The sequence below is a fragment of the Salvelinus namaycush genome, unplaced genomic scaffold (assembly GCF_016432855.1).
Source record: "Salvelinus namaycush isolate Seneca unplaced genomic scaffold, SaNama_1.0 Scaffold335, whole genome shotgun sequence".
NCBI classification, from domain to species: Eukaryota; Metazoa; Chordata; class Actinopteri; order Salmoniformes; family Salmonidae; genus Salvelinus; species Salvelinus namaycush.
This window is the reverse complement of record NW_024060286.1, coordinates 125,382-197,470: the sequence shown is the minus strand read 5'-3', so window position 1 is coordinate 197,470 and position 72,089 is coordinate 125,382. Positions and strand designations below refer to the sequence as shown.

Sequence of the window (72,089 nt, the reverse complement as noted above, 5' to 3'; positions counted from 1 at the left end):
AATGTGATACACATGGCTACACTAGAGGGGATTATTCAGTGGGCTAGAATACAACTACTGATTACTGATAATGCAGCAACTGATAACTGATATAATACAATAACTGATTACTGATATAATACAACAACTGATTACTGATATAATACAACAACTGATTACTGATATAATACAACAACTGATTACTGATTTAATACAACAACTGATTACTGATATAATACAACAACTGATTACTGATATAATACAACAACTGATTACTGATATAATACAACAACTGATTACTGATTTAATACAACAACTGATTACTGATATAATACAACAACTGATTACTGATATAATACAACAACTGATTACTGATTTAATACAACAACTGATTACTGATATAATACAACAACTGATTACTGATATAATACAACAACTGATTACTGATTTAATACAATAATTGATATATTACAACAACTGATAACTGATCAAGACAAAGGAGTTGATTGTGGACTACAGGAAAAGGAGGACCGAGCACGCCCCCATTCTCATCAACGGGGCTGTAATGGAGCAGGTTGAGAGCTTCAAGTTCCACATCACCAACAAACTAATGTGGTCCAAGCACACCAAGACAGTTGTGAAGAGGGCACGACAAAACCTATTCCCCCTTAGGAGACTGAAAAGATTTGGCATGGGTCCTCCGATCCTCAAAAAGGTTCTACAGCTGCACAATCGGGAGCATCCTGACTGGTTGCATCACTGCCTGGTATGGCAACTTTTCAGCGTCTGACCGCAAGGAATTACAGGGGGTAGTGCGTACGGCCCAGTACATCACTGGGGCAAAGCTTCCTGTCATCTAAGACCTCTATATCAGGCGGTGTCAAAGGAAGGCCCTAAAAATGGTCAAAGACTCCAGCCACCCTAGTCATAGACTGTTCTCTCTGCTACCTCACGGCAAGCGTACCGGATCGCCAAGTCTAGGTCCAAGAGGCTTCTAAACAGCTTCTACCCCCAAGCCACAAGACTCCTGAACAGCTAATCAAATGGCTACCCAGACTATTTGCATTGCCCCCCCCCCCCCTTCTATGCTGCTGCTACTCTCTGTTATTTTCTATGCGTAGTCACTTTACTAACTCTACCTACATGTACATATTACCTCGACACCTGTGACCCCGCACATTGACTCTGTACCGGTACCCCCCTATTGTTATTTACTGCTGCTCTTTCATTATTTGATATTCTTATCATCTTAGGTATTTTCTTAACTGCATTGTTGGTTAAGGGCTTGTAAGTAAGCATTTCACTGTAAGGTCTACTACACCTGTTGTATTCGGCGCATGTGACAAATACATTTTGATTTGAACACTGGGTGAGGTTGTGGATGCTATAATACTTGCCACTGGGGGTCAGTATATCCCCATTAGGTCACAAATAAACAGCTCAAGGGTGGTCTACTGTGATTTTAGGTTGGTTTTAATGAAACATGGTTGATGGGTCTTCTATCTTTAGCTGAGGCTAAACCCATAAGTATATAATGAACATTTTATTTATAATGAAAATTAATAAACCACACAAAAGGCAGGCCAGGCCACCACTCAACTTGCTTGTAACTTGTATACAGGTAGACCAGAGAAGCCACATCCTTTTTGATTGGCAGATGAGTGGCAACCCTGACTAGAAGCACCTGCCGCTCATCAGTTGCTCACCTGTGTTCCCTATAAATGCTGTTTTGAATGAAAAAGATTTGTACCTACACACTGAAGAAGGCTGCAAAGCAGAAACGTCTGTGTATGTGAACACTGATGCAGTGAAAATAATAATAACAATAATAAAAATGTTAAAAATTAAGCTTTAACCGACATATTTTTGAATGAGGACCCATTGCCCATTTTTGCTTAAATTAATTTACGGGTTTTCACGCACAAACCAAACTTCTGGGAGAGCCTGAAGGTCCCCTTTTGATAGGCCACGACACCACACAATTTTCAGCTTGATTCGATCCAAGTTTTCAATAGATATTTCTTTATCCAAATTCTCCTTCAGCTTGGATAGACTGAAACGCCTAAAGTAATTAAAAAACAGTGTAATAACCAGTATATCGATAAGCATATCCTCATCTATATCAGTTGAACATGCTTCAAATAATAAAGTATAATGATCTGAAACCTATTAGCTGTTTATCTGTTCCACTGAGGATAAGGCACATTTTCGAAGCAAAGTTGTCTTTTGTTAAAAGGTAAAGGCCAACACGGTTTAAAACCATTTAAAACAGCCGCATTTATTAAAGGTTGGAATCAATCCGTATCGCGGAAATATCACAGAAGATCTGCGTTGAAATGGAAAGGCAATTTCCGATTGAGCCGACATAGACAGGGTTAACAGTTAATGCCGTCTCCGCTCATTCCTTTCACATTTCAATCCAGCTCTAACGCGGATCTTCCGCGATTTCGACGATACAGATTGAATCCAGTCCTAAACAGCAGAAATACCTAGGCTACAATCACTCCTGCAGTGCAGAAAGGCTACGTCATTAAACTTCCTGCAAGGATGCAAAAGTGAACCTCATTTGGTGCCATTCCAAATGGCCACCCAATTAGACTACTTTTTTAAATATATTTTTTATTTATTTATTGAAACAATAATAACAATATTACACATCAATACTGGGACATTCCTGTGAATACAATGAAACAATAAAAAAATAGAACACCATGACATCATTTATATGCGACAAGGCAATGAGACATTAACAGACATTCAGAGACATGACTTCTAATAATTGTTCCTACTTTTTAAGTTTCACAAGTCGGAGGGATTTATAAAATTGTAACAGTTCAATGAAAATAAATACAAAATAAGGAATTTTTCCACCCCATTTACATTTGTGAATATAATATTAGGCCAAGAGAAAAATTATGTTAATAAAATAGTTATGATCGGAATTACAACGATAGGCATAATGCCATTTAACATCATCAAAGGCAAACATCGGTAATTCTGGAGATTTTATACACGACCATTCATGAATTTCAATCCATAGTTCACTAGAATGGCGGCATAAATAAATGCTCTATAGATTCTGAATCAGAGGAACATAAAACACAAAGCATTTTGTCAAAATGGAATCTTTTGTGAAAGAAATCAATAACGGGATAAATGGAAGAACATATTTTAAAATTAGTTTCTTTAACTTTTGGGATAACCGGACAATTAGGGTAAAAGATAGTAGCTTTTGACCATAGCATGGGGGTTGGTCACTTCCATAGCAATATATTGAATTATAATCACCAAAAATTACTTCATTAACTGCCAATCGTATCCACTTATTGTTGAATTTTTTATCGAAAAGATTCCAGTCTTATTTGTAAACTTGGAAAACAGAGAACAACCTCATATAACAAAGTGTTCTTAATAGGTCCAAGTAAAGGAAGTGGAATTGCTTTGCAAACCTTCATATATTCTCTCTGAGTAATATTAACCTGAAATTGACCAATGAACTGATCAAACGGCAAAAACTCCCAATTAGACTACAATCACGCATTTAAAAGGTGAAGGGGGACGTGAAAGGGGCGTGTTTTCACGCCAATGGACAACCAATAATCAAGACCGAGCAATATTTAGTCGGCGTCCTCTGGCCTTTAAATAGCCTACCTCCGCTCACAAAATGTCAGTGATCGCGTCGGAAGTTAGAGGTAACATCCATTTTCTTCAAGACTGGACATATTGCTGGACGTCATGACAAACGTTCCGACGCCAACTGGTTTGGCGAGCCCGGTGGCAGAGAGAGCAACTCTCCCCAATCGCCATACAAGCGTTTGTCGAAACTTATTTGGACCCGTCGACCATGACGCGCTGAACCGCGAGTTGAAGGCGAAGCTGAGGGAAATCTCTGAGCAAGACCGGCGTCGATGGAATTTCCGCTTCGGGACAGACACACCAAGTCCCGGGATTTATGAATGGGAAGGGATGTCAGCGGAGTCGATGCCTGCCTTCTACCAGGAGTCGAAAGTGTGACCAAGCAGGTAAGCCACGCCCTAACTCTACTCTTACCAATCAGTCTTCACTGAACTCAGTATCTTCTCTTAACTTACGATAAACCCACGTTTTAAAGAAATATTTATAGTAAAATGAATAAGCCACGAGGCCACCACAACCTGCTTGTCTACAGGTAGACCAGAAGCCACATCCTTTTTAATTGGCAGATGAGGGGCAACCCTGATTAGAAGCACCTGCTGCTCACCTGTGTTCCCTATAAATGCTGGTTTGAATGAAAAATGTGTACCTACACTGAAGGCTGTAAAGCAGAAACGTCTGTGTACGCAGCACTGATGCAGCGACAATACGAAATTAAGTTAACGTTAAGCAACTACTTTTTGAATGGTCCATTACATTTTTGCTTTTCTAAAATGACGGGTTTTACGCACCAACCTAACTTCTAGGAGAGCCCGATGTTCATCTTTTGACAGGCAACGACACCCTCCCTGCTTGAATACGTTTTTAATAGATTCCCAATTGTTCTACAGTTTGGATAGGCAGAAACGCCTAAAGTAATTAATAACCAGTATATCATTGGAACAGGCTTCAAATAACGGCATATGTTCTGTTCCACTGCGGATAATGCACATTTTCGAAGCAGTTTTGTTTAGAAAGGTGTAGGTCTACACGTTATAAAGCCTTTTAAAATATCCACCTGTTTAAGGCTGGATTCAATTTGTTTCGCGAAAATATTGCGGAAGATCGGCCTTCAAATGTAAAGGTAATTTCCGATTGAGCGGACATATGTAGGGTTTACCGTGAACGCACTCTCCTCATTGCCTTTTCAATTTAAATCCATTAAAGCTCGAACTCATCGCAACTCTGTGAAGATGCCTAGAAACATTTGATTTGGATGTGTGGTATGAAAAATGTTGTGATATATTCTGAAATGGGGGGTGAAATTATCAAGCCGAACAAGCCTCATTGGAATGAGTTAATGGATCTATTGTTAGTTTAAAAATAGGTATACAAGAGAACAGTGTAGGAAGGAATTTAAGAAAAAAACAGCATGTGTTAAGACTGCCTATGTTTAACGGAGATATCAGAGAGTGTAGTTATTACACCTTGAGCTACAGACAAGAAATCGTCACCAGTTTGAGCCAAATAAACAAGTTAGTACAAGCGACAAGAATTACAATGGAGGGGGGGCTGAACTCTGATTTTTACACAGGTACTAAAGAAGGGGTTTGTTCTAAAGTAACGAAAATGTGGCATTTTGGGCAATAATTTTATGAGGACATATGTTCCCTGAGAGCTAAACTGGAAAATACAACGTTAGAACCCTCTTCTACATTTAACCCGTACTGTGGCAGACGTTAAGGTGATTGACGCTGCAAAAAATGGGGAGCGCGTTTGGCATTGAACTGCCTAATGAGGTTTTAATTTAAGGGACTTTAATTGCAAATCCTATATGATTTGCTCCAAGTTGTTTTGAGTGAAGTATACTGCCATCCACTTGGTATAAGTCTATATAGTGAATCACCTTCCCTAATCTTCAAAAAGACGAGTGTGCTACTGAGGCGCAGTTGTATTGTACGGGTTATAAATTATATTCATCCATCCACAAGAGGCTAATTACTTTATTTTTTTGAAGGATAGAAAGATTCTGGTGGAAGAACAAAGGCTCTGGATTTACGAGTCAATCTTCTCGGTCTGAACAATCAGAAACCTATTTCTGCATGTTTCGTTTTATCCAGAAAACTTTAGATTCTGTAAATGGGGATCTTTTAGCCTGTATTTTGAAGACTGGGTTGATGGGACATTTTATCAAGCAATCCAGTCTCTCTACAAAGTACCAGTTGCTTGTGTTCGTGTTAATGAATATGTACAGATTGGTTTCCACACCCTCGGTGTAAAACAAGGAGACGCCTTATCACTGACTCTTTTCTGTTTTATAAATAATTTGGCAAAATAAATTAAACAGTTAAATATTTGAGTAAGATATGATGAAATGCTAAGTGTCTTTTTATTTGCTGGTGTTATTTTGATGGCAAACTGAACAAGAACTGCAGAACATGTTATGTGCAGTCAATTGGTGTATAAAATGGCGACTAATGGATTTTAGAACACCAAAACACTTTAGTAGCTGGTTAAGACATTCTTGAGTTTACTAACATTTATAAATATTGGTATTTTTATTGATAAACATGACCTTTCTATACGCAACATCTGCCCTGGCCGACTCAGCAAATAGAGCTCTTGGGAGTTAAAGTAAACACTCAAAGATATTGGTTATGCTTCGTATTCCAAACTGTATCACATGCGTGTCCTGTTCTGAACTATTCAGCAGGAGTGTGGGGTGCGAAGAGGTATCTTAAAAACGAACATGTTCTTAACCGAACAGTATGTTACTTTTTAGGTCCAAGTTTGCACCTATACTTGGAATAACTGGGGACATGGGCTGGGAACCAGGTGAGATGGAAGGCGTCTATGGTGAGACTTTTGAATAGACTGTTTGGATATGCCAACTGCCAGAATGGCTAGCAGTTTCAGTGGGATCTATCCATAGAGGGCGCCTGGGCAACAAATGTCTGACTGAACATCTGCTCGAATCTAATTTAAGGGAGACATATATTATTAAACAACTGATGCAATGGGTGGAGGAGATTAATCATGAACCTGTTTGATTTAAGGGTGAATTCGTGTAAGATATTATGTCTGACCTTTCTAGCAGCAAGATCGCTATGTGCACTGATCAGGGATATTGCCTCTGCGTACTGAAACACTTCGGGGTTGTGGTGAAGAGGGAAGACGATGTAACTATTGTGGCCTTGAAGAAATAGAGGATAAAATTAGTTTAATTCTCCATTGCCCTTTTTTACCACGATATACGCTTGCTTATTCCAGAAACCACACCAGATATGCACTGTGGCTGAGTGATGAGGAATGTAACGTTTTTTTTGTCCCTTGTGCATTTCCGTTTGCGGAATATTTAGATAAAGCCTGGAATAAAAGAAAGGGGTACCTAATTAAATTGTAAAAATATGTAGCTTCTGTGTTGTGCCAGACTGGATCTTAGTGACTTTTATATTTCTTCTGTATGTGTTTTACTGCTCCAGGGTTGTAATTATTGTTTGGATAACCTTATTTACTATGTGACGCGCAATGCAGAGAACGCCTGACGAATTAATTTAATTACCATAGTGAATTGTAATGTTTGTCAATTAATCCCATAAGTGATGGGTTGGCGACTGACACACAATTTAATTCCAGTTAACGCCGATATTCCGCTATTTCGACGATACAGATTGAATCTAGCCCTAAACAGCAGAAATACGTAGGCTACAATCCATCCTGCAGTGCAGAAAGGTTAAATAATTAAACTCACTGCAAGGATGCAAAAGTTAACCTCGTTTGGCGCAGTAGGCTAGTGGTTAGAGCGTTGGACTAGTAACCGAAAGGTTGCAAGATTGAATCCCGAGCTGACAAGGTAAACCTGTCGTTCTGCCCCTGAACAAGGCAGTTTACCCACTATTCCTACATGTACAAACTATGGCAAGGCAACGATGCGCGGTTAAGAGGCAATCTAATTTTGATTAAGGCAATGAGCACTGACTTTGTTCAGCACTTTTGAAATGTACAGTGACATTCAGAACGTGGGCCTTTTTTTTTTTTTTTCCTGTACACCAAGTCGGAACCATAGGATAAAGGGGGCATTTAAATAGACAATGAAAGCTCTTAAAATATTTGACAGTTATCTAAAATAGGCTAATATGGGAGGGGAGGGACCAAATTGTTAGGGTGAGTCATTGTTAGGGTGAGTCACACGGGCTACTAACGGCTTACTACACAACATACTTTCTTAGCTACAGTATACATACCTCCCTGGCATATTACATAATTTATGCAGCATACAATACATTTTTGGACTTTGTGGGCAAATTGTCAAGTGACTTTGTCAGTCTGGCATTCTCCGGATTTATGGCGCTTTCTAGATAACTGAACTTGGGGGTTTGAAACCAGGTTGAATCGTCAGCGCTCTAGACTTGGAACTCAGTTACATTTTGAACGCTCATCCATTTTCCCAGTCTGCACTTTTTTCCCCCCTCAGTTCCCAATTGTCTTGAACGTGGCAGAATATATTGAACTTTTTCTGGCCCATGGTGTTGCTGTGAATGTTTATCCTTTTTAAGCTTGGAAAAGAGCCTTAACCTGAGTGGCACTGGCGTTCCGCTAGCGGAACTCCTCCCACATTCCACTGAAAAGGCAGAGGCGAAATTCAAAAGATATTTTTTAGAAATATTTAACTTTCACACATTAACAAGTCCAATACAGCAAATGAAAGATACACATCTTGTGAATCCAGTCAACATGTCCGATTTTTAAAATGTTTTACAGCGAAAACACCACATATTTGTTAGCTCACCACCAAATACAAAAAAGGACAGACCTTTTTCACAGCACAGGTAGCATGCACAAAGCCAACCTAACTAACCAAGAACCAACTTCATCAGATGACAGTCTTATAACATGTTATACAATAAATCTATGTTTTGTTCGAAAAATGTGCATATTTGAGGTATAAATCAGTTTTACATTGCAGCTACCATCACAGCTACCGTCAAAAATAGAACCGAAGCAGCCAGAGTAATTACAGACACCAACGTCAAATACCTAAATACTCATCATAAAACATTTCTGAAAAATCGATGGTGTACAGCAAATTAAAGACAAACATCTTGTGAATCCAGCCAATATTTCCGATTTTTTTAAAAAGTGTTTTACAGCGGAAACACAATATAGCATTATATTAGCTTACTACAATAGCCTACCACACTACCGCATTCATTCATCAAGGCACGTTAGCGATAGCAATAGGCACGTTAGCGATAGGGAATAAACCAGCAAAAGATATTAATTTTCACTAACCTTCATAAACCTTCATCAGATGACAGTCCTATAACATCAGGTTATACATACACTTATGTTTTGTTCGAAAATTTGCATATTTAGAGCTGAAATCAGTGGTTATACATTGTGCTAACGTAGCATCTTTTTTCCCAGAATGTGCTGATATTTTTATGACAACTATTCTGACCAAATAACTATTCATAAACATTACTAGAAAATACATGTTGTATAGGAAATGATAGATACACTAGTTAATGCAATCGCCGTGTTAGAATTCTAAAAATAACTTCATTACGACATCCAGCTTAGTTATAGCGAGAGTACCCAAAATCTGGGCGCAAACGACTATTTCACATGTTCGACAGATATATGAAATAGCATCATAAAATGGGTCCTACTTTTGATCTTTCATCAGAATGTTGTACAAGGGGTCCTTTGTCCAGAACAATCGTTGTTTGGTTTTAGAATGTCCTCTTCTCCAGTCAATTAGCACGGAAAGCTAGCAAAGTAGCGCGAAGCTCTCCTTCCTGAACAAAGGCACACAACGCAACACGCCTAACGTCCCGAATAAATTTCAATAATCTAATAACTATATTGAAAACATGATATTTACGATGATATTGTCACATGTATCAAATAAAATCAAAGCCGGAGATATTAGTCGTCTATAACGGCAGCTTTTCAGAAGGCAAAACCAGGTCCCTTCACGCGCTCTCCAGAAAACAGGAAACTGGTGACACGTCATGCCGAGAGCTATTATTCGATCCCAGATCAAGTTATACACTTCATTTCTTCTCTCACTGCCTGTTGACATCTAGTGGAAGACGTATGAAGTGAATGTATACTAATAAATATCAAGGACATTTATAGGCAGGGCCTAGAACAGAGCATCGATTTCAGATTTTCCACTTCCTGTCAGGACGTTTGCTGCAAAATGAGTTCTGTTTTACTCACAGATATAATTCAAACGGTTTTAGAAACTAGAGTTTTCTAGCCAATAGTAATAATAATATGCATATTGTACAAGCAAGAATTGAGTACGAGGCCGTTTAAATCGGGCACAATTTTCCCCCAAAGTGAAAACAGCGCCCTCTGTCCTCATTAAACTTGGACCCCACACCCTCCACCAACTAGATGGCAAGGGAAGTAAACATCTTTAGGGATTGCTTTGCAACTCTGACTCCTTCCAAACCACTCATTGTTGAAATTGCAATTTCCAACTTGTGTAATGTTTATGGCCGATGACCTTGAGGCTTATTGGATTGGAATTTCTAATGTAACTATGGCAACACCCGAGGGGGCATGAACCCTCTAGCTCTCCCTGTAGTTTCTTTTTTTTTTTTTAAACAAAACAGGTGAGGCTCCGCTGCCCCACCTGCCCTGAATGAGTTGTAGCCACTAACACAAACTCCTTAATGAGCGACTTGTTTTAATGACTTGCCGACTACATAACGTTGATCTTGTATTATTGACTAATATGAATTGACGGCTAACCGTTCTGCACTTCTTCTCTGCAGATTTGTTCCCGAGGAGAAGATCAACGTCTGAGATGACTTGCCCCCAGCACAGTTCTCAATTCCCCTTGAACGCCACGCAAAGGGGGAACCGTTCGCTTAACCACGCCGACAAATGCTACCATCTGCGGCTTTTGCAGTTAATATTTTCCATCTCGGACAGAAAAAAGATGGAGTAAGCCAACCTATGTTTTTGCCAAAGTAACAATGTATTTAAAGAATAATTCAACTTGTGTTAATTTATTACGTGTCTGAGATTGTTTTAAATGGTATCTGTGAAAGACAAACAATTTAGTGTCCATTTTGTTTACTTTCTGCTCACTTTATTGCATTAGTGAGCCCTCAAATGATACTTTAGCCTAATTTGCTACATAGGTCATCTGCCTTTTTTTCAAATATTTTCCATTGGCCAAAAGATTTAACCCACATGTTGGCCTAGGTTTTTTGCCAAACTAACAATGTCTTACTGTATTTAAATTATTTTATTTCAAATAACTTATGTTTTAATTCAATTAAGTTCTGCGATTGTTTAAATGGTATCTGGGGAAACTATTAAAACAATGTAGTTTACATTTTGACTTTCTGCTTATTTTATTGAATTAGTGAGCCCTCAAATGGCTAACGAGGTGAACGGGGACACCACCTGCCACGCACACCCCTCACACACTACAGAAACAATAAGAGCAACACTCGTTCCATTTGACAGCACATCAAATTGGAGTGCCTAGGCAAACTGTAGCAGCAGTAGACCTCTAGACTAGCCCTACTATGAATGACTTATGAGATCTGTCTCGTTGGTAGATATACTAACCCCATAAGCTCTAATTTACTGCTCATAGTTCCACACAGATGCAGATGCTATTACCGTCACTGTCGATATGCAAATCAACTAATCCATTCTATAGCATGGACGCATATTTCCGATATGAGACCGATGACTGCCCACTGACTGCCTTAACAGCGTATTGAGGAAGTTTTGACTTGTGCTTAACACCTAAGACAGCTGTTTAGTAATAAACCAAACAATGTAACACGCAATCAAGACTTAAACAAATGATTGTCATTCATTATCAAATTCTACATTGACTCCAAGTGCTTTCGCTTTTCAATAATATCAGGCTATGAAGATGGCCAACCGTTAATGGCAGGTGCACACTATTTGACTTACACCTGACGTATTTGCTTTATAAAGGTATTAAAAATAAATACGTTTAGAAGTGCAACACATTGTATCTAACCTATGTCTGCCGGTATAGATTAACAGGGCAATTTAAAAGTTGACATATCAAATAGACTAATGAATACACAAACCGCAATGAAATGTATCAGATTTGGTCTGGTTTAGTAGAAGTATAACCTAATTGTTTTGAGAGTAACGACTAAGCGTGACTATGGAAATGCATTTACTTAAGAGAATAGTGAATGCGATGCGCATATAAATTACGCAGTGGGAGGATGGGAGATTTGCAAGATCATTAAAGGTTCGCAAGCCTCAAGGATTGGCCATACAGCACCGATAGGCTACCTTGACATACTATTAGTCAAAATGGTGGCACTCCTTATAAATATAGATATGAAGTAAAGAAATCTCTTTATACACTAAGTCTAGATGTTTAATGAAGAAACGAATAAACTAGTCTAGTACACAGTGGTATATTATATGGTTGTCTATAGTCACTTTTTCACAGCAGTTCATTTTGGTTGTCAATATTATAGTCTGTACCTGCAGTAGTGTTGAATGAATTCTGCCCCGAGTAGTGCACTTTCCTCCAGAAAACGATGGTCTATATTGTCACCCCAAGGCATACAATTTTACCATCAAAATGATTCATTAAATCTGTCCCAAGGGCGTGTCATTGCCCACCCACTGATCGAATTCCCTTCATGATTTCACCTTTTCCCCCCTCCTGTGTCCAGTGCATGATAGTGACAGTTGGTCTGCCTGTAGGGGAGACTAAGTATATAACACATGTGGACCAGCAGGCTTTTATTGGCAATAGTTTGGTCTGCACTGTAACGGTTGTCATTATAATGGAACGAAAAGGATGAAAGACCATCTATGTATTAATACCGTATATACCCATCAGTTTGATCACTGAACTGTCTCTTAGGACCAATATGGGTGGAGGTACAGAACAATTTCCAATTGGGTGTAACAGTGTTACCTTTCCCCTTGTCCTACTGGTGTCAGTGAAGTCCATGTTCCCCACTCGTCCTGTTGCCCAGTGACCCCTCCTTGTCCCCTCGTCCAGCTGAGAGTAGCAAAGGCAGGCCAACGGAGCACTGCCACAGCACATAGACACATTATACATTCTAAGTCACATACAGTATTTACAGTCCAGTCATTCACAATCCACCATGACCAGCACAAACCACTCCTACCTTTGCTCCCGTGACCACTCCAGTACATCCCCCGCATCGTGGGCATCGTCTCTGCAGCGGCAGCGCCCCCTATAGACACAGCACCCATAGTGCACAACATGACCTTTACCCCACAGCCAGGTAAATCTAACCCAGAATCATTCACCAGTCACTCTGCTGCTGATGACAGGTGTGAGGCATCTCCAAGAGCTTAGACCTATATGTAAAGCATATATAGTTAGCCTTTTCATTTTTTCTTTGCATGCAAAAAGCTTCCTGGGTTCTGTCGTCATAGTGAACCACAATCTCTCTGTAGAATGAAAGCTAGACACAGGTGTAGGACGCCCCATGAGAGGCGCGGGGGGGGGGGGCTCTGAGCTCAAGTTGCCTCACCCTATATTTGTTTAACAATTAAATAAATATGCAAACAAGTGACCAATCACAACAAATGAACAAAGAGCAGTCGGATCACATACTAGCTAGCATGTACATGTGTTTAAAAAAACAAATTAGTGAGTGCTAGCTAGAAAGCTAAGCATGAATGTTTAACAACTCATATAAAAACATGCATAAGTTCCCCAAGAAGTAATGTCAAACATGTTTCCTTGGAGATATTTTCATATGATCTTCCCTGCTTATGTATTCAAGAGACCTGAATAAACCCACTGTCATCACCCCTTTATCAATACACATTACTACCAACTATATCACACTGTCATCACCCCTTTATCAATACACATTACTACCAACTATATCACACTGTCATCACCCCTTTATCAATACACATTACTACCAACTATATCACACTGTCATCACCCCTTTATCAATACACATTACTACCAACTACATCACACTGTCATCACCCCTTTATCAATACACATTACTACCAACTATATCACACTGTCATCACCCCTTTATCAATACACATTACTACCAACTATATCACACTGTCATCACCCCTTTATCAATACACATTACTACCAACTATATCACACTGTCATCACCCCTTTATCAATACACATTACTACCAACTATATCACACTGTCATCACCCCTTTATCAATACACATTACTACCAACTATATCACACTGTCATCACCCCTTTATCAATACACATTACTACCAACTACATCACACTGTCATCACCCCTTTATCAATACACATTACTACCAACTATATCACACTGTCATCACCCCTTTATCAATACACATTACTACCAACTATATCACACTGTCATCACCCCTTTATCAATACACATTACAACCAACTATAATCAAAGGCAAATGTATCTGCTGCACTATGTACCTTAATAGTACAGCTCTTATAAGGATGTGAATGAAATGAGACGGGATGTTATCAGAGGGAGTTAGATGGACAGGGAGAGGAGGAGAGGTTAACCTCTGGCTGCATAGTTAAATACCAGGAAAGTTGCTCCATGTAACTGAAAGGAGACGTTGGCTTTTATTTTTCTTCTCAATCGATGGATGCCACTCACCTCAGGGCTGAGGGTTGGCTGTAAAATGAGATTAGACTGCTGCATTTAACCTATATTCTTCCCTAGACTGAGCTGAGGGTTGGCTGTCAGATGAGATTAGACTGCTGGAAAAGAAGAACCATAAAAGATTTGTCTCCTAGTGGCAGCGATTAAGAATTTGCATTTGAGTCAACATTGCTTGACAATGCTCATTTGCCTGGGATGCCTGATAAAAGATGATCATCAGAAATGGGAAGAGATTCGAGGCCCATGCCTGCACAGCAAAAACAACAAGCTTCAGCTTATTACCGTATTTGGCCTCACTGGCCACTCAGTAAAATATATTGGATCATGGCCAGTCGTTTAGGCAGGTTATGGGAAAAGATCCAACCCCCCCAACTAATTTAATCCTCTACTGCACACATTTAGGTTTTTCACCCCCCAAAAAATATTTCATCCTTTTTTTTTGGTTGAAGATTTTAGGCCCCCAGAATGTTTTTTGTTGCCTCAGGGCAACGCCATAAGGGGGAATTTATAATATAATATAATTCATTAATAATTCATATATATTTACATTTATTGAGGGGGATAGTAGAACAAATGTGCTCTTTTCATAAAATAAAAGTTAGTCATAAACTACTATTTCACTGCTTCTCAAACCTGATTCTGGGGTCCAGTCTTCCTCTGTCACTGTCCTTCAGCGTCACTGTCCTTCAGCGTCGCTGTCTTTCAGCGTCGCTGTCCTCAGAGGGTATGTATGATCCTAACTGCTCTATGAAGCTCCGCCCAGTGGATATGTTGGCAAAAATATTGACCAATGCTATCATTTGGAGGGGAGAATGGAGAGGGAATACGTGGGTGCCTGTTTGTATACGTGTACGGTATGCTCCTCAGTATAGGGGCATGCAGGCTTGAGTCAGTGTGCCTGCTTCCTGTATTGTGATTTCTGCTCCACTAGATTAGTGGGCCGTTATCACTCAAATAATGAGGTCACGGGCCAATAGTTTGACGAGGTAACTTCAACCAACTCTACAGTCTCAGGAAGTATGATGCACACTACGTCATAACTTGTTTACAAATTAATGTTGATTTTCTATGAGCTCACTAGTGTTCTACCACTTTTATAGTGAAACCTATTTGGAATGTAAGGTAGAGTATTGACTTTTCTTTTGTTAAAACTAGTCATTTATGTTATTAAGGCCCACAGGAAATGTTGAATTAAACCTGAATTTGTCCAACAGCTATTTGAGTATCACTGTATTTAAACCCCCCAACAGGAATGAAAGCCACACACTGTAAGATGTGTTTACCATCAGAGTGGGTCCACTGACCTGAACACAGGAACAATATTACAAGTGGCATTTCAAGACCTTTTCACAAGTAAATATAGCACTTGATTATATTCTATGATTATAAACTACAGATAATATCCGTAGTGACATTCCACTAGACTAGAGCCACATTACACCATGAATCATATGATTACAACATGTCTACAAATCACAAAGAAGAATGCTGTAATGCATCCAAACTAAAAATATACAGTCGTGGCCAAAAGTTGAGAATGACACAAATATTAATTTTCAAAGTCTGCTGCCTCAGTTTGTATATTGGTAATTTGCATATACTCCAGAATGTTATGAAGAGTGATCAGATGAATTGCAATTAATTGCAAAGTCCCTCTTTGCAATGCAAATGAACTGAGTCCCAAAAAAACCATTTCCACTGCATTTCAGCCCTGCCACAAAAGAACCAGCTGGCATAATGTCAGACGAGGACAAGGCTAGAGATCACTCTGTCATGCTGATTGAGTTCGAATAACAGACTGGAAGCTTCAAAAGGAGGGTGGTGCTTGGAATCATTGTTCTTCCTCTGTCAATCATGGTTACCTGCAAGGAAACATGTGCCATCATCATTGCTTTGCACAATAAGGGCTTCACAGGCAAGGGTATTGCTGCCAGTAAGATTGCACCTAAATCAACCATTTATTGGATCATCAAGAACTTCAAGGAGAGCGGTTCAATTGTTGTGAAGAAGGCTTCAAGGTGCCCAAGAAAGTCCAGCAAGCGCCAGGACCGCTTCCTAAAGTTGATTCAGCTGCGGGATCAGGGCACCACCAGTACAGAGCTTGCTCAGGTATGGCAGCAGGCAGGTGTGAGTGCATCTGCACGCACAGTGAGGCGAAGACTTTTGGAGGATGACCTGGTGTCAAGAAGGGCAGCAAAGAAGCCACTTCTCTCCAGGAAAAACATCAGGGACAGACTGATATTCTGCAAAGGGTACAGGGATTGGACTGGGGTAAAGTCATTTTCTCTGATGAATCCCCTTTCCGATTATTTGGGGCATCTGGAAAAAAGCTTGTCCGGAGAAGACAAGGTGAGCGCTACCATCAGTCCTGTGTCATGCCAACAGTAAAGCATCCTGAGACCATTCATGTGTGTGGTTGCTTCTCAGCCAAGGGAGTGGGGTCACTCACAATTTTGACTAAGAACACAGCCATGAATAAAGAATGGTACCAACTTCTCCCAACCATCCAGGAACAGTGTGGTGATGAAGAATGCATTTTCCAGCATGATGGAGCACCTTGCCATAAGGCAAAAGTGATACCTAAGTGGCTCGGGGAACAAAACATCAATATTTTGGGTCCATGGCCAGGAAACTCCCCAGACCTTAATCCCATTGAGAATTTGTGGTCAATCCTCGAGGTGGGTGGACAAGTAAAACCACACAAATTCTGACAAACTCCAAGCATTGATTATGCAAGAATGGGGTGCCATCAGTCAGGATGTGGCCCAGAAGTTAATAGACAGCATGCCAGGGCGGATTGCAGAGGTCTCGAAAAAGAAGGGTCAACACTGCAAATATTGACTCTGCATCAACTTCATGTAATTGTCAATAAAAGCCTTTGACACTTATGAAATTTTTGTAATTATACTTCAGTATTCCATAGTAACATCTGACAAAAATATCTAAAGACACTGAAGCAGCAAACTTTGTGGAATTAATATTTGTGTCATTCTTAAAACTTATGGCCCCGACTGTACAATTTGTCATCTCTGTAACAGGTTGTGAAATAATATTTCCAAGAACCAAATAAATGTCAGGAAGTGATTCTTAAAAGCTGAACACTTTATCACAGACATACATATAGAATAGTGCCTGCACACTCAAATGAAAAATAAATAAATAAATGACCACAAATCAACAGACATGTTGGAGAGTTTGGTCAACCTGTTCAACAGTGCCTCATAAGATGTGATCCACTTACAGTCGCTAACATAGTTACTTACCAGAGGCGTGTCTTGTCGCTCTGGCATGGCTGTGGTCTAATGTGCAGTCAGCTTCACTCCAGTCACCGATCTCTGCCCTGGGGCAAGTGACACCAGGTGAGCCCTTGGAGACTCCAGGAAGCAGCATGTAGGTAAGCCACGCCCTGGCCTTCCTCTGACCAATCACAGTCTCCAATGAGCTCCATTATCTTTGCATCATTATCTGCACCACCAGTGCACCTGTACAGGAGTCGCATCAGAACAATGTGATACACATGGCTACACTAGAGGGGATTATTCAGTGGGCTAGAATACAACTACTGATTACTGATATTGCAGCAACTGATAACTGATATAATACAGCAACTGATATGGCCCAGATCCCCATCATTTGCTTGAAGAGAAGGCGGAGAAGGGGACAGAGGGCAGGCTACCTTCTGAGAATTTGTAGGCGATCGAATAAACCCCCACTGCCTTCTGTTCTGCTAGCAAACGTGCAATCTTTGAAAAATAAAATCGATGACCTATGAGGAAGATTAATCTACCAACGGGACATTCAAAACTTTAATATCTTATGCTTTATGGAGTCGTGGCTGAACGAAGACATTATCAACATACAGCGTATAACCAGCCAGCTGTATCAGCAGGATAGAACAGCGGCATCTGGTAAGACAAGGGGTGGCGGACTATGTATTTTTGTAAATAACAGCTGGTGCACGATATCTAAGGAAGTCTCGAGGTTATGCTTGCCTGAGGTAGTGTGGTCTACACCTTATGAGGTACTCTATCTACCTAGAGTTTTCATCTATATTTGTCGTAGCTGTCTACATACCACAACAGACCGAGACTGGCACTAAGACCGCACTCAATGAGCTGTATTCCACCATAAGCAAACCGGACACTGCTCACCCGGAGGCGGCGCTCCTAGTGGCCGGGGACTTTAATGCAAGGAAACTTAAATCTGTCTTATCAAATTTCTGTCAGCATGTTAAATGTGCAACCAGAGGGTAAAAAACTCTGGACCACTTTTAGTCCACACATAGAGACGCATACAAAGCTCTCCCTCCATTTGGCAAATCTGACCATAATTATATCCTTCTGATTCCTGCTTACAAGCAAAAATTAAAGCAGGAAGCACCAGTGACTTGATAAATAACATAAAAAAGTGGTCAGACGATGCAGATGCTAAGCTACGGGAGTGTTTTGCTAGAGCAGAATCAGCCATTGGCTTCATCAATAAGTGCATCAATGACGTCGTTCCCACAGTGACTGTACATACATACCCCAACCAGAAGCCATGGATTACAGGCAACATTCGCACTGAGCTAAAGTCTAGAGCTGCCACTTCCAAGGAGCGGGAGTCTAAGAAATCACGCTATGCCCTCCTAACCATCAAACAGTCAAAGCATCAATATAGGAACTAAGATCGTATCATACTACACCGGCTCTGACGCTTGTCGGATGTGGCAGGGCTTACAGACCATTACAGACTACAAAGAAAGCACATCCGAGAGCTGCCCAGTGACATGAGTCTACCAGACGAGCTAAACTACTTCTATGCTCGCTTCTAGGCAAATAACACTGAAACATGCATGAGAGCACAAGCTGTTCCGGAAGACTGTGATCACGCTCTCCGCAGCCGATGTAAGTAAGAACTTTAAACAGGGCAACATTCACAAGGCTGCAGGGCCAGACGGATTACCAGGACATGTACTGCGAGCATGCGCTGACCAACTGGCAAGTGTCTTCACTGACATTTTCAACGTCTCCTTGTCCGAGTCTGTAATACCAACATGTTTTAATCACACCACCATAGTCCCTGTGCCCAAGAACACTAAGGCAACATGCCTAAATGACTACCGACCCTTAGAACTCACGTCTGTTTGAGAGCTTCTAGTTCTTTGGTGTCCACATCAAAAACAATCTAACATGGTCCAAGCACACCAAGACAGTCGTGAAGAGGGCACAAAAAAACCTATTCCCCCTCAGGAAACTGAAAAGATTTGGCATGGGTCCTCAGATCCTCAAAAGGTTCTACAGCTGCACCATTGAGAGCATCCTGACTGGTTGCATCACTGCCTGGTATGGCAACTACTCGGGCTCCGACCGCAAGGAACTACAGAGGGTAGTGCGTGCGGCCGAGTACATCACTGGGGCAAAGCTTCCTGCCGTCCAGGACCTATATCAGGCGGTGTCAGAGGAAGGCCCTAAAAATGGTCAAAGACTCCAGCCACCCTAGTCATAGACTGTTCTCTCTGCCACTGCACGGCAAGCGGTACCGGAGAGCCAAGTCTAGGTCCAAGAGGCTTCTAAATAGCTTCTATCCCCAAGCCATAAGACTCCTGAACGTCTAATCAAATGGCTACCTACACTATCTGCATTGCCCCCCCTTCCCCTCTTTCACACTGCTGCTCCACTCTGTTATTATCTATGCATAGTCACTTTAATAACTCTACCTACATGTACATATTACATCAATTACCTCGACTAAACGGTGCCCCCGCACATTGACTCTGTACACCCTGTATATAGTCTCCACACTGACTCTGTACCGGTACCCCCCTGTAAATAGTCTCCACATTGACTATGTACCGGTACCCCCCTGTATATAGTCTCCACATCAAATCAAATTGTATTTGTCACATACACATGGTTAGCAGATGTTAATACAAGTGTAGCGAAATGCTTGTGCTTCTAGTTCCGACAATGTAGTAATAACCAACGAGTAATCTAACCTAACAATGACTCTAACCTAACAAAGACTATATACAGGGGGGTACAGTACAGAGTCAATGTGGAGACTATATACAGGAGGGTACCGGTCTAGCTATTGTTATTTTACTGCTGCTTTTTTACTTTAATTTCTTATTAATTTTTTTCGTAAATAAGCATTTCACTAAGGTCTACTACACCTGTTGTATTCAGTGCATGTGACTAATACAAATTTAAAAAATATAATACAACTGAACTGATATGATACAATAACTGATAATATGACAACTGATATGATACAATAACTGATAATATGACAACTGATATGATACAATAACTGACAACTGAGAGAATGCGACAACTGAACTGATCTGATACAATTGATATGATACAACAACTGAACTGATATGATACAACAACTGAACTGATATGATACAACAACTGATATGATACAACTGATATGATACAACAACTGATATAATATGATACAACAACTGAATTGATATGATACAACTGAATTGATATGATACAACTGAATTGATATGATACAACGGCTGAACTGATATGATACAACTGATATGATATGATACAACTGATATGATACAAATGAATTGATATGATACAACAACTGAACTGATATGATACAACTGATATGATACAACAGAACTGATATGATACAACAACTGAACTGATATGATACAGCAACTGATATGATACAACAACTGAACTGATATGATTCAACTGAACTGAACTGATATGATACAACTGATATGATACAACTGAACTGATATGATACAACAACTGAACTGATATGATACAACAACTGAATTGATATGATACAACAACTGAATTGATATGATACAACAACTGAATTGATATGATACAACAACTGAACTAATATGATACAACTGATATGATACAACAACTGAACTGATATGATACAACAACTGAACTGATATGATACAGCAACTGAACTGATATGATACAGCAACTGAACTGATATGATACAATAACTGAACTGATATGATACAACTGAACTGATATGATACAACAACTGAACTGATATGATACAGCAACTGAACTGATATGATACAGCAACTGAACTGATATGATACAACAACTGAACTGATATGATACAACAACTGATATGATACAACAACTGAACTGATATGATACAACTGAACTGATATGATACAACAACTGAACTGATATGATACAACAACTGAACTGATATGATACAGCAACTGAACTGATATGATACAACCAATGGATAATGGATAATACAACCAACGGATAACTGATAAAATACAATAACGGATAACGGATATGATACAACAGATATAATACAATAACATAACTGATTATTTTATTTTAACTAATTATTTTATTTAACTAGGCAAGTCAGTTAAGAACAAATTCTTAATTACAATGACGGCCTACCAAAAGGCAAAAGACCTCCTGCGGGGACGGAAGAAGACCTAAGACAACAACACAGCATGGTAGCAACAACACATGATACAAACATTATTGGGCACAGACAACAGCACAAAGGGCAAGAAGGTAGAGACAACAATACAACAACATAATACAATAATACGATACAATACAATAACTGATATGATACATCAACTGATAACTGATATGATACAACAACTGATATGATACAACAACTGATAACTGATATGATACAACTGATAACTGATATGATACAACTGATATGATACAACAACTGATATGATACAACAACTGATATAATACAACAACTGATATGATACAATGATACAATTGTGGTCCCGTGTGGCTCAGTTGGTAGAGCATGGCGCTTGCAACGCCAGGGTTGTGGGTTCAATTCCCACGGGGGGACCAGGGTTCAATTCCCACGGGGGGACCAGGATGAATATGTATGAACTTTCCAATTTGTAAGTCGCTCTGGATAAGAGCGTCTGCTAAATGACTTAAATGTAAATGTAAATACAACAACTGATAACTGATATGATACAACAACTGATATGATACAACAACTGATATGATACAACAACTGATATGATACAACTGATATAATACAACAACTGATATGATACAACAACTGATATGATACAACAACTGATAACTGATATGATACAACAACTGATATGATACAACAACTGATAACTGATATGATACAACAACTGATATGATACAACTGATATGATACAACAACTGATATAATACAACAACTGATAACTGATATGATCTGATAACTGATATACAACAACTGATATGATACAACTGATAACTGATATAATACAACAACTGATATAATACAACAACTGATAACTGATATGATACAACTGATAACTGATATGATACAACTGATATGATACAACAACTGATAACTGATATGATACAACTGATAACTGATATGATACAACTGATATGATACAATAACTGATATGATACAACTGATAACTGATATGATACAACAACTGATATGATACAACAACTGATATAATACAACAACTGATATAATACAACAACTGATATGATACAATGATACAATTGTGGTCCCGTGTGGCTCAGTTGGTAGAGCATGGCGCTTGCAACGCCAGGGTTGTGGGTTCAATTCCCACGGGGGGACCAGGGTTCAATTCCCACGGGGGGACCAGGATGAATATGTATGAACTTTCCAATTTGTAAGTCGCTCTGGATAAGAGCGTCTGCTAAATGACTTAAATGTAAATGTAAATACAACAACTGATAACTGATATGATACAACAACTGATATGATACAACAACTGATATGATACAACAATTGATATGATACAACAACTGATATGATACAACAACTGATAACTGATATGATACAACAACTGATATGATACAACAACTGATAACTGATATGATACAACAACTGATATGATACAACTGATAACTGATATAATACAACAACTGATATAATACAACAACTGATAACTGATATGATACAACTGATAACTGATATGATACAACTGATATGATACAACAACTGATAACTGATATGATACAACTGATAACTGATATGATACAACTGATATGATACAACAACTGATAACTGATATGATACAACAACTGATATGATACAACAACTGATATGATACAACAACTGATATAATACAACAACTGATATAATACAACAACTGATATGATACAATGATACAATTGTGGTCCCGTGTGGCTCAGTTGGTAGAGCATGGCGCTTGCAACGCCAGGGTTGTGGGTTCAATTCCCACGGGGGGACCAGGGTTCAATTCCCACGGGGGGACCAGGATGAATATGTATGAACTTTCCAATTTGTAAGTCGCTCTGGATAAGAGCGTCTGCTAAATGACTTAAATGTAAATGTAAATACAACAACTGATAACTGATATGATACAACAACTGATATGATACTACAACTGATATAATACAACAACTGATATGATACAACAACTGATATGATACAACAACTGATAACTGATATGATACAACAACTGATATGATACAACTGATAACTTATATAATACAACAACTGATATAATACAACTGATATAATACAACAACTGATATAATACAACTGATATAATACAACAACTGATATAATACAACAACTGATAACTGATATGATACAACAACTGATATAATACAACTGATAACTGATATGATACAACAACTGATATGATACAACAACTGATATGATACAACAACTGATATGATACAACAACTGATATAATACAACAACTGATATGATACAACAACTGATATAATACAACAACTGATATAATACAACAACTGATATGACACAACAACTGATAACTGATATGATACAACAACTGATATGATACAACAACTGATAACTGATATGATACAACTGATAACTGATATAATACAACTGATATAATACAACTGATATGATACAACAACTGATAACTGATATGATACAACAACTGATATAATACAACAACTGATATGATACAACAACTGATAACTGATATGATACAACTGATAACGGATATGATACAACTGACAACTGATATGATACAACAACTGATATGATACAACAACCGATAACTGATATGATACAACAACTGATATGATATAACTGATAACTGATATGATACAACAACTGATGTCACTTAAAGCTGAGGAGATTCCCTGGTCCACATGGGAATCCTATCTGTTCTTCACAATGTATTTCTATGTTATTGTAAAATTGCCTGCACCTGAATAAGCCCCTTTGCCTCCCAAATAGGACCGACATTAGGTTAGGTTGTGGATGCTATAATACTTGCCACTGGGGGTCAGTATATAACCATAAAGTTACAAATAAACAGCTCAAGGGTGGTCTAATGTGATCTTAGGTTGGTTTTAATGAAACATGGTCGATGGGTCTTCTATCTTTAGCTGAGGCTAAACCCATAAGTATATGATGAACATTTTATTTATAATGAAAATTAATAAACCACACAAAAGGCAGGCCAGGCCACCACTCAACTTGCTTGTAACTTGTATACAGATAGACCAGAGAAGCCACATACCTTTTTGATTGGCAGATGAGTGGCAACCCTGACTAGAAGCACCTGCCGCTCATCAGTTGCTCATCTGTGTTCCCTATAAATGCTGTTTTGAATGAAAAAGATTTGTACCTACACACTGAAGAAGGCTGCAAAGCAGAAACGTCTGTGTATGTGAACACTGATGCAGTGAAAATAATAATGACAATAATAATAATAAAAATGTTAAAAATGAAGTAAGCTTTAACCGACATATTTTTGAATGAGGACCCATTACCCATTTTTGCTTATTTGAATTTACGGGTTTTCACGCACAAACCAAACTTCTGGGAGAGACTGAAGGTCCCCTTTTGATAGGCCACGACACCACACAATTTTCAGCTTGAACCCATCCAAGTTTTCAATTCATATTACTTTCTCCAAATTGTCCTTCAGCTTGGATAGGCTGAAACGCTTAAAGTAATTAATAAACAGAGTGTAATAAATACTGGTAATAACCAGTATATTGATAAGCATATCCTCGTCTATATCATTTGAACATGATTCAAACAACCTCCTGTAATGTTCTGAAACCCATTGGTTGTCTACCTGTTCCACTGAGGATATGACACATTTTCGAAGCAAAGTTGTCTTTTGTTTAAAGGTAAAGGCCAACACGGGTTAAAACATTTTAAAATAGCCGCATTTATTAAAGGCTGGAATCAATCCGTATCGCGGAAATATCGCATGAGATCTGCATTGAAATGTAAAGGCAATTTCCGATTGAGCCGATATAGACAGCGTTTACAGTTAATGCCGTCTCCGCTCATTCCTTTTACATTTCAATCCAGCTATGAGACTACTCAGACAAAGCAGGCCAGCACCCATAAGGGGTTCCCGAGTGGCGCAGCGGTCTAAGGCACTGCATCTCAGTCCCTGGTTCGAATCCAGGCTGCATCACATCCGGCCGGCCCATAGGGCTGCGCACAATTGGCCCAGCGTCGTATGGGTTTGGTCGGGGTAGGCCTTCATTGTAAATAAGAATTTATTCTTAACTGACTTGCCTGGTTAAATCAAAATAACTCAAATAAAAAAATGCAGGGTTTATCGTGACATAAGTCTCTGCTGATTGGCTTTAAATTAAAATCCAGCTATTACGCGGAACTTCCACGATTTCGGCGTGGAGGCTACAATCCCTCCTGCAGTGCAGAAAGGTTAAATCATCAAACCCCTCGCAAGGGGGCAAAAAGTCAACCTCAATTGGCGCCATTCCAAATACCCCCCAGCAAGCAGAGTAGGAAGAAAAGGGCGTGAATAAACCAAGGGGCAACCAATAAGCAAGACCGGCCATTATATAGGCGGCATCCTCGGGTCTTTAAATAGCCTACCTAAATCCACATAATATCAGTAGTCGCAGTTACATTGTAGTTAGGTGAAACAGCCCAGTGTGAATCCATTTTGTATTTCTTCAAGACTGGACATATTGCTGGACGTCATGACAAACTTTCAGACACCAACTGGTTTGGAGAGCGCGGTGGCAGAGAGAGCGACTCTTCCCCATCGCCATACAAGCGTTTGTCGGAACTTATTTGGACCCATCGACCATGACGAGCTGAGCCGCGAGTTGAAGGCGAAGCTGAAGGAAATATCTGAACGAGACCAGCGTCGATGGAATTTCCACTTCGAGACAGACACACCAATTCCCGGGAGTTACGAATGGGAAGAGATGTCAGCGGACTCAACACCTGCCTTCTACCAGGAGTCGACGAAAGTTGGAGGCATGAGGGTTCAGGTTGTGACATCAAACACAGACTATACCGCAGACGTTGTCACTGATAATGTGCGTGGTTGTTGCCTCAACCAAACCCCTCTATCAGACTGTGAACAGACTGCACTTTGTTCCAACGAAGTTAACCAAGAGAATTGGTCCAATTCCCCCAATACGAGGAAATTTAACTCAACACGATGTATTCGGCGTAAGAGGTCGAGGACAACATCTTATGAACGTGCAGTCAACGTTACTCAAATTACAGGTAGGTCTACTTTTTCTTGGTAACGCTATATAACTCCTTAATAAGCAACTCGTTTTAATGGCTTGCCGACGACATAACGTTGATGTTCTCGTATGATTGACTCTAATATGAATTAAAGACTAACCGTTCTACATTTCTTCCCCGCAGATTTTTTCCCAAAGAGGAGGAGAAGATCAACGTCAGAGATGAAGAGCACCCAGCCCAGTTCTTCCCTCTCAATTCCCCTTGAACTAACGCCACGCAAAACTCAAATAATTCGATAAACAACGTGGACAAATCATACCATTGCCTATGTGGAAAATTAGACTATCTGCCTTTTTTTGTTATTATTATTGTCTGTCTTGGACAAAAAAAAGATGGAGTAACCATCCAAAATATGTTGGCCTATGTTTATGCCAAAGTAACAATGTCTTGTTTTGTCTATATTTAAAATATTGTTTAATTTATTTAATTTAAGTTTCAACTGTATTTAATGTGTTTAATTCAACCAAGGTTTCTGAGATATTGTTTGTCTGTTGAATTGTATCCGTGAAAAATACTATTAAAACGATTTAGTTTACATTTTGCTGACGTTCTGCTCATTTTAATATTGAATTAGTGAGACCTCAAAACGACTATCAGTGTGCTAACGAGATGAACAGGGACACCACCTGCCCACGCACACCCCTCACACACTACAGAAACAATAAGAGCAACACTCGTTCCATCTGACAGCACTTGAAGAGTGCCTCAACAAATTGTAGCAGCAGTAGGCCTATAGACTAGCCCTACACTGAATGAATATGTTATGTCCATGGGCATTGTTCAAGAAGAAAAAAATCACTCTGCATTGTGCCTTTTGGGTAGATATACCAATCACGAACATTCACTTGCTGTGCGTAATGCCGCATGGACGCATGACGTGCGCACATAGAACACGCTGACACACTATAGCCTAATTACCATCGCAGATGCTATTACCCTCACTGTCGATATGCAAATCAACTCATCCATTCTACAGCATGGACGCATATTTCCGAAATGAGACCAATGTGGGGGTTTTCCGACTGACTGCCTTAACAGGGTATTGGGGAAGATCTATCTGATTTGTGCCTTAACACCTAAGACATCTGTTTAGTAATAAACCAAACAATGTAACACGTAATCAAGACTTACACAAATGATTGTCGTTTCTTTTCAAATTCTGTATTAACTCCAAGTGCTTTCGCTTTTCAATAATATCAGGCTATGAAGATGGCCAACCGTTAATGGCAGGTGCACACTATTTGACTTATCTTTTATAAAGCTAATACGTCTGGTGTACATAAAAAATAAGAAAAACATATTTTAAAAAGTTTAGTGGTGCAATACGCTTTAAAAAAAAATCTTAACCTACGTCTGACGATAGAGATGATTTAATGTGTCAACTTTGACATTGTTGACCTAACGGTCCCTATAAAATAGACATGAATACATAAACCACAATGAAATGTATCAGATTTGGTCTGGTTCTAGCGGGAGAATAAAGTATAAACGAATAGTTGTTTTATAGTGAGAATAAGGAGTAAGCGTGACTATATGGTAATGTGACGGCGATAGCAATCGTGCAACAACAGGGTGTAATAGATCCATGAGCGATGCGCGCATATAAATTACGCAGTGGGAGGATGGGAGATTTGCAGTACAATTTAAGGTTCGCACGTCTCAAGGATGGACCATACAGCAGGAAAAGAACAATACCCTAAAGAATTGAAGTGGCCATCTGGCATCGGGGCTTGCGACATGGAAGAAGGGACATGTGGAGAAAGAGCGTGCCATTTCTTTCACCTGCAAATGCGGATCGGTGGCAAAATGAACGCTCCCAGACCCCCCACGTTCTTACTGACAAAGTTGCATTCTTCTTTTCCAGTTAAATGCGTTGTATTATCCTTACTTCTCGTGCCGAAACCCATTCGAATGGTTATTTTTAGTTCCAAACTCTATTAGCCCTTCGTTCTATCTGTAGGCCGAACCAATTAAGACCTATAGGCTACACAGAAAAAACACTCATTAGTCAAACATGGCACTATCTTTATAAATTATAGATATATTTATCTTTATACAATATTTATCTTTATACACTATCTTTACTTCAGATAAGTCTTTAGACATTAATAAAAAAACAAATAAACTAGTCTAGTACACTGTAGTGGTATATTATATGGTTGTTGACTATAATCACTTTTTCACAGCATTTTCATAGTTCATTTTGGTTCCATATGTCATGGAGTTGTCAATATTATAGTCTGTACCTGCAGTAGTGTTGAATGAATTCTGCCCGAGTAGTGCACTTTCCTCCAGAAAACGATGGTCTATATTGTCGCCCCAAGGCATCCAATTTTACCATCAAAATGATTCATTAAATCTGTCCCAAGGGCGTGTCATTGCCCACCCACTGATAGAATTCCCTTCATGATTTAACTTTTTTTCCTCTCCTTTGTCCAGTGCATGATAGTGACAGTTGGTCTGCCTGTAGGGGAGACTAAGTATATAACACACTACATGTGGACCAGCAGGCTTTTATTGGCAATAGTTTGGTCTGCACTGTAACGGTTGTCATTATAATGGAATCAAAAGGATGAAAGACCATCTATGTATTAATACTGCCTCGGCCCATTTTATTAAGCTAGGATGGAATGGTTGTGAGATTTAATCAATATACCTACTAAGAAGTCAAACATGGATGGAATTCTATCACGACCTCAGCAGAACTTCATTCAGGATCATTTTCTGTCTAGGTTCACTCTAGGGCATGTTAATAGCAGAAACATCACATTCCCTCGACATGACTGACTTACTATCTAGACAAGATACTTGATGTTTCTTGACATGTAGTTGATTCAATGCCAGTTAGTTCAGTAGCATAGGGGTTTATTTGTCTCTCTAGCCAGAATATGAGGACCATTCTGAATGTAACATAGACCAACATTGAAAACATAGTAACGATCACCAGCGTGATAAAGGACGTGTTTGTGAAGCAACACATGAGCCGTTATTTCCCTCTTTGTTGGCCAGAATACCAAGCCCGTCTTATCACACTGACTCACTCACACAATGACCAGTAAGACCAGTCAACCGGACCTCTACAAAGCACTAGAACCCAGCAGTGTCCCTATAGCAACACCTCTCTCCTCTCCCCTCACCCACCTCCAAAAGCACCACAATGACTGCCACAAAGACCCCCACACTTACACACCACACTTAGAGAGGGGGTGCTATTGTCATGAGCACCCAGGCAGAAGGCAGGCAGGGCCCAGATGGTCATCTGGTCTTTTATCTGTGTGCCTACTACTACTGAAGGAATGGAAGGATCCCCGGAAGGCAAGCGGGATGAGGTCACCATCTGCTGCAGCTGAGGTCATCTGTCCAAAGCTCTGGTATTAGCCACGCCACTGGTCCTTCCATCCACCATCCCCCAAGGCCCAAGACATGAGAGGGGAAGGGGGATCTAGGTGCAATTAACTCTTCCCCCCCTTTGGTCTTCATGGAATGGAGTCTACTCCGGGGGGGGGGGGGGGACAAGGTTAATGTTGTGGTTTTAAAGGGACAGGACAATGTTTGTTATAGCCCTTTAAGGCACATTCCACACATACAGCTTCCAATGGGACATTGATATGACCTAACTTAGATGTAATAATCTATAACTAATTATTGATGCAAGATCCATGGTTGAACAGAATTGTTTGACAATCACCCCCCCCAAAAAGTTATGGATATTTTGCCACATTCATTTATTGGCAATGCAAAATCTTTATAAAACAGGATAGCTACACAATTTGCCTTCACCCCGGCCCCAACACTTCAGTTTATGTTTTGACGGTACATACATGGAGAACTTTTGAAAACATATTGTGTTATTATAACTGATTACTTTTAGTATGGACATCATTCCATATTCACCATCAAAACATAGCTACCTTTATACTGAAGTGTTTGCTTTGCATATGAACATATTTCAATCAAATAGAATACTACCGTTACTTTTTGATATTGTAACAATGCTCTTACACAGCTGGAATAATGTTATATATGCACTTGAATCTTATTTCCTTTTGATTGAGGGGAAAGAGTTTGAATATGGCGCTTGCTCACATTTCCAAGAAAAGTTCCCTCTGGAACATTGACAATTGCAGTAAATGAGAATTCAGAAACATAATCATATCCAGGATCTATGAAAAAGATGTCCTGTCTGTGTATCTAGCTGGCTTGTCCTGTAGGCTAAGGCACTGTTCTGTTCTAGGGAAGGGAGCACTGCCGCTCCCTCGCTCTACAACCAAGGTGCATGAATTGAGGAGCAAACTGAATTAGAGAGGAGATATAGCAACTCTTGGGAGGACATTGGAATTAAATAAAAAATAATCTTTGTTTAAAGTAGAAGGCCAAAAGCTGAAACGTGTTGGTTCCACTTTTAACAATAAAAACAATATTTTTATTTAATTAGATTGTCCTCCAAGAGTTGCTAAATCTCCTGTCTATACGGTTCTTTTCTAGGGCAGGGTTTCCCAAACTCGGTCCTGGGGCCCCCACTGAGTGCACATTTAGTTTTTTGCCCTAGCACTACACAGCTGGTTCATTATCATGAAGAACACTGATCTCAGAATAAGACAAAGAGAGAAAGCGCCAAAGTGGTTTTGGTGTTTCTTGGTTTCAGGAGCTCTTGTCCTGGCTGAGGCTGGGGTTGAGGGGTGGATGGAGGGTCGATTCAGGAGCTCTTGTCCTGGCCGAGGCTGGGGTTGAGGGATGGATGGAGGGTCGATTCAGGAGCTCTTGTCCTGGCTGAGGCTGGGGTTGAGGGGTGGATGGAGGGTTGATTCAGGAGCTCTTGTCCTGGCTGGGGTTGAGGGATGGATGGAGGGTCGATTCAGGAGCTCTTGTCCTGGCTGAGGCTGGGGTTGAGGGGTGGATGGAGGGTCGATTCAGGAGCTCTTGTCCTGGCCGAGGCTGGGGTTGAGGGGTGGATGGAGGGTCGATTCAGGAGCTCTTGTCCTGGCTGAGGCTGGGGTTGAGGGGTGGATGGATGGCCGATTCAGGAGCTCTTGTCCTGGCCGAGGTTGAGGTTGAGGGGTGGATGGAGGGTCAATTCAGGAGCTCTTGTCCTGGCTGAGGCTGGGGTTGAGGGGTGGATGGAGGGTTGATTCAGGAGCTCTTGTCCTGGCTGAGGCTGGGGTTGAGGGTGGATGGAGGGTCGCGGTGGAGAGCTGCTCGTAGCTGGGTAGGCTATCTTGGCTGGGGACACCTGCCCCACCCTGTGACCTCCTCCTACCTTGCCCCTGTGCTCCCCCCATGTCCCCCTGCCCCTGTGCTCCCCCCATGTCCCCCTGCGCTCCCCAAATATCCCCCTGCCCCTGGCTTGTCCCAGACAACAGCTGGGTAAGGGACTCTGCGATGTGGTTGAGTGTCTGGTCCATGCGTTGTATCTGTAAGTAGATGGACAAACAGAAAAGTCAATGCTGTACAGATCAATTTAATATAATTAATAGATACTCTTTCTATTTTATCGTCTGTTTTTGCAGAAAATGGAAATGTGTATTCTAATGTTCTCGTTATCTGCTTTTTTCAGGCAAATCACCAAATCCTTTTCATCTTGGGAAAACAAACCAAGACATTATCATCCCTCATTAAATGATCAAAAGAGTTTTAATGAAAGCCAAACAAATAGAAAACTTGAAAGGTTTTGTAAATGAAAATCAACCCTGGTTGTCAACTCCTATTTAGGGATATCATTAGGGGACTGATTATGTCGGTGTAGAGTGAATTCCCTCCTATCAGACCTCTGTGCTGGAGGAAAAACTGTCCTCTGCAAAGCATCAGTCTGAACACAGTTGAACCAAATTAATGGCTTTTCTATAGTCAAACTGACTTGGCACAAACCGATTTTGGTCAAACCAATTTGGGACAAAATGGCTGCTGTGTGTCACTGAGTTGGGTGCTTAACATTGGCTGTGGGTAAGGTGGCACAAAAATGTAGGGCTTTGAAATCTGGTTAAAGGCACAATAGAAATGACACCTGTAGATGAGTAGCCGTACTCTGTTCAGAGAGCAGAGGCTGTAACATGGCGTAACGTCCTACCTTGTCCTCCATCCTGTTGAGTCTGGAGCCGATGGTGTTGGTGCCTTTGTCTTTGGCTTTGTCTTTTGCCCCAGGAGCATCATGGTCCAAGTCATAGAACAGCGAAACAAGACGACGTAACAAGAAACAAGAAGAGACGTAAGATTCTGTAATTTACAGTAGAGATCTAGTACACTGTGTCCAGCCCCTCTAAGATGCTGTAAATTACAGTAGAGATATAGTACACTGTGTCCAGCCCCTCTAAGATGCTGTAAATTACAGTAGAGATATAGTACACTGTGTCCAGCCCCTCTAAGATGCTGTAAATTACAGTAGATATATAGTACACTGTGTCCAGCCCCTCTAAGATGCTGTAAATTACAGTAGAGATATAGTACACTGTGTCCAGCCCCTCTGAGATGCTGTAAATTACAGTAGAGATATAGTACACTGTGTCCAGCCCCTCTAAGATGCTGTAAATTACAGTAGAGATATAGTACACTGTGTCCAGCCCCTCTGAGATGCTGTAAATTACAGTAGAGATATAGTACACTGTGTCCAGCCCCTCCAAGATGCTGTAAATTACAGTAGATATATAGTACACTGTGTCCAGCCCCTCTAAGATGCTGTAAATTACAGTAGAGATATAGTACACTGTGTCCAGCCCCTCTAAGATGCTGTAAATTACAGTAGAGATATAGTACACTGTGTCCAGCCCCTCTAAGATGCTGTAAATTACAGTAGATATATAGTACACTGTGTCCAGCCCCTCTAAGATGCTGTAAATTACAGTAGAGAACTGTTTACCTGAGCTAGTCTGGAACAGAGTCAGCTTCCCTAGAGACTGGTCCAGTCTAGAGGAGAATTAAACACATTGAATGCAGTGCATTGGGTTATATACAGATGCAGTCACGGCACAGCATGCCGCACTCACCTGGGTCAAAATCTGAGAGAGAAAGTCAGACACAAAATGTCATTTCCGTGGTGATAAGGAGGATATTTATTATTTCAATTTAATGCAGTAAAAAAAAACATTGGTGGATTTTGACCCAGACGAGTGTGACAAAAAAAAAAGGACTGCATCCCCACTGGGCAAAAACTGGTTGAAACAACGTTGTTCCCACATCATTTAAACCCTCAAAAACCTATGCGATGACGTTGTATCAACGTAGAAAACGAATTGGTTTTGCAAAACGTCACCAACACGAGGGCATTCATCTTTTTTTCAACCCAACTTCTAACCTAAATCTAATGACATGGGGATTGTTTTTGTTGATTTGATGTTGTACTCACGTTAGTTGACAACTCAACTAAATGTACATCAAAACTAGATGTTGAACTGACGTCTATGCCCAGTGGGTCTGTAGTGTGCAAGTCATATGCACTTTTATCAGTGACTTAATTGCAATGGATGAGCTAACCCGCATAAAGACCTTGATATCAATTTCAAATGAACGGGACTTAGGAGACAGTGTGAGATGCAGCCCACCTCCTCTGCAGCTCCTTGATGCGCACCATGAGATTCAGGTGTCCTTGGGAATACTGCTCGATCACGTCTCGCACGTCATAGGGCTTACGTGCTTGCTGCAGAACACACACACAGTGTTAATCACCCTCAGCAGTAAAAACTCGAAAGAACTCAACAGATCAAAAAGCTGCCATCTTGTAAAATAAGTCTTTCTAACACAGTTTGTGAAAAGAAGTTTGAGTTGCAGACTAGAGAATATATGAAAAGATCTCTCTCTGATGTAAGCACAGACAGTCATACCACACGCACACACAATTATTGAAAGCAGTCAAGACAATACACAGACACCCCCCAAAAATGACATATTGCAGTTTTAAAGCTGAGAACTATCATTTAAAACACTCATAGTTTTAACCCACTTTAATCTGAGAACTTTGACTTAAAACACTCATGGTGTTAACCCATTTTAATCTGGGAGCTATGACTTAAAACACTCATGGTGTTAACCTACTAAATTGAGAACTATGACTTAAAACACTCATGGTGTTAACCCACTTTAATCTGAGAGCTGTGACTTAAAACACTCATGGTGTTAACCTACTAAGTTGAGAACTATGACTTAAAACACTCATGGTGTTAACCCACTTTAATCTGAGAGCTGTGACTTAAAACACTCATGGTGTTAACCTACTAAGTTGAGAACTATGACTTAAAACACTCATGGTGTTAACCCACTTTAATCTGAGAGCTGTGACTTAAAACACTCATGGTGTTAACCTACTAAGTTGAGAGCTGTGACTTAAAACACTCATGGTGTTAACCTACTAAGTTGAGAGCTATGACTTAAAACACTAATGGTGTTAACCCACTTTAATCTGAGAGTTATGACTTAAAACACTCATGGTGTTAACCTACTAAGTTGAGCTGTGACTTAAAACACTCATGGTGTTAACCCACTAAGTTGAGAACTGACTTAAAACACTCATGGTGTTAACCCACTTTAATCTGAGAGCTGTGACTTAACACTCATGGTGTTAACCCACTAAATTGAGAGCTGTGACTTAAAACACTCATGGTGTTAACCTACTAAGTTGAGAGCGGTGACTTAAAACACTCATGGTGTTAACCCACTAAATTGAGAACTATGACTTAAAACACTCATGGTGTTAACCCACTGAGTGTTTTTTTCCTGTCATAAACCGACATGATGTACAGCAGTTGTGTAAAGTTCTTAAGTAAAAATACTTTAAGGTATTACTTAAGTCATTTTTTGGGGTATCTGTATTTTACTATTTATATTTTTGACAACTTTTACTTCACTACATTCCTAAAGAAAATATAGTACTTTTTACTCCATACATTTTCCTTGACACCCAAAAGTACTCATTATATTTTGAATGCTTTGCAGGACAGGAAAAGTCCAATTCACGCACTTATCAAGAGAACATCCCTGGGCATCCCTACTGCCTCTGATCTGGCGGGCACACTAAACACAAATGCTTCGTTTGTAAATTATGTCTGAACGTTGGCGTGTACCCCGGGCTATCTGTAAATGATGTCTGAACGTTGGCGTGTACCCCGGGCTATCTGTAAATGATGTCTGAACGTTGGCGTGTACCCCGGGCTATCTGTAAATGATGTCTGAACGTTGGCGTGTACCCCGGGCTATCTGTAAATGATGTCTGAACGTTGGCGTGTACCCCGGGCTATCTGTAAATGATGTCTGAACGTTGGCGTGTACCCCGGGCTATCTGTAAATGATGTCTGAACGTTGGCGTGTACCCCGGGCTATCTGTAAATGATGTCTGAACGTTGGCGTGTACCCCGGGCTATCTGTAAATGATGTCTGAACGTTGGCGTGTACCCCGGGCTATCTGTAAATGATGTCTGAACGTTGGCGTGTACCCCGGGCTATCTGTAAATGATGTCTGAACGTTGGCGTGTACCCCGGGCTATCTGTAAATGATGTCTGAACGTTGGCGTGTACCCCGGGCTATCTGTAAATGATGTCTGAACGTTGGCGTGTACCCCGGGCTATCTGTAAATGATGTCTGAACGTTGGCGTGTACCCCGGGCTATCTGTAAATGATGTCTGAACGTTGGCGTGTACCCCGGGCTATCTGTAAATGATGTCTGAACGTTGGCGTGTACCCCGGGCTATCTGTAAATGATGTCTGAACGTTGGCGTGTACCCCGGGCTATCTGTAAATGATGTCTGAACGTTGGCGTGTACCCCGGGCTATCTGTAAATGATGTCTGAACGTTGGCGTGTACCCCGGGCTATCTGTAAATGATGTCTGAACGTTGGCGTGTACCCCGGGCTATCTGTAAATGATGTCTGAACGTTGGCGTGTACCCCGGGCTATCTGTAAATGATGTCTGAACGTTGGCGTGTACCCCGGGCTATCTGTAAATGATGTCTGAACGTTGGCGTGTACCCCGGGCTATCTGTAAATGATGTCTGAACGTTGGCGTGTACCCCGGGCTATCTGTAAATGATGTCTGAACGTTGGCGTGTACCCCGGGCTATCTGTAAATGATGTCTGAACGTTGGCGTGTACCCCGGGCTATCTGTAAATGATGTCTGAACGTTGGCGTGTACCCCGGGCTATCTGTAAATGATGTCTGAACGTTGGCGTGTACCCCGGGCTATCTGTAAATGATGTCTGAACGTTGGCGTGTACCCCGGGCTATCTGTAAATGATGTCTGAACGTTGGCGTGTACCCCGGGCTATCTGTAAATGATGTCTGAACGTTGGCGTGTACCCCGGGCTATCTGTAAATGATGTCTGAACGTTGGCGTGTACCCCGGGCTATCTGTAAATGATGTCTGAACGTTGGCGTGTACCCCGGGCTATCTGTAAATGATGTCTGAACGTTGGCGTGTACCCCGGGCTTTCCATAAATTAAAAAAACAAGAAAACGGTGTCATCTGGTTTGCTTAATATAAGACATTTGGATTGATTTATACTTTTACTTTTGATGCTTTAGTATGTTTTAGCAATTATATTTACTTTTGATACTTAAGTATATTTTAAACCAAATATGTTTAGACTTTTACACAAGAAGAATTTTACTGGGTGACTTACTTCGCTCATTTTCTATTAAGGCATCTTTACTTTTACTCAAGTATGACAGGTACTTTTTCCACCACTGATGTACAGTATCTATCCTTCATGAGCCACTAGGTGTGTTTGACTGTAGAGTCAGTTTCTCTGTGCGTGCCGTGCAGTGTGCTAACAGGGTAGAGCAGTGCAGCAGTGGGCCTGTAGCCAGTAGAGTAGCTACCTCAGCTGAACTCAGGCCTCAACTGACGTGGACTCAGACGTTACGGTACTTCAACACAGCCTCACAGTAGATGGTGTTCCAAAGATATATACGTGTCACCAGATCAAACGCACCTACTTCACACCAAACATAAAGACATTCTACACACACACACTGGAACATCACCAGTCTCTTCAACTAAAACCCTGGAAAACACACTACAGAGTATTCTAGAACCCTAAAGACAGTGTTTGAGTGATCAGGCTAAGCCCATACACACAACCATAATAACACTATAATCCAAAAACAAGTCCAAATCCCCCCCACCACCACCCTCCCACCCCCCACACACACTACTTAGAACCCAGACACACACAGACTCAAAGGCAAACACACAACTTGAGTGATGTCCGCTGTCCTGCTTTTCAGCCTGAGGGAAGAGTCTCTTCATTGATTGACTATGTTAGTTTTAGGCTGAGCTCCACAACACCCGCTCAGACAGCAGTGTGAAGTTGCCTGTTTGTCCTGGAGTCCCGGTGTGACTTGATCAAGGCAGCCTGTGCGGAAGGCAAACAGTCACACCGAAGTGAGGACAGGCAGACCCGTTAAGAGGACGTGAGGACAGGCAGTCCCGTTAAGAGGAGGGTAAACAGTCATCAGCGTGACATCATTGTCCCAAACACTACCTAGCGCTAGTCTGCGGCTAACAGCCTGCTGATAAAACAGGATATGCTGTGTGTTGACTGCCGAGGGCAACCAGAAAGAACCAGGAGGGGGGGGGGGGGGGGGGGGGACGTGTGAATGTATGGAGTGGATTGTAATGTTGTTAGGGTAGAGAGGGAAGGAGGAAAGAGCTGAAATAGCAGTAGCCTTCAAACCTGGGTGCAAAAACATGTGCATTTGAGTATTTATTTAAATACTTTTTTCTGTGTTTTTGAGTATTTTCAAATAAACAGCCCAAAATAAGTACTTTAATTTGAGGATTTGAATGGTTATTTGTAAAAAAACGAATTGTCGACCAAAATGTATGTGAAAGTACTTTTACATTTTTCAAATGCATGGGTTAAATGCTTTCGAGTCAGTGTATTTGTTTTGTACTTTCCAATTGTAGTTACAAATACATTTCAATATTCAACTACTTGTTTTTTTTTCTTCAAATATCTGAATACTTGTTTGGAAATGTATTGAAAAGTAATTAAAAAAGCTGAAATAGTATTTGAACCCAGGTGTGGTAGCCTATACCAGAATGTAGGTAGTGGTATCTGTCAATACAGTGGATCGTTCTGCTGGTCAAAAACACTCGTACAAACAACGTACCCACCTGGAATCTCTTCTTGGCCACAAAGTAGCGCATCCGTAGGATCACGTGGATGGCTGCTCTGTGAGTCCCCTGCAGCCTGCGTGAGGGAGATGGCTGTGAGGGATTTTTATAGCAAAGTATTCACAAAGTATTCACACCCCTTTACTTTTTCCACATTTTGTTGTGTTATAGCCTGAATTTAAAATGTAGTAAATGTACAAAACAATTGTGTCACTGCCCTACACACAATACCCCATAATGTCAAAGTGGAATTGTGTTTTTCTATTTTTGTTTACAAATTCATTAAAAATGACAAGCTGAAATGTCTTGAGTCAATAAGTATTCAACCCCTTTGTTATGGCAAACCTAAATTAGTTCAGGAGAAAAACAGTTTCTTAACAAGTCACATAATAAATTGCATGGATACACTCTGTGTGCAATAATAATATATTGTTGAATGACTACCTCATCCCTATACACCACACAAACAATTATCTGTAAGGTCCCTCAGTCGAGCAGTGAATTTCAAATACAGATTCAACCACAAGGACCAGGGAGATGTTCCAATGCCTCACAAAGAAGGGCACCTATTGATAGATGGGTAAAATAAAAAGCAGACATTGAATATCCCTTTGAGCATGGTGGAGTTATTAATTACACTTTGGATGGTGTATCAATACACCCAGTCACTACAAAGATACAGGTGTCCTTCCTAACTCAGTTGAAAGAAAGGAAGGAAACCACTCAAGGATTTCACCATGAGGCCCATTGTGACTTTAAAACCGCTACAGAGTTGAATGGTTGTGCTAGGAGAAAACTGAGGATGGATCAACAACATTTGTAGTTACTCAACAATACTGATCTAAATGACAGAGTGAAAAAAAGAAAGCCTGTACAGAATAGATCTATTACAAAACATTCATCTGTATGCAACAATGCACTAAAGTAATACTTCAAAACAATGTGGCAAAGCAATTCACTTTTCGTCCTAAATACAAAGTGTTATGTTTGGGGAAAATACAATAGAACACATTACTGAGTACCCCTCTCCATATTTTCCAGCATAGTGTTGGCTGCATCATGTTATGGGTATGCTTGTAATTGTTAAGAACTGGGGAGTTTTTCAGGATAAAAAATTTACTGAATGGAGCTAAACACAGGCAAAATCCTAGAGGAAAACCAGGTTCAGTCTGCTTTCCACCAGACACTGGGAAATTAATTAACCTTTCAGCAGGACAATAACCTAAAACACAAGGCCAAGTATACACTGGAGTTGCTTACTAACTATCCAGGAATATTCTCAAGTCAAAACTAGTCAAGTAAACCATACAGTCACAAGGAAATTAATTTGTACAGTACCCTACAATGGTGGTTCTCAACTGGTTTTGCCTCGGGACCCAAATTGAACCAGGTCGTCTCAGTCGAGCCCCAATATTCGCATCGCGAAAAATAATCGTCAAAATACAATCTGGAAAACTATATTTGTATTTTCAAATGCTATATTGATAGTAAACACACTTTCTCCTTGTTTTAAGTTATTTGAGTTCAGACCGGAGTATTTCTTCATACATTATTGTTATATTTTTTACTCCCATGACCCACTCAAAACCTCAAACCAAATTTTGGTTGCGACCCACCAGTTGAGAATCGCTGTCCTAGAGCATGAGGGTAATTCTGTAGCTGAAGAGTGTCAGGGTGTGTCAGCATAAATGCTGCCTAAATTGACCCCGGCCTCATTTCTCCTGAATAAACAGATTGAGCCAGATTGAGATGGGGCCTTTCCCTACAGACTACACTTCCAGCAGAGAGTTTAGGGCTGATTATCCTATGAAGCTTCATTCACAGCAATCACTGCCCACTGGACACAGACAAGTTTAACGTTTAGTTTTGATTTACATTTGGTTGAATTGTAAACTAACGTGAAATAAATGTAAAATTAACAAAAAAATTAATCATGTCATTGGATTTAGGTAAACATTTTGGTGAAAAAGGCTAAATTCCCTTATGTTGACTTTTTGCAAAACCAATCAGTTTTCCACATTGATTGAACGTCATCACATAAACATTTTCCGGTTGAAATTATGTGGAAACAACATTGATTCAACCACTTTTTGCCCAGTGGGTGTCAACTAAGTGGTTTTGCAACATACAGTAAATAAATATCAAATCAAATCAAGTTTATTTTATATAGCCCTTCGTACATCAGCTAATATCTCGAAGTGCTGTACAGAAACCCAGCCTAAAACCCCAAACAGCAAGCAATGCAGGTGTAGAAGCACTTCAATATATTGATGAATATGTATGTGGCTCAGAAACATTTATGTTTTATACTCAATTTCTCTGTCATTTGCCTCTGATAAAGTGGCTCAAAAAACAAGGGTGGTTCCAAAACTTTAGTGGATCTGTCTTTGAGTGTCGTTGTAAACACTAAGTCCAGAGTAGTGCTTTAACTAAGTGGTGGATGGTCCTGGTGCTTAGCATCCATTAGAGGGAACCTGTAGTCTGTCTGGTCGCATCACCCCGTTAGAACATGTAGTCTGTCTGGTCTCATCACCCTGATAGAACCTGTAGTCTGTCAGGTCTCATCACCCCGATAGAACCTGTAGTCTGTCAGGTCTCATCACCCAGATAGAACCTGTAGTCTGTCAGGCCTCATCACCCGGATAGAACCTGTAGTCTGTCAGGACTCATCACCCAGATAGAACCTGTAGTCTGTCTGATCTCATCACCCCGATAGAACCTGTAGTCTGTCAGGCCTCATCACCCCGATAGAACCTGTAGTCTGTTTGGTCGCATCACCCTGATAGAACCTGTAGTCTGTCAGGTCTCATCACCCTGATAGAACCTGTAGTCTGTCAGGTGTCATCACCCCGATATAACCTGTAGTCGGTCTGGCCTCATCACCCTGATAGAACCTGAAGTCTGCCAGATCTCATCACCCTGATTGAACCTGTAGTCTGTCAGGCCTCATCACCCAGATAGAACCTGTAATCTGTCTGGTCTCATCACCCTGATAGAACCTGTAGTCTGTCAGATCTCATCACCCTGATAGAACCTGTAGTCTGTCAGATCTCATCACCCTGATAGAACCTGTAGTATGTCTGGTCTCATCACCCTGATAGAATCTGTAGTATGTCTGGTCTCATCACCCTGATAGAACCTGTAGTCTGTCAGGCCTCATCACCCTGATAGAACCTGTAGTCTGTCAGATCTCATCACCCTGATATAACCTGTAGTCTGTCAGATCTCATCACCCTGATAGAACCTGTAGTCTGTCAGATCTCATCACCCTGATAGAACCTGTAGTATGTCTGGTCTCATCACCCTGATAGAACCTGTAGTATGTCTGGTCTCATCACCCTGATAGAATCTGTAGTATGTCTGGTCTCATCACCCTGATAGAACCTGTAGTCTGTCAGGCCTCATCACCCTGATAGAACAGTGAGGGAGCCAGCAGTACACCAATCTGATCTGGGGAAGAGTGAGAAGGGGAACTGGGGACATCCACCATAGAGGATGAAGAATTGAAAGGAGGGGGGGGGGGGGTTGACTGGGTAGGCAACTAATAGTCTATTTCATTATGTTACTAGGTAGGCAACTAATAGTCTATTTCATTATGTTAGTGGGTATGCAACTAATAGTCTATTTCATTATGTTAGTGGGTAGGCAACTAATAGTCTATTTCATTATGTTAGTGGGTAGGCAACTAATAGTCTATTTCATTATGTTACTGGGTAGGCAACTAAAAGTATATTTCATTATGTTACTGGGTAGGAAACTAAAAGTCTATTTCATTATGTTTCTGGGTAGGCAACTAATAGTCTATTTCATTATGTTAGTGGGTTGGCAACTAATAGTCTATTTCATTATGTTACTGCGTAGGCAACTAAAAGTATATTTCATTCTGTCGTCCCTGCACTCTTGCAGTAATCTTACCACCCCTACACAACCATACACACCAAGCCTAAACCTAGAAGACCATGCACTAACTTTATTCCCTGGCCCAGACAAACACCCATGGATGTAATCCCGCCCTCTCTCTCCATCTCTCCCCCTCTTTCACCAAAGTGACACTTGGGTGATAAGAGGAGAAATGACCTTGGTAGTGTGGGTCTGGACTGTGTCTGTCTGTCTGTCTTTCTGTTTGTTTGTTTGTTTGTTGGGGACAACAACAAGGCAGGCATATCAAAGGAGCTGAAAGTGACAGGAAAAGGTCATGTCATTACTGGTGTCAACACCCTGGTCTAAACAGCCACTCCCTCTCTCTCTCTGATCTCAGAGCAGCTGACACTGTGACCATCACAATGCTAGATGAGGACCTCTGGCAAGCACCGTTGACTCCTCCTACTTTCTTTAGGCCAAAAACAACCAAGATGAGTTAACCTCTTTGACACGTTATGAATGTCTATAGGTGCTACTCTATCTTCATACTAGTAGCTGTCAATGACCGAGTGGGAGTCTAAAACCAAACTACAAACAGCAGCACTATCACAAAATGGCCGCCCCTCCCCTGCTATCATTGTGCTAAAGATTGTGGAGTCATCTTGGCTGTTATCTACCAGGGAGCTGAACAGTAGCTGCCTGCCATTCATGACCTCTCCAGTGCCCTCCCCTGATGGGAAAGAAAAGAGCTACCTCCTCGACTGCCCACCACTGCAATCAGGATAAGATAAACAGGAACAAATTGGATCCTTATCTTGTTGGTCAAAATACACCACATGTTAACTCATCAAAACAATTGCAAGAAACATTAAAGGCCAGTAGGAAGATCCAGGAACTGGATAACTGCTGTGTCATCTGAGCAAAATCTGCCCATAATAAGCCTGCATCTATCTATCTATAGCCAGTAGCTAGTAGACACCCATTGTTGGAGTCACAGGCCCCAATCAACCAATGCTATACCTTACTGAACCTGACAGTAGCCTTTCAGGGTAAAACCATTAGCCTATAACACACAGAGATCACTAGAGGACCTGATGTCATGGATCCTCATAGTTACACAGTGTGCTGATAATGGCAGCCATTTTAGTGAAGGATAAATCAGTCTAATATGCCTAGAAAGTGATTATTATTTTATTTTTTACAATTTTGTACATTTAACCTTTATTTAACTAGGCAAGTCAGTTAAAAACAAATTATTATTCACAATTACGGCCTACCCCGGCCAAACCTGGACGACGCTGGGCCAATTGTGCGCCGCCCTATGGGACTCCCAATCACGGCCAGATGTGATACAGCCTGGATCCGAACCAGGGACTGGTTAAGATCGCTGCGCCACTCGTGAACACAGTAGACACAGTAGACCCTGCTTGTTTAATTAAGGAGCATTGTTTAATGGGGCCGTGCTGGTTTCAAGGGGTTTAGCAGGCAATGGGGCAGAGAGAGTGTCCCAGTTAATGATGTCCCTGCATGCAATAGCCAGCCTGACCCATTACCCCACTGTTTAGTATGGAGCCTTCAGGGACAGGAATTCAGCCTCATTTACACCACTTTTCTCACAGAGGTCTATATCACAGTGGTTTTCACTACGCCCATGATACGCATACTATGCAAGTGTGTTTGTGTGTGTGTGTGCGCATGCGTCTTTGTGTCTATCTGTGTGTGTCCTCAGGGAGCTGAAGTCTTCAGGTATCAGACAAGATTAGTCTTCATCAAGAGAGCTGCAACCGCTGTTACGGTAACTGAGGCGCAACCGCTGTTACGGTAACAGAGGCGCAACCGCTGTTACGGTAACAGAGGCGCAACCGCTGTTACGGTAACAGAGGCGCAACCGCTGTTACGGTAACAGAGGCGCAACCGCTGTTACGGTAACAGAGGCGCAACCGCTGTTACGGTAACAGAGGCGCAACCGCTGTTACGGTAACTGAGGCGCAACCGCTGTTACGGTAACTGAGGCGCTACCGCTGTTACGGTAACTGAGGCGCTACCGCTGTTACGGTAACTGAGGCGCAACCTCTGTTACGGTAACTGAGGCGCAACCGCTGTTACGGTAACAGAGGCGCAACCGCTGTTACGGTAACAGAGGCGCAACCGCTGTTACGGTAACTGAGGCGCAACCGCTGTTACGGTAACTGAGGCGCAACCGCTGTTACGGTAACTGAGGCGCAACCGCTGTTACGGTAACTGAGGCGTAACCCCTGTTACGGTAACTGAGGATCAGGCTGGAAATAGAGCACAGACTGAAAGGGAAACAGACTCACTGTGATGATGTCATTATGATGGGACCAATCAGAAAGCAGGGTTATAATTATGTCAATATGAAAGGCTCAATCACAGAGCAGGGTTATGACAATGTCATTATGAAGGGACCAATCCGAGACCAGGGTTATGATGATGTCATTATGAATAGACCACTTAGAGAGCAGGGTTATAACAATGTCATTATGAAGGAACCAATCAAAGAGCCGGCTTATGATGATGTCATTGTGTCATTGATTCACTGTGACACGTGAGTGATGGACCACAGACTGAAAGGGAAACAAACTCACTGTGATACGTGGGTGATAGACGACAGACTGAAAGGGAAACAAACTGACTGTGACACGTGGGTGATAGACGACAGACTGAAAGGGAAACAAACTGACTGTGACACGTGGGTGATAGACGACAGACTGAAAGGGAAACAAACTGACTGTGACACGTGGGTGATAGACGACAGACTGAAAGGGAAACAAACTGACTGTGACACGTGGGTGATAGACGACAGACTGAAAGGGAAACAAACTGACTGACACGTGGGTGATAGACGACAGACTGAAAGGGAAACAAACTGACTGTGACACGTGGGTGATAGACGACAGACTGAAAGGGAAACAAACTGACTGTGAAACGTGGGTGATAGACGACAGACTGAAAGGGAAACAAACTGACTGTGACACGTGGGTGATAGACGACAGACTGAAAGGGAAACAAACTGACTGTGACACGTGGGTGATAGACGACAGACTGAAAGGGAAACAAACTGACTGACACTTGGGTGATAGACGACAGACTGAAAGGGAAACAAACTGACTGTGAAACGTGGGTGATAGACGACAGACTGAAAGGGAAACAAACTGACCATGACACGTGGGTGATAGACGACAGACTGAAAGGGAAACAAACTGACTGACACGTGGGTGATAGAAGACAGACTGAAAGGGAAACAAACTGACTGACACGTGGGTGATAGAAGACAGACTGAAAGGGAAACAAACTGACTGACACGTGGGTGATAGACGACAGACTGAAAGGGAAACAAACTGACTGTGAAACGTGGGTGATAGACGACAGACTGAAAGGGAAACAAACTGACCATGACCGTGGGTGATAGACGACAGACTGAAAGGGAAACAAACTGACCGTGACACGTGGGTGAAAGACGACAGACTGAAAGGGAAACAAACTGACTGACACGTGGGTGATAGAAGACAGACTGAAAGGGAAACAAACTGACTGTGACACGTGGGTGATAGAAGACAGACTGAAAGGGAAACAAACTGACTGTGACACGTGGGTGACTGGGGTCAGAACACACTGGTCCTCCTGGTCCAGATCGTCCCCAAAGCTGCTGTTCCTCTGGAGGGGACGAGGGGGCTGCACCTCCAACAAACCAGGGGTCTTTTTCACTGCCAACACACACACACAGTCCCACACATGCACGCAGGCACACACACACTCAGAATATGTATAGCCAAGTGACAGAAGATTTCCCTATGATCTTATAATGTAATTTCAAAAAAATCCATGCAACCCTTTTACATTTATATATTTCTGTAGCGAAAACAAAACAGCGCAGTGCTTTGTTACCTGGGAGTGGCGAGCTGAATGTAAGGGAGGAAAGAGAGGTCCAGGACTGCTGGGTATCTGTGAGACCAAGAAGAGGAGGGGAGGGAGGGATGGATGGAGACAAACACACAAGAGAATCATGTAGCTAGCAATCTAGTAGATACATGATCCTCTGGGTGGGATGGGAAAGGCTGGGAGGCGTGCTTTCTTATGGGTCATGGAGGTGGAGGGGGGTGGGGGCTAGGCAGGCTGGGAGGCATGGTTTCTGGGTGGGGACGGAGGATTGCAGCAGGTGGATGGGGACTAAGGGGGCAATGGGTTGGGGTTATCTTTGTGGGCATTCAAATATATTTTTTATAAAGCCCTCTTTACATCAGCAGTTGTCACAAAGTGCTTTATAGATACCCAGCCTGAAACACCAACAAGCTACTAAGATAATCATGATAACAAGATAGAATGGTGGCACAACAGACATTTTGAAGGGGGTTCCAGAACCACTATAACCTCAATATGCTGCTGCCAATGTGCTGGAACCCACACATTCAACTGAAGACTGATTTACCTGCAGTTGACTGACTAAAGGGTTATATACCTATACACAAATGTACAGAAGGAGCAGGCAGTGAGAGACAGATATAACAGTAACCGAGACAGTGATTGGCCAAGAGGACAGCTGCAGTGATTGGTCAAGAGGACAGTGACAGATGCAGTGATTGGTCAAGAGGACAGTGACAATGATTGGTCAAGATTACAGTAACAGATGCAGTGATTGGTCAAGAGGACAGTAACAGTGACAGTGATTGTTCAAGAGGACAGTAACAGTGACTGGACAGGAGGAGTGGACACTAACAGGAGCTCACCACATCCTAGTGCTTCAGCTAAACAGAAGCCAGAAACAGCAGATAGGGAAAAAGAGAGAGGAGGAGAAAGAGAAACAGAGAGGTAAAGAGAATAGAGAGTGTGTTGAAAACCGTGGGAAATGTCTAATACATTAATACAATTAATCATAATTCAATTGACAGAAATGGAATTGGCTCTGATAACCCCTGGCAGAGTGCAATTAAAATGGGGGTGAACTGCCCCTTTAGGTTACTCCAAGCCACTAAGATGCAGTGTAAATATATATAGGCGAGTACCCGACTCCTACCTGTATACACAGTGCTGTAGACGTCAGAGCTGAGCTCCCTCCCACTATTGAACACAGAGTCGTAGGAGATACTGGGAACAGTGGGAGAACCAGGCCCGTCGTCCTTCTCACTGCTCTTCAACTTCCTCCTCAGCTTCACCTGTTTACAGACGGACAGACGTGAATGGATGGAAGCACGGATGGATTGGTGGGTGGATGGATGGATGGATGGATGGATGGGTGGGTGGATGGACGGATGGACAGCGGATGGCTGGATGAGTAAATGGATGGGTGGGTGGATGGATTGATGACTGAATGAATGAAATAGCATCGATCTGATAACCAGTGATTCTATATGGACAACTGACCGTTTTCTTGGGCTTGGGACTGGATACAGAGGAGCTGGGCAGAGCAGGTCTCCTCCTCACAAACGTCTTGAAGGTGGCCGAGTCAGGGTTCTCCACAGCAAAGACCCTCCACAAAGTCTGGACAGGGAATGTGATCAGGAAGTAAACAGACATTAACATTGCAGGTGACTACTAGAATCTACACAGTTGACTCGAGATGAAGGTACTTTTAAGGAATAGTGAGGAACGCATCTACCTAACCAAGCTCCACAGCATCTCCAGAATAATAGGGTTTCTGAAATGCAACAGTTGTTGTGGAGTAAAAGAGCATGCTGGTATAACAGAGATAAGAATGGGCCGAAAAGCTCACTTCACGGCTAGCTTGAAATGTCGCCAATTGTGCCATCGAATTGGATCCTTTTCTATAGCTCAACTGGTTCGTACGTTGTCAAGGGGTTTGAGATGTGGAACAGACAGTTTACTCTGAGTTGTAATCAGAGAGGAGGAAGCTAATATTGCTTATCTAGCACACTGATGTGGGTTTCACTGGGACTGTCTCTGTCAGACTCACCTGGATGAGAATGGCAGCTGCAGGGATCTGCCTGTTGAAGTGCTTCTGCCTCTGTTTCTGTTGAACCTTCAGGGCAAAGCCTGAACCCAGGATCCCCTGCAAACAAACGCAGAGGATTACTACACTAGAAAAGTAGGGCTGTTACCTAGTACCATAAAGTGTTCTTCAATTGTTCCCCTAAGGAGAAACCCTCTGAAAATAACTATTTTCACATAACCATTCACCACCAAAGGGTTCTACCTAAAATGAAAAAAAGGTTATCCTATGGGGACAAACGAATATCCCTTTTTTTCTAAGAGTGTACTTCACGGTGTTACTGATGAACAAACAGTATCTTTCCACCCGATTACTCCTGCACTTACAGCTGGTAGGGCGAAGAAGGAGATGGCAAAGACTGAGAAACACGATGCAATGGTTTTACCGATCCACGTCTGAGGCACCTTGTCTCCGTAGCCTATAGTTGTGACGGTCACCTGCAAAAGACAAAAGACTGCTAGAAGAGTCATCCCAGACACCTGCCCTGTTAAGTGAAGCCAGACACACACAGACACTCACTCACTCACTCACTCACTCACTCACTCACTCACTCACTCACTCACTCACTCACTCACTCACTCACTCACTCACTCACTCACTCACTCACTCACTCACTCACTCACTCACTCACTCACACTCACACACCAGTGGAGGCTGCTGAGGGGAGGACGGCTCATAATAATGTCTGGAACAGAGAGAATGGAATGGCATCAAACTCAAGGAAACCATGGAAACCATGTGTTTGATGTATTTGATATCATTCCACTGATTCCGCTCCAGTCATTACCACAAGCCCGTCCTCCCCAATTAAGGTGCCACCAACCTCCTGTGAAACACACACACACACACACACACACACACACACACACACACACACACACACACACACACACACACACACACACACACACACACACACACACACACACACACACACACACACACAGCAGCCTTACCACCCCCCACCACAAGGCGTCAGCGTAGCTCTCGAACTCATTGGCTCCATTGCTGTCCACAGCATCCTTCTCTGCCAGGTACACAAAGTAGGAGGAGAAGATGAGCCCCAGAAAACCAATGTACAGCGTGGTGATGAGCTCCTGGAAACACACATACAGGCAAGCACACACACACACACACACACACACGCACACATGCACGCACACATGCACGCACACACATACATACACACACAAAGACACACACACACACACACACACACACACACACACACACACACACACACACACACACACACACACACACACACACACACACACACACACACACACACACACACGAGACAAGTTATTTAACATAGTTATGTAGAGAGGAATAAAGTTATTAATAACGAAGAAAGGTTTGTCGCTGAGCATTAAATTAGGAGTGTGTGTTAGTGTTTGTCAACTCTGTTTATCTGTGCAGTGAACAACTCATAATAATAAGAATACATGGTATTTATATAGCGCTTTTCAAGGACCCAAACTAACCTGCCTGTGGATGAAGACCACAGAGCCCAGCAGACGCCACGTCCCTCCCTGCCGGTCCACATGGAGCATGCGCAGGATCTGCAGGAAGCGAATCCCTCTGGAACAAAAACACACTCTCTGTGATCGGGGCTCCAGACAAACATTTTCCCCTGGTGGAACTGGTGGCACCAATGAGTTTTTCTGCAGCATCACACAATAGAAAACAATTAGTATTTATCTGATAAAGTGATTTAGTTATAGACAGACTAATGAGATGGTATTACAGATATTACCAATTAGTATTCATCTGATAAAATTATTTAGTTATAGACAGACTACTGAGATGGTATTACAGATATGACCAATTAGTATTCATCTGATAAAGTGATTTAGTTATAGACAGACTACTGAGATGGTATTACAGAAATAAGGTGTTTCATCTAACATGTCCACGCAGGAATGCATGATTCAACGAATCCAGTGGTGTCATGAAGTTTGGGACAAATAGTCCATAGTTGTTTTGTTCCATAGAGATACATTTGCCCACATCTTTTATGTGCAATAATATCATAGGCTGATTTATTTGGGACTATTTCACTACCTGAGTAAGTGGAAACTCCAAACACATTAGCTTGATCGCTAACTCTAAACATAATACCCACTGATGGTGACCATGTAGGATTCTAACACTAAAGTCAATGTCCTAAATGTCCTAATGTCCTACAACATTTCAGTTGTAGCCTACTACCCAACGAGGCTATGGCCGATGCAATGGCCGATTCGCATTTCTCGAGCTGCGTATCTCAAAGCCATATCAAATATCTTGGTTGTAAAATAGTTGATATATAGAGCTCACTGAGAGTTGAGAAATAAAAACTACACCTACAGAAAGCTGAGAACCTCCTCTCTTCAACAGCGACAACCGTAGTTGCTTCCAAAGATGTTTACTACCCGCAATTAGATTTTGAAATGTTACAGCCTATACAATCTGAAGAAAATAAAAATCTCCTGGAATGCGGGGAGAGAGTGAGTAAGTGGCTCGCTCATTACAGCAGCAGGCCCCAGCTAAACAGGCACAGAGACCTTCATTACAGCAGCAGGCCCCAGCTAAACAGGGGCAGAGACCTTCATTACAGCAGCAGGCCCCAGCAAAACAGGGGCAGAGACCTTCATTACAGCAGCAGGCCCCAGCTAAACAGGTACAGAGACCTTCATTACAGCAGCAGGCCCCAGCTAAACAGGCACAGAGACCTTCATTACAGCAGCAGGCCCCAGCTAAACAGGCACAGAGACCTTCATTACAGCAGCAGGCCCCAGCGTAACAGGTACAGAGACCTTCATTACAGCAGCAGGCCCCAGCTAAACAGGTACAGAGATCTTCATTACAGCAGCAGGCCCCAGCTAAACAGGCACAGAGACCTTCATTACAGCAGCAGGCCCCAGCTAAACAGGCACAGAGACCTTCATTACAGCAGCAGGCCCCAGCTAAACAGGTACAGAGACCTTCATTACAGCAGCAGGCCCCAGCTAAACAGGTACAGAGACCTTCATTACAGCAGCAGGCCCCAGCGTAACAGGCACAGAGACCTTCATTACAGCAGCAGGTCCCAGCTAAACAGGGGCAGAGACCTTCATTACAGCAGCAGGCCCCAGCTAAACAGGTACAGAGACCTTCATTACAGCAGCAGGCCCCAGCTAAACAGGGGCAGAGACCTTCATTACAGCAGCAGGCCCCAGCTAAACAGGTACAGAGATCTTCATTACAGCAGCAGGCCCCAGCTAAACAGGCACAGAGACCTTCATTACAGCAGCAGGCCCCAGCTAAACAGGCACAGAGACCTTCATTACAGCAGCAGGCCCCAGCGAAACAGGTACAGGCACAGAGATCTTCATTACAGCAGCAGGCCCCAGCTAAACAGGCACAGAGACCTTCATTACAGCAGCAGGCCCCAGCGTAACAGGCACAGAGACCTTCATTACAGCAGCAGGCCCCAGCTAAACAGGCACAGAGACCTTCATTACAGCAGCAGGCCCCAGCTAAACAGGCACAGAGACCTTCATTACAGCAGCAGGCCCCAGCTAAACAGGCACAGAGACCTTCATTACAGCAGCAGGCCCCAGCTAAACAGGCACAGGTACAGAGATCTTCATTACAGCAGCAGGCCCCAGCTAAACAGGCACAGAGGCCTTCATTACAGCAGCAGGCCCCAGCGTAACAGGCACAGAGACCTTCATTACAGCAGCAGGCCCCAGCTAAACAGGCACAGAGACCTTCATTACAGCAGCAGGCCCCAGCTAAACAGGTACAGAGACCTTCATTACAGCAGCAGGCCCCAGCTAAACAGGCACAGAGATCTTCATTACAGCAGCAGGCCCCAGCTAAACAGGTACAGAGACCTTCATTACAGCAGCAGGCCCCAGCTAAACAGGTACAGAGACCTTCATTACAGCAGCAGGCCCCAGCTAAACAGGTACAGAGATCTTCATTACAGCAGCAGGCCCCAGCTAAACAGGGGCAGAGACCTTCATTACAGCAGCAGGCCCCAGCTAAACAGGGGCAGAGACCTTCATTACAGCAGCAGGCCCCAGCTAAACAGGTACAGAGACCTTCATTTACAGCAGCAGGCCCCAGCTAAACAGGTACAGAGACCTTCATTACAGCAGCAGGCCCAGCTAAAACAGGCACAGAGACCTTCATTACAGCAGCAGGGCCCCAGCTAAACAGGTACAGAGACCTTCATTACAGCAGCAGGCCCCAGCTAAACAGGTACAGAGACCTACATTACAGCAGCAGGTCCCAGCTAAACAGGTACAGAGACCTTCATTACAGCAGCAGGCCCCAGCTAAACAGGCAAAGAGACCTTCATTACAGCAGCATGCCCCAGCTAAACAGGTACAGAGACCTTCATTACAGCAGCAGGCCCCAGCTAAACAGGCACAGAGACCTTCATTACAGCAGCAGGCCCAGCTAAACAGGCACAGAGACCTACATTACAGCAGCAGGCCCCAGCTAAACAGGTACAGAGACCTTCATTACAGCAGCAGGCCCCAGCTAAACAGGGGCAGAGACCTTCATTACAGCAGCAGGCCCCAGCTAAACAGGTACAGAGACCTTCATTACAGCAGCAGGCCCCAGCTAAACAGGTACAGAGACCTTCATTACAGCAGCAGGCCCCAGCTAAACAGGTACAGAGACCTACATTACAGCAGCAGGCCCCAGCTAAACAGGGGCAGAGACCTTCATTACAGCAGCAGGCCCCAGCTAAACAGGTACAGAGACCTTCATTACAGCAGCAGGCCCCAGCTAAACAGGTACAGAGACCTTCATTACAGCAGCAGGCCCCAGCTAAACAGGTACGGAGACCTACATTACAGCAGCAGGCCCCAGCTAAACAGGCACAGAGACCTACATTACAGCAGCAGGCCCCAGCGTAACAGGCACAGAGACCTTCATTACAGCAGCAGGCCCCAGCTAAACAGGCACAGGGACAAAGATCTTCATTACAGCAGCAGGCCCCAGCGAAACAGGCACAGAGACCTACATTACAGCAGCAGGCCCCAGCTAAACAGGTACAGAGATCTTCATTACAGCAGCAGGCCCCAGCTAAACAGGCACAGAGACCTTCATTACAGCAGCAGGCCCCAACGAAACAGGTACAGAGACCTTCATTACAGCAGCAGGCCCCAGCTAAACAGGTACAGAGACCTTCATTACAGCAGCAGGCCCCAGCTAAACAGGTACAGAGACCTTCATTACAGCAGCAGGCCCCAGCTAAACAGGTACAGAGACCTTCATTACAGCAGCAGGCCCCAGCTAAACAGGTACAGAGACCTTCATTACAGCAGCAGGCCCCAGCTAAACAGGTACAGAGACCTTCATTACAGCAGCAGGCCCCAGCTAAACAGGCACAGAGACCTTCATTACAGCAGCAGGCCCCAGCTAAACAGGCACAGGGGCAGAGACCTTCATTACAGCAGCAGGCACCAGCTAAACAGGTACAGAGACCTTCATTACAGCAGCAGGCCCCAGCTAAACAGGTACAGAGACCTTCATTACAGCAGCAGGCCCCAGCGTAACAGGCACAGGGGCAGAGACCTTCATTACAGCAGCAGGCCCCAGCTAAACAGGGGCAGAGATCTTCATTACAGCAGCAGGCCCCAGCTAAACAGGCACAGAGACCTTCATTACAGCAGCAGGCCCCAGCTAAACAGGCACAGAGACCTTCATTACAGCAGCAGGCCCCAGCTAAACAGGCACAGAGACCTTCATTACAGCAGCAAGCCCCAGCTAAACAGGTACAGAGACCTTCATTACAGCAGCAGGCCCCAGCTAAACAGGCACAGAGACCTTCATTACAGCAGCAGGCCCCAGCTAAACAGGCACAGAGACCTTCATTACAGCAGCAGGCCCCAGCGAAACAGGTACAGAGACCTTCATTACAGCAGCAGGCCCCAGCTAAACAGGCACAGGGGCAGAGACCTTCATTACAGCAGCAGGCCCCAGCGAAACAGGCACAGAGACCTTCATTACAGCAGCAGGCCCCAGCTAAACAGGTACAGAGACCTACATTACAGCAGCAGGCCCCAGCTAAACAGGTACAGAGACCTACATTACAGCAGCAGGCCCCAGCTAAACAGGTACAGAGACCTTCATTACAGCAGCAGGCCCCAGCTAAACAGGCACAGAGACCTTCATTACAGCAGCAGGCCCCAGCGTAACAGGCACAGGGGCAGAGACCTTCATTACAGCAGCAGGCCCCAGCTAAACAGGTACAGAGATCTTCATTACAGCAGCAGGCCCCAGCTAAACAGGCACAGAGACCTTCATTACAGCAGCAGGCCCCAGCGAAACAGGCACAGAGACCTTCATTACAGCAGCAGGCCCCAGCTAAACAGGCACAGAGACCTTCATTACAGCAGCAGGCCCCAGCTAAACAGGCACAGAGACCTTCATTACAGCAGCAGGCCCCAGCTAAACAGGTACAGAGACCTTCATTACAGCAGCAGGCCCCAGCGTAACAGGCACAGAGACCTTCATTACAGCAGCAGGTCCCAGCTAAACAGGCACAGAGACCTTCATTACAGCAGCAGGCCCCAGCGTAACAGGCACAGGGGCAGAGACCTTCATTACAGCAGCAGGCCCCAGCGAAACAGGCACAGAGATCTTCATTACAGCAGCAGGCCCCAGCTAAACAGGTACAGAGACCTTCATTACAGCAGCAGGCCCCAGCTAAACAGGTACAGAGACCTTCATTACAGCAGCAGGCCCCAGCTAAACAGGTACAGAGATCTTCATTACAGCAGCAGGCCCCAGCTAAACAGGGGCAGAGACCTTCATTACAGCAGCAGGCCCCAGCTAAACAGGGGCAGAGACCTTCATTACAGCAGCAGGCCCCAGCTAAACAGGGGCAGAGACCTTCATTACAGCAGCAGGCCCCAGCTAAACAGGTACAGAGACCTTCATTACAGCAGCAGGCCCCAGCTAAACAGGTACAGAGACCTTCATTACAGCAGCAGGCCCCAGCTAAACAGGTACAGAGACCTTCATTACAGCAGCAGGCCCCAGCTAAACAGGTACAGAGACCTTCATTACAGCAGCAGGCCCCAGCTAAACAGGTACAGAGACCTTCATTACAGCAGCAGGCCCAGCTAAACAGGTACAGAGACCTACATTACAGCAGCAGGTCCCATCTAAACAGGTACAGAGACCTTCATTACAGCAGCAGGCCCCAGCTAAACAGGCACAGAGACCTTCATTACAGCAGCAGGCCCCAGCTAAACAGGTACAGAGACCTTCATTACAGCAGCAGGCCCCAGCTAAACAGGCACAGAGACCTTCATTACAGCAGCAGGCCCCAGCTAAACAGGCACAGAGACCTACATTACAGCAGCAGGCCCCAGCTAAACAGGTACAGAGACCTTCATTACAGCAGCAGGCCCCAGCTAAACAGGGGCAGAGACCTTCATTACAGCAGCAGGCCCCAGCTAAACAGGTACAGAGACCTTCATTACAGCAGCAGGCCCCAGCTAAACAGGTACAGAGACCTTCATTACAGCAGCAGGCCCCAGCTAAACAGGTACAGAGACCTTCATTACAGCAGCAGGCCCCAGCTAAACAGGTACAGAGACCTTCATTACAGCAGCAGGCCCCAGCTAAACAGGTACGGAGACCTACATTACAGCAGCAGGCCCCAGCTAAACAGGCACAGAGACCTACATTACAGCAGCAGGCCCAAGCGTAACAGGCACAGAGACCTTCATTACAGCAGCAGGCCCCAGCTAAACAGGCACAGGGACAAAGATCTTCATTACAGCAGCAGGCCCCAGCGAAACAGGCACAGAGACCTACATTACAGCAGCAGGCCCCAGCTAAACAGGTACAGAGATCTTCATTACAGCAGCAGGCCCCAGCTAAACAGGCACAGAGACCTTCATTACAGCAGCAGGCCCCAACGAAACAGGTACAGAGACCTTCATTACAGCAGCAGGCCCCAGCTAAACAGGTACAGAGACCTTCATTACAGCAGCAGGCCCCAGCTAAACAGGTACAGAGACCTTCATTACAGCAGCAGGCCCCAGCTAAACAGGTACAGAGACCTTCATTACAGCAGCAGGCCCCAGCTAAACAGGTACAGAGACCTTCATTACAGCAGCAGGCCCCAGCTAAACAGGTACAGAGACCTTCATTACAGCAGCAGGCCCCAGCTAAACAGGCACAGAGACCTTCATTACAGCAGCAGGCCCCAGCTAAACAGGCACAGGGGCAGAGACCTTCATTACAGCAGCAGGCCCCAGCTAAACAGGTACAGAGACCTTCATTACAGCAGCAGGCCCCAGCTAAACAGGTACAGAGACCTTCATTACAGCAGCAGGCCCCAGCTAAACAGGTACAGAGACCTTCATTACAGCAGCAGGCCCCAGCTAAACAGGTACAGAGACCTTCATTACAGCAGCAGGCCCCAGCTAAACAGGTACAGAGACCTTCATTACAGCAGCAGGCCCCAGCTAAACAGGTACAGAGACCTTCATTACAGCAGCAGGCCCCAGCTAAACAGGCACAGGGGCAGAGACCTTCATTACAGCAGCAGGCCCCAGCTAAACAGGTACAGAGACCTTCATTACAGCAGCAGGCCCCAGCTAAACAGGTACAGAGACCTTCATTACAGCAGCAGGCCCCAGCGTAACAGGCACAGGGGCAGAGACCTTCATTACAGCAGCAGGCCCCAGCTAAACAGGGGCAGAGATCTTCATTACAGCAGCAGGCCCCAGCTAAACAGGCACAGAGACCTTCATTACAGCAGCAGGCCCCAGCTAAACAGGCACAGAGACCTTCATTACAGCAGCAGGCCCCAGCTAAACAGGCACAGAGACCTTCATTACAGCAGCAAGCCCCAGCTAAACAGGTACAGAGACCTTCATTACAGCAGCAGGCCCCAGCTAAACAGGCACAGAGACCTTCATTACAGCAGCAGGCCCCAGCTAAACAGGCACAGAGACCTTCATTACAGCAGCAGGCCCCAGCGAAACAGGTACAGAGACCTTCATTACAGCAGCAGGCCCCAGCGAAACAGGCACAGGGGCAGAGACCTTCATTACAGCAGCAGGCCCCAGCGAAACAGGCACAGAGACCTTCATTACAGCAGCAGGCCCCAGCTAAACAGGTACAGAGACCTACATTACAGCAGCAGGCCCCAGCTAAACAGGTACAGAGACCTACATTACAGCAGCAGGCCCCAGCTAAACAGGTACAGAGACCTTCATTACAGCAGCAGGCCCCAGCTAAACAGGCACAGAGACCTTCATTACAGCAGCAGGCCCCAGCGTAACAGGCACAGGGGCAGAGACCTTCATTACAGCAGCAGGCCCCAGCTAAACAGGTACAGAGATCTTCATTACAGCAGCAGGCCCCAGCTAAACAGGCACAGAGACCTTCATTACAGCAGCAGGCCCCAGCGAAACAGGCACAGAGACCTTCATTACAGCAGCAGGCCCCAGCTAAACAGGCACAGAGACCTTCATTACAGCAGCAGGCCCCAGCTAAACAGGCACAGAGACCTTCATTACAGCAGCAGGCCCCAGCTAAACAGGTACAGAGACCTTCATTACAGCAGCAGGCCCCAGCGTAACAGGCACAGAGACCTTCATTACAGCAGCAGGTCCCAGCTAAACAGGCACAGAGACCTTCATTACAGCAGCAGGCCCCAGCGTAACAGGCACAGGGGCAGAGACCTTAATTACAGCAGCACGCCCCAGCGAAACAGGCACAGAGACCTTCATTACAGCAGCAGGCCCCAGCTAAACAGGCACAGAGACCTTCATTACAGCAGCAGGCCCCAGCGTAACAGGCACAGAGACCTTCATTACAGCAGCAGGCCCCAGCGAAACAGGCACAGGGGCAGAGACCTTCATTACAGCAGCAGGCCCCAGCGAAACAGGCACAGAGACCTTCATTACAGCAGCAGGCCCCAGCGTAACAGGCACAGGGGCAGAGACCTTCATTACAGCAGCAGGCCCCAGCTAAACAGGTACAGAGATCTTCATTACAGCAGCAGGCCCCAGCTAAACAGGTACAGAGATCTTCATTACAGCAGCAGGCCCCAGCGTAACAGGCACAGAGACCTTCATTACAGCAGCAGGCCCCAGCTAAACAGGCACAGAGACCTTCATTACAGCAGCAGGCCCCAGCGTAACAGGCACAGAGACCTTCATTACAGCAGCAGGCCCCAGCTAAACAGGCACAGAGACCTTCATTACAGCAGCAGGCCCCAGCTAAACAGGCACAGAGACCTTCATTACAGCAGCAAGCCCCAGCTAAACAGGTACAGAGACCTTCATTACAGCAGCAGGCCCCAGCTAAACAGGCACAGAGACCTTCATTACAGCAGCAGGCCCCAGCTAAACAGGCACAGAGACCTTCATTACAGCAGCAGGCCCCAGCGAAACAGGTACAGAGACCTTCATTACAGCAGCAGGCCCCAGCGAAACAGGCACAGGGGCAGAGACCTTCATTACAGCAGCAGGCCCCAGCGAAACAGGCACAGAGACCTTCATTACAGCAGCAGGCCCCAGCTAAACAGGTACAGAGACCTACATTACAGCAGCAGGCCCCAGCTAAACAGGTACAGAGACCTACATTACAGCAGCAGGCCCCAGCTAAACAGGTACAGAGACCTTCATTACAGCAGCAGGCCCCAGCTAAACAGGCACAGAGACCTTCATTACAGCAGCAGGCCCCAGCGTAACAGGCACAGGGGCAGAGACCTTCATTACAGCAGCAGGCCCCAGCTAAACAGGTACAGAGATCTTCATTACAGCAGCAGGCCCCAGCTAAACAGGCACAGAGACCTTCATTACAGCAGCAGGCCCCAGCGAAACAGGCACAGAGACCTTCATTACAGCAGCAGGCCCCAGCTAAACAGGCACAGAGACCTTCATTACAGCAGCAGGCCCCAGCTAAACAGGCACAGAGACCTTCATTACAGCAGCAGGCCCCAGCTAAACAGGTACAGAGACCTTCATTACAGCAGCAGGCCCCAGCGTAACAGGCACAGAGACCTTCATTACAGCAGCAGGTCCCAGCTAAACAGGCACAGAGACCTTCATTACAGCAGCAGGCCCCAGCGTAACAGGCACAGGGGCAGAGACCTTAATTACAGCAGCAGGCCCCAGCGAAACAGGCACAGAGACCTTCATTACAGCAGCAGGCCCCAGCTAAACAGGCACAGAGACCTTCATTACAGCAGCAGGCCCCAGCGTAACAGGCACAGAGACCTTCATTACAGCAGCAGGCCCCAGCGAAACAGGCACAGGGGCAGAGACCTTCATTACAGCAGCAGGCCCCAGCGAAACAGGCACAGAGACCTTCATTACAGCAGCAGGCCCCAGCGTAACAGGCACAGGGGCAGAGACCTTCATTACAGCAGCAGGCCCCAGCTAAACAGGTACAGAGATCTTCATTACAGCAGCAGGCCCCAGCTAAACAGGTACAGAGATCTTCATTACAGCAGCAGGCCCCAGCGTAACAGGCACAGAGACCTTCATTACAGCAGCAGGCCCCAGCTAAACAGGCACAGAGACCTTCATTACAGCAGCAGGCCCCAGCGTAACAGGCACAGAAACCTTCATTACAGCAGCAGGCCCCAGCTAAACAGGTACAGAGATCTTCATTACAGCAGCAGGCCCCAGCTAAACAGGCACAGAGACCTTCATTACAGCAGCAGGCCCCAGCTAAACAGGTACAGAGATCTTCATTACAGCAGCAGGCCCCAGCTAAACAGGTACAGAGATCTTCATTACAGCAGCAGGCCCCAGCGAAACAGGCACAGGGGCAGAGACCTTCATTACAGCAGCAGGCCCCAGCGAAACAGGCACAGAGACCTTCATTACAGCAGCAGGCCCCAGCGTAACAGGCACAGGGGCAGAGACCTTCATTACAGGAGTCATGAGGATAATAATACACATGACTATTTGACCAAATCATGGTTTCAGCCAAGTTTGGAGTGAGGTGACCATGTAGAATGTGCAGCTTGCACCAATGCAACCAACTAAAAAATGTAACTTGCCATAGCCAAGTCAAAAGTGTAGCCAAATGCAACTAAATGGTCGCAGTCTGGAGCCCTGCATGATAGTGCTGGAAACGTAGGAGACTTTGGACATGAGAGTCAAGGGCCAGTGTCTTACCTGACAGCAGATGTGGCAAACACCTGTCCATTGGAGCCTACTACCAGTACGATGATGGAGGCCACCACTACAATCAAATCTGCAGAGAAGAACACAGTGGAGGGGAGCCATGTTACAGGAGGGAGCCATGTTACAGGATGGAGCCATGTTACAGGATGGAGCCATGTTACAGGATGGAGCCATGTTACAGGATGGAGCCATGTTACAGGATGGAGCCATGTTACAGGATGGAGCCATGTTACAGGAGGGAGCCATGTTACAGGAGGGAGCCATGTTACAGGATGGAACCATGTTACAGGATGGAGCCATGTTACAGGATGGAACCATGTTACAGGATGGAACCATGTTAAAGGGTGGAGCCATGTTACAGGGTGGAACCATGTTACAGGATGGAACCATGTTACAGGATGGAGCCATGTTACAGGGTGGAGCCATGTTACAGGAGGGAGACATGTTACAGGAGGGTTCCCAGGGTTGTTGAATTGTCACTGTTACTTAATTAGGATATCTATTTGCATACTGAATGCAAATAATTGCCATTATTATACATGTTTTTATCTTATTTTATCTGAAGACTAAGGATGCCAGTGTGGAGTGTGGAGTTTGTTCCAGGCACTTGCCGATGATGGAGATAGGCTTCCTGGCAAAGCGCAGCCGGCCCCAGACGCCAACATATTTACTACGGCACCCTGCCGACCACAGCCGCACACCATACTCCACACCGAATAGCACCACCAGCGCTATCTCCTGTTAAAGACAGAGAGTGTGGGGGGGGGGGGTGTAGAGACAACTTCTGTGAGTGTAATGTTTACTGTTAATTGTTTATTGTTTATTATCTATTTCACTTGCTTTGGCAATGTAAACATATGTTTCCCATGCCAATAAAGCCCCTTAAATTGAGAGAGAGAGACAGAGAGAGAGACAGAGAGAGAGAGACAGAGAGAGAGAGACAGAGAGACAGAGAGAGACACAGAGACACAGAGAGACAGAGAGACAGAGAGACAGAGAGAGACAGAGAGAGACAGAGAGAGACAGAGAGAGACAGAGAGAGAGAGAGAGAGACAGAGAGAGAGACAGAGAGACAGAGAGAGAGACAGAGAGAGAGAGAGACAGAGAGAGAGAGAGACAGAGAGAGAGAGAGAGACAGAGAGACAGAGAGAGAGAGAGAGAGAGAGAGGACTTAGGAAATAGTAAGTGATTATCAGACAGAAAAAGAGGGAATAGAGCAGGTGATAAAACTAAAGGCTCAGACACACCAACAGCTGGCCCAGAGTACTTAGCACCTCTGAACATAATTTGAGAACCAAGTGTGCACTGATTTTACATGTAGAATGTTGTGAAATATGTCGTCAGTCAGACATCTCCAGCTGGTGGTCCCTAAAACACAGCGTGCTGATCTATCTTCAGCCCAGCACGACATCCAGGATGTGTGATGTGTGCCAGCCTTCAGGGAACCACAACAGGACTAATATATGACCGGGCCCTGTGTTGTGGTTATTCATGTCACATCACCTGGATTGTAACTTCCCTTTTCCAGGAATGAGAATTAGACCAAAAATGAAAGCAAACGTCTAAGGATGGTGCTGGAGGATTGGTGCTGGACTATCTGACATAAAAAGAAAAGGGGACATTTTGAACAATGAACTGAAATGAACGCCAAATGGCTCCCAGTGCATGACATGAATCAAACAATGAACTGAAATGAACGGCAAATGTCTCCCAGTGCATGACATGAATCAAACAATGAAATGAAATTAACGCCAATGCAATTCCATTCAAATTGGCAAGTTTAGCATTTTGCAATTTAGAAGACCAATACAAAATCAATAACCTTTAATGGACTTTTAAGAGTGACAGATGCCCAATATATGTTCCGTCTTGGCGCTGGGCAAACACATGTTAGTATCAGGGCTCCCGAGTGGCGCAGCGGTCTACAGCACTGCATCACGGTGCTAGGGGCGTCACTACAGATCCTGGTTCGATCCCGGGCTGTATCACAACCGGCCGTGATCGGGAGTCCCATAGGGCGGCGCACAATTGGCCCAGCGTTGTCCGGGTTAGGGGAGGGTTTGGCCGCGGGGTAGGCCGTCATTGTAAATAAGAATTTGTCCTTAACTGACTTGCCTAGTTAAATAAAAGGTTAAATTAAAATTACGCAAGTGCCACAGATGCACTAGGTTACTCCTTCCAGGGAGAGAGAATCTACACTGGACCTTGTTAACAGTGAGTAAAGTGGTGACCTCACGTGCACTGGGGTGCAAACCAGACAAAGGAAGAGCTGTTGTTGTTGTGGTGGGGATGGGGGAGGAGAGAGGAGGACGGAGGGCAGGGTCATCAGCATTGAGGTCCAGTCATTCCACCTATAGGCCCCTTTCTGATCCGACTTACTAACGTAGTTATACTGAGGTCAGACACTATGTGGCACTAAAATAGGGACACAAAAAATGAAGAATCAAATCCAGGGATATGTATATGGACACATCTGGCCACAGAAAAAAGCACTGTCCCTGATCAGTTGAACATTAAGTGGGTCGCGTCATGAATTTGCTCAAAACAGTCTTTCATGTTCGGACGACTCACACATCTCTTTCTTCATTTTTCCTATAGTTGAGAAACAAAAGAAGGACAACTGTCCGAGCAGAGCTAGTTAGGGCCCCTGGCAAACAGAAGGGCCTCTCTAGTTAGGGCCCCTGGCAAACAGAAGGGCCTCTTTAGTTAGGGCCCCTGGCAAACAGAAGGGCCTCTCTAGTTAGGGCCCCTGGCAAACAGAAGGGCCTCTCTAGTTAGAGCCCCTGGCAAACAGAAGGGCCTCTCTAGTTAGAGCCCCTGGCAAACAGAAGGGCCTCTCTAGTTAGGGCCCCTGGCAAACAGAAGGGCCTCTCTAGTTAGGGCCCCTGGCAAACAGAAGAGCCTCTCTAGTTAGGGCCCCTGGCAAACAGAAGGGCCTCTCTAGTTAGGGCCACTGGCAAACAGAAGGGCCTCTCTAGTTAGGGCCCCTGGCAAACAGAAGGGCCTCTCTAGTTAGGGCCCCTGGCAAACAGAAGGGCCTCTCTAGTTAGAGCCCCTGGCAAACAGAAGGGCCTCTCTAGTTAGGGCCCCTGGCAAACAGAAGGGCCTCTCTAGTTAGGGCCCCTGGCAAACAGAAGAGCCTCTCTAGTTAGGGCCCCTGGCAAACAGAAGAGCCTCTCTAGTTAGGGCCCCTGGCAAACAGAAGGGCCTCTCTAGTTAGAGCCCCTGGCAAACAGAAGAGCCTCTCTAGTTAGAGCCCCTGGAAAACAGAAGGGCCTCTCTAGTTAGAGCCCCTGGCAAACAGAAGGGCCTCTCTAGTTAGGGCCCCTGGCAAACAGAAGGGCCTCTCTAGTTAGGGCCCCTGGCAAACAGAAGGGCCTCTCTAGTTAGGGCCCCTGGCAAACAGAAGGGCCTCTCTAGTTAGGGCCACTGGTAAACAGAAGGGCCTCTCTAGTTAGGGCCACTGGCAAACAGAAGGGCCTCTCTAGTTAGGGCCACTGGCAAACAGAAGGGCCTCTCTAGTTAGGGCCCCTGGCAAACAGAAGGGCCTCTCTAGTTAGGTCCCCTGGCAAACAGAAGGGCCTCTCTAGTTAGAACCCCTGGCAAACAGAAGGGCCTCTCTAGTTAGGGCCACTGGCAAACAGAAGGGCCTCTCTAGTTAGGGCCACTGGCAAACAGAAGGGCCTCTCTAGTTAGGGCCACTGGCAAACAGAAGGGCCTCTCTAGTTAGGGCCCCTGGCAAACAGAAGGGCCTCTCTAGTTAGGGCCCCTGGCAAACAGAAGGGCCTCTCTAGTTAGGGCCACTGGCAAACAGAAGGGCCTCTCTAGTTAGGGCCACTGGCAAACAGAAGGGCCTCTCTAGTTAGGGCCACTGGCAAACAGAAGGGCCTCTCTAGTTAGGGCCCCTGGCAAACAGAAGGGCCTCTCTAGTTAGGGACCCTGCTAATCCCACCTCTGCGGGCGCAGATTAATCTGTAATTCTGGGCGTCGTCCTGATGAGTGGACAGCATCATTTAATCCTGTTAGACACTGGCTGAGGTGAACTTTCAACCTGCGTGTGCGTGCCCTTGTGGCCCCCACACTCCGACCCCGCTCCCGTCTAACCCTAATCCCTCGTTCTCTCTCTCTTTCCCCTCTTTCTTTCTCCTCTAGGACGACTCTCAAGCGCAGTCCCCCTCTTTCCTCTCCTTTGTCTCCGTTCCTCTGACTGCAGAAGGGATCTGTCAGCCAGACTAAGCATACAAACACAAGAGCTGTTTAACTCAGCAGCTGGTCAGTGGTGTCTAGGTTTGAGGGAAGGATTTAGGGTCAGGGTCTGGATGGGTTTAAACATTCAGAGTTGCTTTGGCTGACGTCACATTTAGGGATGCGTATGTATGTCAACACAGATCTGTGAGCATGGACAAATTTCACAGTTATTTTGGTTCACAAATAATATCATTTTGACTATGGCTATGCAGACCCATCCAGGTGGATGCTACATATTGGTGATGAATGTGAATGAGTTTCCCTCATACAATGAAGAGCGCTTCCATCCAATCAACTATTGTCATTACAGTATTATTCCCTAAAATGAGACTTAAAGAATGAAATGGTCTTTAGACAGAAGGATAGGGCGAGGAATCAGACAAGGGTGAAGATGAAATACAATGTCAAATGCAGGTTAGGTGTTAGGGGTCTGGTATGGCTGGGGTTTAGGGTCAGGTTAGGTGTTAGGGGCCTGGTATGGCTGGAGTTTAGGGTCAGGTTTGGTGTTAGGGGCCTGGTATGGCTGGAGTTTAGGGTCAGGTTTGGTGTTAGGGGCCTGGTATGGCTGGAGTTTAGGGTCAGGTTTGGTGTTAGGGGCCTGGTATGGCTGGGGTTTAGGGTCAGGTTTGGTGTTAGGGGCCTGGTATGGCTGGAGTTTAGGGTCAGGTTAGGTGTTAGGGGACTGGTATGGCTGGAGTTTAGGGTCAGGTTTGGTGTTAGGGGCCTGGTATGGCTGGAGTTTAGGGTCAGGTTAGGTGTTAGGGGCCTGGTATGGCTGGGGTTTAGGGTCAGGTTTGGTGTTAGGGGTCTGGTATGGCTGGGGTTTAGGGTCAGGTTTGGTGTTAGGGGCCTGGTATGGCTGGAGTTTAGGGTCAGGTTTGGTGTTAGGGGCCTGGTATGGCTGGAGTTTAGGGTCAGGTTTGGTGTTAGGGGCCTGGTATGGCTGGAGTTTAGGGTCAGGTTAGGTGTTAGGGGCCTGGTATGGCTGGAGTTTAGGGTCAGGTTAGGTGTTAGGGGCCTGGTATGGCTGGGGTTTAGGGTCAGGTTAGGTGTTAGGGGCCTGGTATGGCTGGGGTTTAGGGTCAGGTTAGGTGTTAGGGGCCTGGTATGGCTGGGGTTTAGGGTCAGGTTAGGTGTTAGGGGTCTGGTATGGCTGGAGTTTAGGGTCAGGTTAGGTGTTAGGGGCCTGGTATGGCTGGAGTTTAGGGTCAGGTTTGGTGTTAGGGGACTGGTATGGCTGGAGTTTAGGGTCAGGTTTGGTGTTAGGGGGCCGGTATGGCTGGAGTTTAGGGTCAGGTTTGGTGTTAGGGGCCTGGTATGGCTGGAGTTTAGGGTCAGGTTAGGTGTTAGGGGCCTGGTATGGCTGGAGTTTAGGGTCAGGTTTGGTGTTAGGGGACTGGTATGGCTGGAGTTTAGGGTCAGGTTTGGTGTTAGGGGCCTGGTATGGCTGGGGTTTAGGGTCAGGTTAGGTGTTAGGGGCCTGGTATGGCTGGGGTTTAGGGTCAGGTTTGGTGTTAGGGGCCTGGTATGGCTGGAGTTTAGGGTCAGGTTAGGTGTTAGGGGCCTGGTATGGCTGGGGTTTAGGGTCAGGTTAGGTGTTAGGGGCCTGGTATGGCTGGGGTTTAGGGTCAGGTTAGGTGTTAGGGGACTGGTATGGCTGGGGTTTAGGGTCAGGTTAGGTGTTAGGGGACTGGTATGGCTGGAGTTTAGGGTCAGGTTAGGTGTTAGGGGCCTGGTATGGCTGGAGTTTAGGGTCAGGTTAGGTGTTAGGGGTCTGGTATGGCTGGAGTTTAGGGTCAGGTTAGGTGTTAGGGGCCTGGTATGGCTGGGGTTTAGGGTCAGGTTAGGTGTTAGGGGACTGGTATGGCTGGAGTTTAGGGTCAGGTTAGGTGTTAGGGGCCTGGTATGGCTGGAGTTTAGGGTCAGGTTTGGTGTTAGGGGTCTGGTATGGCTGGAGTTTAGGGTCAGGTTAGGTGTTAGGGGCCTGGTATGGCTGGAGTTTAGGGTCAGGTTTGGTGTTAGGGGACTGGTATGGCTGGAGTTTAGGGTCAGGTTAGGTGTTAGGGGCCTGGTATGGCTGGAGTTTAGGGTCAGGTTAGGTGTTAGGGGTCTGGTATGGCTGGAGTTTAGGGTCAGGTTTGGTGTTAGGGGTCTGGTATGGCTGGAGTTTAGGGTCAGGTTTGGTGTTAGGGGACTGGTATGGCTGGAGTTTAGGGTCAGGTTTGGTGTTAGGGGCCTGGTATGGCTGGAGTTTAGGGTCAGGTTTGGTGTTAGGGGACTGGTATGGCTGGAGTTTAGGGTCAGGTTTGGTGTTAGGGGCCTGGTATGGCTGGAGTTTAGGGTCAGGTTTGGTGTTAGGGGTCTGGTATGGCTGGAGTTTAGGGTCAGGTTTGGTGTTAGGGGCCTGGTATGCCTGGAGTTTAGGGTCAGGTTAGGTGTTAGGGGTCTGGTATGGCTGGAGTTTAGGGTCAGGTTAGGTGTTAGGGGTCTGGTATGGCTGGAGTTTAGGGTCAGGTTTGGTGTTAGGGGACTGGTATGGCTGGAGTTTAGGGTCAGGTTTGGTGTTAGGGGCCTGGTATGGCTGGAGTTTAGGGTCAGGTTTGGTGTTAGGGGCCTGGTATGGCTGGAGTTTAGGGTCAGGTTTGGTGTTAGGGGTCTGATATGGCTGGAGTTTAGGGTCAGGTTAGGTGTTAGGGGCCTGGTATGGCTGGAGTTTAGGGTCAGGTTAGGTGTTAGGGGGCTGGTATGGCTGGAGTTTAGGGTCAGGTTTGGTGTTAGGGGTCTGGTATGGCTGGGGTTTAGGGTCAGGTTTGGTGTTAGGGGTCTGGTATGGCTGGAGTTTAGGGTCAGGTTAGGTGTTAGGGGCCTGGTATGGCTGGAGTTTAGGGTCAGGTTAGGTGTTAGGGGCCTGGTATGGCTGGAGTTTAGGGTCAGGTTTGGTGTTAGGGGCCTGGTATGCCTGGAGTTTAGGGTCAGGTTAGGTGTTAGGGGACTGGTATGGCTGGAGTTTAGGGTCAGGTTTGGTGTTAGGGGTCTGGTATGGCTGGAGTTTAGGGTCAGGTTTGGTGTTAGGGGTCTGGTATGGCTGGAGTTTAGGGTCAGGTTTGGTGTTAGGGGTCTGGTATGGCTGGAGTTTAGGGTCAGGTTTGGTGTTAGGGGACTGGTATGGCTGGAGTTTAGGGTCAGGTTAGGTGTTAGGGGCCTGGTATGGCTGGGGTTTAGGGTCAGGTTTGGTGTTAGGGGTCTGGTATGGCTGGAGTTTAGGGTCAGGTTTGGTGTTAGGGGCCTGGTATGGCTGGAGTTTAGGGTCAGGTTTGGTGTTAGGGGTCTGGTATGGCTGGGGTTTAGGGTCAGGTTTGGTGTTAGGGGTCTGGTATGGCTGGAGTTTAGGGTCAGGTTAGGTGTTAGGGGACTGGTATGGCTGGAGTTTAGGGTCAGGTTAGGTGTTAGGGGCCTGGTATGGCTGGAGTTTAGGGTCAGGTTTGGTGTTAGGGGTCTGATATGGCTGGAGTTTAGGGTCAGGTTTGGTGTTAGGGGCCTGGTATGGCTGGAGTTTAGGGTCAGGTTTGGTGTTAGGGGTCTGGTATGGCTGGAGTTTAGGGTCAGGTTTGGTGTTAGGGGCCTGGTATGCCTGGAGTTTAGGGTCAGGTTAGGTGTTAGGGGTCTGGTATGGCTGGAGTTTAGGGTCAGGTTTGGTGTTAGGGGCCTGGTATGCCTGGAGTTTAGGGTCAGGTTAGGTGTTAGGGGTCTGGTATGGCTGGAGTTTAGGGTCAGGTTTGGTGTTAGGGGCCTGGTATGGCTGGAGTTTAGGGTCAGGTTTGGTGTTAGGGGCCTGGTATGGCTGGAGTTTAGGGTCAGGTTAGGTGTTAGGGGGCTGGTATGGCTGGAGTTTAGGGTCAGGTTTGGTGTTAGGGGGCCGGTATGGCTGGAGTTTAGGGTCAGGTTTGGTGTTAGGGGCCTGGTATGGCTGGAGTTTAGGGTAAGGTTAGGAGTTAGGGGCCTGGTATGGCTGGAGTTTAGGGTAAGGTTTGGTGTTAGGGGGCTGGTATGGCTGGAGTTTAGGGTCAGGTTTGGTGTTAGGGGCCTGGTATGGCTGGAGTTTAGGGTCAGGTTTGGTGTTAGGGGCCTGGTATGGCTGGAGTTTAGGGTCAGGTTTGGTGTTAGGGGCCTGGTATGGCTGGAGTTTAGGGTCAGGTTTGGTGTTAGGGGCCTGGTATGGCTGGAGTTTAGGGTCAGGTTTGGTGTTAGGGGCCTGGTATGGCTGGAGTTTAGGGTCAGGTTTGGTGTTAGGGGCCTGGTATGGCTGGAGTTTAGGGTCAGGTTAGGTGTTTGATGTTTGGGATAGCTATCTGACCATGCATGTTGTGCTGAAGGTTTGGGCAGATGGGGAGAGAGAAGACTGTCATAGGAAGAATGACCTTTCTATAGTGTAGAGAGAAAATAGAACACTACTGCTCTCTGCTGGCCTATCAACTCTGTTACACAATAAGGATTTGCCCTCTGCTGGCCTAATAACTCTGTTACACAATAAGGATCTGTCCTCTGCTGGCCTATCAACTCTGTTACACAATAAGGATCTGCTCTCTGCTGGCCTATCAACTCTGTTACACAATAAGGATCTGCCCTCTGCTGGCCTATCATCTCTGTTACACAATAAGGATCTGCCCTCTGCTGGCCTATCATCTCTGTTACACAATAAGGATCTGCTCTCTGCTGGCCTATCATCTCTGTTACACAATAAGGATCTGTCCTCTGCTGGCCTAGCAACTCTGTTACACAATACGGATCTGCCCTCTGCTGGCTTAGCAACTCTGTTACACAATAAGGATCTGCCCTCTGCTGGCCTATCAACTCTGTTACACAATAAGGATCTGCCCTCTGCTGGCCTATCATCTCTGTTACACAATAAGGATCTGCTCTCTGCTGGCCTATCATCTCTGTTACACAATAAGGATCTGTCCTCTGCTGGCCTAGCAACTCTGTTACACAATACGGATCTGCCCTCTGCTGGCCTATCATCTCTGTTACACAATAAGGATCTGTCCTCTGCTGGCCTAGCAACTCTGTTACACAATACGGATCTGCCCTCTGCTGGCCTATCATCTCTGTTACACAATAAGGATCTGCCCTCTGCTGGCCTATCATCTCTGTTACACAATAAGGATCTGTCCTCTGCTGGCCTATCATCTCTGTTACACAATAAGGATCTGTCCTCTGCTGGCCTAATAACTCTGTTACACAATACGGATCTGCCCTCCGCTGGCCTATCATCTCTGTTACACAATAAGGATCTGCCCTCCGCTGGCCAAGCAACTCTGTTACACAATAAGGATCTGCCCTCTGCTGGCTTAGCAACTCTGTTACACAATAAGGATCTGCCCTCTGCTGGCCTATCAACTCTGTTACACAATAAGGATCTGCCCTCCGCTGGCCAAGCAACTCTGTTACACAATAAGGATCTGCCCTCTGCTGGCTTAGCAACTCTGTTACACAATAAGGATCTGCCCTCTGCTGGCTTAGCAACTCTGTTACACAATAAGGATCTGCCCTCTGCTGGCCTATCAACTCTGTTACACAATAAGGATCTGTCCTCTGCTGGCCTATCAACTCTGTTACACAATAAGGATCTGCCCTCTGCTGGCTTAGCAACTCTGTTACACAATAAGGATCTGCCCTCTGCTGGCTTAGCAACTCTGTTACACAATAAGGATCTGCCCTCTGCTGGCTTAGCAACTCTGTTACACAATAAGGATCTGCTCTCTGCTGGCTTAGCAACTCTGTTACACAATAAGGATCTGCCCTCTGCTGGCCTATCAACTATGTTACACAATAAGGATCTGTCCTCTGCTGGCCTATCAACTCTGTTACACAATAAGGATCTGCCCTCTGCTGGCCTATCATCTCTGTTACACAATAAGGATCTGCCCTCTGCTGGCTTAGCAACTCTGTTACACAATAAGGATCTGCCCTCTGCTGGCTTAGCAACTATGTTACACAATAAGGATCTGTCCTCTGCTGGCCTAATAACTCTGTTACACAATAAGGATCTGTCCTCTGCTGGCCTAATAACTCTGTTACACAATAAGGATCTGCTCTCTGCTGGCCTATCAACTCTGTTACACAATAAGGATCTGTCCTCTGCTGGCCTAGCAACTCTGTTACACAATAAGGATCTGTCCTTCGCTGGCTTAGCAACTCTGTTACACAATAAGGATCTGCCCTCTGCTGGCTTAGCAACTATGTTACACAATAAGGATCTGTCCTCTGCTGGCCTATCAACTCTGTTACACAATAAGGATCTGTCCTCTGCTGGCCTATCAACTCTGTTACACAATAAGGATCTGCTCTCTGCTGGCCTATCAACTGTGTTACACAATAAGGATCTGTCCTCTGCTGGCCTATCAACTATGTTACACAATAAGGATCTGTCCTCTGCTGGCCTATCAACTCTGTTACACAATAAGGATCTGTCCTCTGCTGGCCTATCAACTCTGTTACACAATAAGGATCTGCTCTCTGCTGGCCTATCAACTGTGTTACACAATAAGGATCTGCTCTCTGCTGGCCTATCAACTGTGTTACACAATAAGGATCTGCTCTCTGCTGGCCTATCAACTCTGTTACACAATAAGGATCTGCCCTCCGCTGGCCTATCAACTGTGTTACACAATAAGGATCTGTCCTCTGCTGGCCTAGCAATAGTAATTAGTTATATCTACTATAGGGCAAGTACCAGCTCTGACACTCTTTCTGGGTGGTGAGTATTATTATATACTCACTATAGGGTAGTACCAGGCTCTGACACTCTCTTCTGGGTGGTGAGTATTTTACTCTACTATAGGGATACCAGGCTCTGACACTCTCTTCTGGGTGGTGAGTTATTATATACTCTATCTAGGGTAGTACCAGGCTCTGACACTCTCTTCTGGGTGGTGAGTTATTATATTATTATATACTCTACTATAGGGTAGTACCAGCTCTGACACTCTCTTCTGGGTGGGGAGTTATTATATTATTATATAC

The 72,089-nt window shown here is 44.5% G+C and overlaps 3 protein-coding genes across 3 annotated transcripts in view; 1 reads left to right on the top strand and 2 right to left on the bottom strand.

The window, feature by feature from the left end:
• The window catches only part of LOC120040198 (transient receptor potential cation channel subfamily M member 5-like), a gene marked incomplete at its 3' end in the record, with an annotated part of 47,632 nt that extends 29,944 nt beyond the window's left edge, over positions 1 to 17,688 (bottom strand). The window contains 3 exon segments of the mRNA XM_038985442.1: positions 12,545 to 12,662; positions 12,762 to 12,830; positions 17,570 to 17,688. Of these exon segments, the coding sequence (XP_038841370.1) occupies positions 12,545 to 12,662; positions 12,762 to 12,830; positions 17,570 to 17,688 (306 nt within the window).
• An 8,488-nt stretch (positions 17,689 to 26,176) lies between these two features.
• Positions 26,177 to 26,977, top strand: LOC120040199 (cyclin-dependent kinase inhibitor 1B-like). The gene is made up of 2 exons (XM_038985443.1): positions 26,177 to 26,714; positions 26,862 to 26,977. Exons 1-2 carry the CDS (start codon positions 26,177 to 26,179, stop codon positions 26,975 to 26,977), a joined length of 654 nt encoding a protein of 217 aa, XP_038841371.1.
• Positions 26,978 to 30,562: 3,585 nt separating this feature from the next.
• On the bottom strand, positions 30,563 to 63,150 carry LOC120040197 (potassium voltage-gated channel subfamily KQT member 1-like). Its single transcript, XM_038985441.1, has 17 exons — positions 63,055 to 63,150; positions 61,430 to 61,556; positions 60,810 to 60,888; positions 50,151 to 50,247; positions 49,620 to 49,760; positions 48,990 to 49,100; positions 48,628 to 48,723; positions 48,078 to 48,194; positions 47,731 to 47,869; positions 46,605 to 46,661; positions 46,300 to 46,423; positions 38,838 to 38,913; positions 34,271 to 34,365; positions 33,589 to 33,635; positions 32,803 to 32,864; positions 32,083 to 32,149; positions 30,563 to 32,034 (listed from the first exon to the last, which is right to left on the bottom strand). The coding sequence occupies exons 1-17, from the start codon at positions 63,148 to 63,150 to the stop codon at positions 31,814 to 31,816; spliced, it is 1,752 nt and encodes a 583-aa protein (XP_038841369.1). The 3' UTR covers positions 30,563 to 31,813.
• Positions 63,151 to 72,089: the final 8,939 nt, after the last annotated feature.

Coding starts and splice junctions, on each gene's coding strand:
- LOC120040199 (XM_038985443.1), top strand. CDS start 26,177: ATGACAAACTTTCAGACACCAACTGGTTTGGAGAGCGCGGTGGCAGAG. Junction 26,715..26,861: donor CAACGTTACTCAAATTACAG/GTAGGTCTACTT, acceptor TCTTCCCCGCAG/ATTTTTTCCCAAAGAGGAGG.
- LOC120040197 (XM_038985441.1), bottom strand. CDS start 63,150: ATGCTGATGACCCTGCCCTCCGTCCTCCTCTCTCCTCCCCCATCCCCA. Junction 48,724..48,989: donor CCTTCTTCGCCCTACCAGCT/GTAAGTGCAGGA, acceptor GTTTGTTTGCAG/GGGATCCTGGGTTCAGGCTT. Junction 47,870..48,077: donor GTCCCAAGCCCAAGAAAACG/GTCAGTTGTCCA, acceptor GTCTGTAAACAG/GTGAAGCTGAGGAGGAAGTT.